Source organism: Diplotaxodon limnothrissa, linkage group LG23, assembly GCF_057381915.1.
Source record: "Diplotaxodon limnothrissa isolate DT_005_m linkage group LG23, D_limnothrissa_male_GT1.1, whole genome shotgun sequence".
Taxonomy (NCBI): Eukaryota; Metazoa; Chordata; class Actinopteri; order Cichliformes; family Cichlidae; genus Diplotaxodon; species Diplotaxodon limnothrissa.
The window spans coordinates 19,661,715-19,733,803 of NC_140617.1; the positions used below are offsets into that span (position 1 = coordinate 19,661,715).

General features: G+C 39.5%; 2 protein-coding genes across 4 annotated transcripts; one reads left to right on the forward strand and one right to left on the reverse strand.

Annotated features, from left to right (window-relative positions):
- The first annotated feature begins 1,798 nt into the window (after positions 1–1,798).
- Positions 1,799–35,012, forward strand: LOC146607911 (T-cell surface glycoprotein CD4-like). 3 transcript variants are annotated; one of them, XM_085347431.1, is made up of 5 exons: positions 1,799–1,964; positions 19,217–19,376; positions 20,515–20,549; positions 28,917–29,231; positions 30,946–35,012. In XM_085347431.1, exons 2-5 carry the CDS (start codon positions 19,333–19,335, stop codon positions 31,083–31,085), a joined length of 534 nt encoding a protein of 177 aa, XP_085203557.1. In that variant the 5' UTR covers positions 1,799–1,964; positions 19,217–19,332; the 3' UTR covers positions 31,086–35,012. The 3 variants fall into 3 exon arrangements, with proteins under 3 accessions (XP_085203557.1, XP_085203559.1, XP_085203558.1); XM_085347433.1 differs by having other exon boundaries at positions 19,217–19,317; XM_085347432.1 differs by lacking the exons at positions 1,799–1,964; positions 19,217–19,376 and adding an exon at positions 19,383–19,736.
- Positions 35,013–43,808: 8,796 nt separating this feature from the next.
- On the reverse strand, positions 43,809–58,836 carry LOC146607912 (immunoglobulin lambda-1 light chain-like). Its single transcript, XM_085347690.1, has 5 exons — positions 58,794–58,836; positions 58,393–58,719; positions 45,887–45,925; positions 44,168–44,476; positions 43,809–44,094 (listed from the first exon to the last, which is right to left on the reverse strand). The coding sequence occupies exons 1-5, from the start codon at positions 58,834–58,836 to the stop codon at positions 43,877–43,879; spliced, it is 936 nt and encodes a 311-aa protein (XP_085203816.1). The 3' UTR covers positions 43,809–43,876.
- Between the last annotated feature and the right edge of the window lie 13,253 nt (positions 58,837–72,089).

Genomic DNA, 72,089 nt, shown 5'->3' on the forward strand with positions numbered 1-72,089 from the left:
AGATTACTGATAGAGCAGAACAATGGTGTCACAGTGGCTTTCGCCCTTGACTTTTTGGATTTTAAATGTCACTTTATGCTATCCTTGCTATCCTATTCGATATTTCCGACTCTCGGATTACAGAAAAGGAATCCCAAGAAAGCAAATGGAAAAATAACCCCTTGAAAGAATAACCCCATGAACCCCTGTAGCTAATCCCTTAATAAAACAAAAAACAATAAAAATGTTTCTTACACAGTCCACAAAATAAGCATGTCCAGGACCCAGTAAAACTAATGTAAAACAAGCGCACGCAAACGATATAACATGTCTTGTAAGACAAACGCAAAATATAACCATGCTGGACATATAGATACTACACAACATAGTCAAAGAAAAAAAGTGGTCTTACCTCTCAAAGAAACAGTAGCTTGGCGCCAAAACAGCCTTTTTCAGTTAAATTTGAAGTCTTGCGCATGAGCAGGCACAAGCCGTGAAACCTTCTTGTTCTGCGCGGTTTCATTACAACTGTTTTTGCATTACTGCCACCTTGTGGATATACAAGGTATATCGATCCTAATTGACTTAACTTAAATGTTATGCGATCAAGTAACACATTAGTATTATGTACGTTGAATAATAGACACAATTACGTAGACTTGATTAGAAAAACATATGTTAACTTAACAAAAACATATATTTTAAGTAAAATGAAAATAAATAATTAATATACACTGAACAATCCACCTCATTCATTTTTTTGAGTGTAGAATGTGAACCTAATAAAGTGTGAGTGTACATTCACTGGAAATTGTGAGGTTTTAACCACTGTCAGGGCCAGTGCCACTGAAAGACTTCAAAGAAAGAGATTGGATGGAGCTAGTTTATCACCATGTTATATGACAGTAATGTCCTTCACTCTTGAAGGCTATTTAACTCTCTGAGATCTCACGCTCTCACCGCAGTGAATTCTTACAATGAAAGGTCATATTATAGAGAATATGAAAATTGGGTTTCTGCAGTTAGAATTATACTTTTACTGAATTTCTTTTGTCCCTTGATCTCCAAAATGCAGGAGAGCATGGAGTCAGGGTGATGGGTTTAGAGTACAAAGGTCATCACTGATGTTGGCTCAGACCTCACAGGGATAAATCCAGGGCACCCACCCTGTGTTTCTCAGTTGTCACTGACCTTCCATGGTCTCTGGTGTCTGCTTTGCTGCCAGCTGCTTCCTCTGTAGTGATGGCTGTACATGCTGGGATTTTTTGTCCAGCTCAGCAGCTATATTGATCCACCATATAAGACCTAGAAGAAATGAAGGCCACTGTTTTTTTCTTGCCATTTATGTTGTTCGTCATGTATTACTTTGGGTTATTTCATGTTTTAATGCTCTGAATACGACTGGAGGAAAAGCACAAACACGAAGACAACACACAGCTGCTGTTTCACTCAGAGGATGGATTAGTTGAAAATAAAGGACCTTTTTTATATTTTGGGGTGTTGTATGGAAGGCTTTTAGATGCATAAGAATGATTTAAATGTTAATATGATCAGTTTAATGATGTTGAACTCTTTAGACGGGAAATGCGCTTCTCTTCTCAGACATGAGCATTCTGGTTCTCTGTGAAGACCGTTTGTAGTTGCTCTGTTTGTCCGGTAGATGAAGACAAAAATTCAGCTTTAAATTCGTGTTGTCCATGAATAAATGACAAGCGCGATTGAATATTTAAATATTTATTCTTTCCGGTGTCACTGGAGGCTGGACGAGTCACTCCCACCACTCCTCCTCCGCTCTCTGCTGTCACAAAGTTTCATTCTTCAGAGCGCCGCCTTGTCAGCAGAAGCACTCTCTGTAAAAATGAGGATCTGTCAGACGTCAGTGGGGCAGATGTCACGTGTGGAGAAGACAGTGGGGCAACGCTTTATTCTTGTGTTGAGGTGACAGGGTCCGCGGGAGTCCTCAGGTCCAGCTCCAGGCTCTCAAGGTGAGCTTCACATTTCACAATAGGCTATCCTCATCGGGAACGACCCAGATCCTACACTGACATGATGTGTCGTTTTTATTTCACGGTTTGCGCAATAATCGGTCTAGCTGACAGACATCGAAAACTATTCATACACCCTTAATAAACTGTCCGTGTTCCCTTTAAAATGTAGAGCAGATTTATTAATAACAATGAGTTCCAGCTCAGTATACTTAGTGTGGGGTAGGAGTTGGCAGGAGAGCGCAAAGCATGCTTAAATTGTGCAAGTTTGGAAGATATCGCAGCCAATTCTTATTGCATCAGCCCCGTCCCCCAGATTTCATTTCACCCTTTCGCTCAACTCTGTTCTCATTAAGCCAAGCCCCAAAAGTAAAACTGCAGCGCTAATGACATTTGGTGAAACCGGCAACAACTGGTCACAGTTTCTGCTGCTGATGTCATGGACAAAATCAGCAAGTCTGTCACTTCGGGCGAAAATGACTTGGAGGTTTGTTTGTTTTTTTATACCTGGAAAATCAAAGACGACATGGTTCATACTTATTATAATTGTGTTGGAAACTGTGAAACGGACCTGTTTTCATGTTTCAGTCTGAGAGTCATAAGCACTGTTCACTCTATTTTTTTATGTGTCTGAGCGAACGCACAAACTCTCTGAGCGTCTCTTGTAGTGATGGGATTTCCGGATCTTTTTAGAGAGCTGGCTCTTGCGGCTCCGACCGACTCTTCAGGTTGTTTTTTGCTTTAATTAATTTATTATTAACAATAATATGACATTATGCACAAAAGGAATTACTAATGTATAAAAAAAGTGGTTTTATTGATATGTTTATATATAAATATATACAGTGGCCCCTAGAGACAAAGCATGTACAAACTCCAAAGCATGTACAAACTCCAAAACACATTTCTAGCGTTAACTGAACTTCAAAACAGAGCTACCTAGATCACTTAAATTACACAATTGAAAGCATATATGTATTGTTTGTGTATTTATACACAAGCACCATATATATTCAAATAATTTAAAAAAAATGTTCATTTACCTGTTAATACACCATACACAAGCCAGCAAGTCGTTGGTACTTGCTGGCTTGTGTAGCCTCTACACTGTTAGAAAAAGCATCTTGAAAAAATGGTAATATTCCGGCAGCTGAAGCCAAAATACGACCGTATAATTACAGAAAATAACTCCCGCATAAAAATACGGTTATTTCCAGTAATGAAAATACAATTAGTTGCGCTAATTTGACATGGGATCCTGCCTTTTTCAAGTGCCGCTAAACATTAAATTAGGAACATGTTAATGTCATTAAACAATGAAATCATCTGTAAATAGGAAAAAAAAAACATCTTAAAAAAACGGTAATATTCCGGCAGCTGGGGCGCCAAAATACGACCGCAAAATAACAGAAAATAACTGTCCTATAAAAATACAGTTATTTTCAGTAATGAAAATAGAGTTTGTTGCTCTAATTTGACATGGGATTCTGTCTTTTCCAAATGCTTTTAGACATTAAATTAGGAACATTTTAACGTGATCAAACAATGAAATTACCTATAAACCAGGTCACTGAATGTGGAAATATGAATCATAATACGTAAATGTACAGAAATATACAGTTAACAGTTGGTTTAAATAATAATTGATTGCATGCCCTGGGACAGAGGCGAGGCTGCCATATCGCACCATCGGCCATCACTAGTAGGCGGTAGGTGAAGAGTCTTGACCACGGACACAGCGACGGAGAGTGTCTGAGCCGGGGCTCGGACCGACAACCTTCTGATCACAAGGCGAACTGCCAACTCTTGAGCCACGATCGCTCTAACTAGTGACGATAATAATACTTATGTGATGTAACACAAGCTTATAGGGATCATGTTATATACTTTTCCATAGCATTACATTTGAATTCAACAGTTCAATCTTTCAAATAACGGACAGATATTTGTGAAATCATGATACATTTGTGAATGTATTTTTACAATCTAAATATGCATATGTACAAAAAAATTTATTTAAAAAACAAGTAAATTGTGTTTTATTACATTTACAGTGATGTTATGTTATTTTACATTTGACGTGTCAGATCACAGTCTACTTATGTAAATGTAATGATATTCTAGAAAAACAGTACACAACTGTAAAATACACTGTAAAATAATTTGACATTTCTATTTTTTGGAACAGTGCAGGTAACAAAAGCTCAATGCTGGGCCTAGCATTCTGGAGCACTTCTGTTGTGTTTTCTTCGTGTATTTGGAGTTTTTACGTGCTTCTGAGTTTTTATGTGTTTTGGAGTTTGTACGTGCTTCAGGGTTTGTACGTATTGTGAAGTTTGTACGTGCTTTGTCTCTAGGGGCCACCGTAAATATACTTTTATTTATTCACTCCACATAAAATGTAATAAATAAATCATATAAAACGAAAACCAACTAGTCACAGTTCAACTTTTAACTATTTAAATTTTCAGCTTTTTTTTTTAAATGAAACAACACAAAATGCTGCAAACCACAACACAATTAAATATAAATGAAAATATGAAAACAAAAAGAAGATGCACATTCTCAGTCATATGGGCCTGCATGAATAAACTTTCTGAATCCTGTATCATCCGCAACTGAAAATAGTTGTGGACGATTACTATACCTTTCTAATGTGACGTTGTTGTCCCTGGCTCTCTTTCTCTGTCTCTCTCCCTCCTGCTTTGTTCCTGTGCTACTGCGAGTGTAACTAGCAGATGATTCCCTTCGCCAGTGGTCTGCATGGCAGTTTGTGCCAGGGAAGTTTAATCCCACAGCTTCAGAGCCCTTTGAGCAACACTCAGGGGAGGACGTTTTACCATCCTCTGTTGTCTGGCCCTTCTTCATCTCATCTCCTGACAGCTCTCTGACTCCCTTTCTACAGTTCTGAGTAAAACCCTTTCTGCTTCACCCAGGTGTCTGTCATACCATGCATGCCTCCCCTAGGAATTGAAACAAGAGCATTTCCTTTATGTTTGATTTCGTTTTCGCTTCCTGTGTGAAGTTATACAAAGTGGTCAATTCGACTGTCTGTTTCTATTCATCACTTTGCAAAAGAAAGTCTGAAGACGAGGAGGGAGAGAATAAGGGTAAATGTCTGTTGTCACTTCACATTTTTATCTCTGAGAGCTGTCAAAATGCAAAAGAGACGCAGTCAGTAAAGCAAGGACATCCTCTTTGTTTAGTTGTTTAGTTTGGGCCGTAGGTCTTTGGTTCAGACTCAGAGTGTCAAACATTGAGAGAAGAGGAGCAGGACTGATGGTTTAGCTGAAACTTTCTGCTTCATATATCAGACTAAGGGTTAGTTAGCAGCATGTTCATAGGTAGTCTGGTGTTTGAGGATTCAGTTTTGGTGTTTGTCGATGCCTGTTTTGATTTCAGAATTAATTCCTTTGGAGCATTAATGTGATTTGATTCCTGTCCTCCCTCTATCTTATTTTTCTGTTAGTGCCTCTTCATCTGGCTCTATTATTCCACTGTATGTGCTCAACGTTTTCAGGTATTTTATTTATAGCTTGTTATAAGTGCAATATGTATTCTGTGCTGCTGGAATATGTTTAGTATGTGTTTTTAAGCCTTACAAAAACCACAACATGAACTGCAAACTGTGAACTGTATTATCCCTGGATTGAACATGTATGTAATGAGCAATGTTGTTGTGCTTTAACCTGAATGGCACTGCTCACAGTGACACAGACTACCTGTAACTACCACAGGCTACACTACTAGTGTTGTAGTGTTATGCTTGAAAGTTTGATTAAACATGGGACGGCAGCCTCGTTTGGCTTGCATACGGTGAAGTCAGAGTCGAAGATTAAGAAATGAATGAAAAAAATAAAGTACGAGAATATGAGATTGTTTTTCATGGGCTCATAAGGCTGATAATGATCCACCCCATATCCATTTTTTGGAGTATGAGTTCTAACCCTCAGAGAGACGTTAGAGTAGACGGCTGCAAAAAAAATCACTTTAGGCTCTCACTGCTCTCAGCATCTATTGGACTAAAGATTCCCACATTTTAAAAGGTCTGGAGTCACATCATCGTGTTTTTGAGTGTTTTCTGGCATTATATCATGGGAAATGTCAGCAGATTTGATTACACACTCAGTATTAAAATAAATAACTAGAATTTAAGTGGGGTTTTTTTGCTGCTCGATGTACTAAGTTGTAAGAGCAACAGTGCTCCCCCTGACCCCGTCACAATCAGCTGATTTCTTTTCTTACAAAAACTTCAGCACATCTCGTGAAGCCAGTCTGACGTTTGTCTTCATACTGTGAGTACTTTCAGAGTTACAGGCCCTTTGATGACACAAGCCTGGTCCAGATTTGTCCTCACGGCAGATATCAAATCAAATCAAAAATGTATTTATAACCCATATGGAAAAGATATATATAAATCTTATAAAGTTTGTATCTGTCTTGTATGAAACTTGTATGAAAAGCATACAAGAGTGAAAACAGATATAAGATCCCTTGAAAATTTATATAATGAAACTTGTATGTTTTGTATACTTGCTAAAAAAAAATGAAAGTAATGAGAAAGTGGCCACTTTCATGAGTAAATCATATATGTTTTTACTATTTCTTTTCCATATGGGATAGCACATTTAAAAACAACAATGTCGATCAAAGCGCTTCACAAATTAGGAAATAAATAAAATAAGACACATTTACCAAACAGGAACACAAGACAAGACAATCTTAGAAGCCACAAAATGATAGTCAAACTGTCTTAAGTCAGAGCCAGGGAAAAAAGATGAGTCTTTAAGCGAGATTTAAAAGACTGAATAGACTCAGAAGTGTGAATGGCAGTAGGGAGATTGTTCCACAGTTTAGGTGCTGCAATAGCAAAGGCACGATCACCTCTGGTTTTCAGTTTAGACTTAGGTTGCATTCAGAGCATCTAGTTTGAAGATCTTAGTGCTTTTTTAGGATTATACAAATGCAGAAGTTCTGTTAAATAGCTAGGCATGTTATTGTTAAAGATTTTATGAGTAAAAGAATTTTAAAATCAATGCGAAATTTCACAGGAAGCCAGTGTAAGTTAGCTAAAACCGGAGTCATATGATCATGCATTCTAACACCTGATAAAAGGCGTGAAGCAGCGTTCTGTACTAATTGCAAACGGTAGAGAGAGGAGTGAGGGAGGCCTAAATAAAGAGAGTTACAATAGTCCAGTCTAGAGGTAATGAATGCATGCAATCTGCTTTTCAAGGTCCTTGGGGGAAAGAAAAGGTTTAGCTTTAGAAATTTGACATAGCTGATAGAAGCTGGATTTAACCACAGTAGAAACTTGTTTCTCTAATTTGAAGGAGCTATCCAAGAGTACCCCAAGGTCTCTTACAATGTGGGAGAGGTAGCTAGCAAGGGGGCTAAGGGTCTCAGTTTCAGATATCCATATGAAAATTTAGGGGCGAAAAACATTTCTTTAAAACTGTACCCAAATCTCTTTTACACTCTCTCCAAGTTTGATTGATTGATTGGTAATTTCTTTCAAACATGTAAACAATATACAGGTAAATTTAGAAAAGAAAATAAGAGAAAAAAATACTATACTAAAAAAATCAATACATTTCAATATACCTGCCGTTCTGATTAACTTACATGTCGAAAGGGAGTGTGAAGAAGTAAACACTTATTTAATTCCGCCCCTTTGCCATAAATTATCAGCTAATATTTAGTCAGCTTCCTTACTGATATAATTTGTAATAAAAAAAAGTGAACAGATTTCTGATATACTATAGACTATAATATCACATCATGAATTTTATTTTTTTTAAATAGAGACATTCACTTAATTTCAATATTCTCCATGCCTTTATAGTTCGGGAAGATCATATTTTTATAACCCTTTTTGAACTGTTTTATGTTTGGACATTGCTTTAATTCCATATTCAGACTGTTCCACAGTTTCACTCCATGAACAGAAACATACTCTGAATATTACCTGGCAGTTCTTTATTTTTTGCTTTGAATAGAATTTGTGCTGTTTGGAATTTCACTAGATCGTCAATTTTCAATATTTCAGACTGCAAAGATACTGAGTTGGTATGTTACCTTTCACAAAGTAAAGGTTGCTTTTTGCTTTCTTTTGCTTTGCTCGGACTTGTTTGGAATAGCTATTTATCCCCTATGATGAAATGAGTCATGGCAGTTTACCCACAATGCATTCTTGGGATATTTTTCAGTAGGATGTGGTATGACTCACCCAATTGAAGTTAAAAACCCCTTTATAGTATCTGAAAACTGTAAGAGCAGCAAAAACACAGCAATTATCTGATAACGCGTCCAACAACTCTCCTGCAGATCCTGCATTTTCTTTGGGATTATTAATTAAATTGTGTCGTAGAGTCTAAAGCAGTGTTTGAAAACTTATGGTCATTTTTGTATGACAGGATCGTCGGTATCAGGTCTCATCTGTTCTCACACCAGCTTCTGTTGCTTTCGGCCACTTTGGTCTCATTCTGTCTCGACATCCTGCAGAGTTAAAAATGAAAAATGATCACGTATGTGACAGCTACTGTATGCAAGTGAGATCGACTGTAAGATCGGAGAGAGAATCCGCAAATGAAGCTAAGTTTGAAAAATGACAGGACTCCGCACGCACACACACATTAAAATATATATATATATATTTTTTAAAGTTGCCTCAACAAAAGGGCAGGCAGGAATTAGCCCCTCTAGCTCCCCCCCCCCCCCCCCCCCCCCCGCACGTGCCTGATGTGACAATATCCTTTATATCGATATAGTCTATGTTACGTTATAATTATACTTGTGGAGCCACAAGTTTGCCTCTCTTTCGTTCACTTTTGTCTCTACGCAACGTTACTCGGCCTCGCTTCTCCTTCACTGAATACAACTCCCCCTCCCCCATAGCTTCAACTGCAGGCAGCAACCAGAAGGACACGGCAAATCTCCATTAGCGAGTTGTGGGGCTGGACGGCGTCAACGTGTTAGCGAGCTAACCGCGCTAACGAGCTAACCATGCTAATGACATGCAGCCCACAGGGGCTGCACGGCCTAAAATCCTTTCATTTTCTCAAAAGTTGACAGCGTGCCTAATGTATGAATTCTGGTTGTGCTTACTGACCACGAACCGATTTCAGGTGGTACTCAGCAATCTGTCAAAAAATGTTTTACGACTTTGGTAAGCTACGGAGCTGCAGCGCTTGATGAATTGTCGGAGCATTAGGGCTACCGTAGTCTGGAGCCTCGCGGAGTAATACGTACTGTGCTTCGACGTAATATTACCGTATTATGTGTGTATAAGGACCATAAATGGCACCTGTTAAGAGACATGGTTACGAAGCGGATTTCAAACTCACGGCTGTCAGTCACGCAGTAGAAGTTGGGAACAGAGCAGCTGTGAAATCTGTCTTTGTTATTATGCTCAGCGTCTGTTAGTTTACATTTTGACTGCACAATTATGAGCTTTTTGTTATGCACAAAAACAACATTGTTTTCTTTTATTTATGGACCATGATTATTTAATAAATGCTGATAATTTATTTTTGAGTAATTTCTTCATATAAATCTATGCTGTATGTAAATAAAAATGCCTGTGTGACATCTGGGACACAGTGTGACTAAGAACTCTCTTTTTGTTCTAACTTATGGCTTTAAAAAAATATCGAGATATATATCTTATATCGCCACCCAGCTAAAAAATATCGAGATATGAATTTTGGGTCATATCGCCCAGCCCTACTCTAATGTATTCAATAATCCTCTGACCTCAATGTCAGATCTTGGCTCTGTGGCAAAGATGGCAGCCATTGAAGTGTGTTGTTTTTGTTTGTTTTTAGTTGTTTTTACTCTTGTTTAAAAATTTGTCTCTGGCTGTAAAGTGCAGTTGTCAAAAATTATGAATGCTTCTTGGTTCAGTCCCAAGAGGAGACTCTATTTCGCTTGGGGCTGTGACAGGAAAGGCACCCGTGCTAGTTTTAAAATGTGATTAAAGAAAAGCTTGATCACAACAGAGTGCTGGGCATGTTGCTACATGGCAAACGACTGTCTCATAGCTACTAGCTCATTCGTTTGTTACGACCCATCCTCTTCCTCTTATCAGGATTGCAGAGGGGGTGGAACCTATCCCAGCTACCATAGGGCGAGTGACAAGGTGCATACAAACTCAACAAAAAAGTAACGAGTCAAATTTTGCAAATGTAGCGGAGTAAAAGTACCGTTTCTTCTTCACAAATGTACTCAAGTAAAAGTAAAAAGAATCATGCAAAAAAGGTACTTTAAAAGTAAAATTTTTTGAAAAACTTACTCAAGAAAATGTAACGGATTAAATGTAACTCGTTACTACCCACCTCTGCTCACGATGCACTGTAGATCATACTATAATCACGATAAAAGCCTTGTTCTTATTTCCTGCTTCTATCACCGTTGCTATGATGTAACTATGTGAATGTTCACGTTGAACCTAAAGTATGAGTTTACACGTCTTCATCTCAGACTTTGGGTCATCTCACTGAGAGTTATATTTTAAATGACTGTAACTCTGTAACACCTTGTTCAACCACAAATCCTCTCACACATTAACAGCTTGTACTTTGACACTTCACTTTTTCACTTTCAGACAGCGTTATATCTGATGAAAGAGCAATTCGGTCACATCAAAAGACAAGTTAGCATTAGGTAACATTAGTCAAACTGAAGCAAGGCCAGACTTCCTGTCTTGCAGAGGTCTGTAGGGAAGCAACGCTCGGCCTTGACCTCAGTAAACAATTTGCTGGTGAGTTCATGGTCTAAAATGGGTTTCCTGTTTCAGATTAACTGGAATAAAAAAAAATATCCCTCTGTTTTCCTCACATCACTTTCAGTGACACTATAAAAGTGACTTTGCTTTAAATTAAATGTTCCTTTCACTGTTGCTATCACTCACACTCAGACATGTTTACTGTTGAGAATGAACTCTCAGCTCAACTGTTTTCACTCTGTACATTGTAACTGTTCAGCTGTCCAAAGCATGTCTGAGCATGTCCATCAGCAGCTCTGTTATACAGGCTGCACAGCAGCCCGTAGATTGTTCCCAGCATCATGAATCTGATATTCCTCAGAGTACGGGATGACTCCAGAGCAAAAGAAATCACAACATGTTGTGTCTGTTTTTGGCTCTGATAAATCCATTTCAATAAAATTGCTCCAAATAACCAAAATTACAGAGGTGTACGTGTTGTCCTCTCAATGTTTTACTGACTCAGTTTCTTTGAACTGTTTTGCAACTTTTACACAAAAACATTTGTTTCCTTTCTTGTGAAGCCTGTTAGTGTGCATGGCTTTTTTTTTTCTTTTTTTTTTTTTTACAAGGGTGTGTTCTACAATGCTTGTCTGATGCAAAAGCCTCCTTTCCTCTTACAGCAGTGCACACACACTTGTGCTGTGGTTTTACATCACGTCTCCGTCTTTAGATGGTTATTACTCATAAAGAGCAAAGTGTGTGTGTGTGTGTGTGTGTGTGTGTGTGTGTGTGTGTGTGTGTGTGTGTGTGTGTGTGTGTGTGTGTGTGTGTTTGTTGGGGTAGGCACCGAGTCAGTCATAAAAGAATTACAACCTAATGCAGACTATCTTACCATAGACCACAACAGAAAGTCTCAGACCAACTTAAATAAACAAAAAGAAAACATTTGTGTTTTTGCAACAAAGCATGCAAATGCAACCGTTTATGCTGTTTTTTGATTTGCTCATTTGTGTTTGGTGTTAATAAGACACGCTGTGGTCTCATCACTGACGCTCAATTAGCTCCTCAAGCGAGAAGCCGATTTTAGAGAGCCACTTTGAGTTTTCCACAAATAAAACACACCATACAAAAAGACAGCCGGCTGGTGATCATTCAGTGCAAATGTGTGCACTTTTTTCTTGTCTTGGGAATGCATCCTTTCAGACTTTGCATCAGCATAAATGCGTCACTTTGAAGTGACATTTCTAAGAATTTTTGCAGAAATTCAGTGAAAAAAAAACCCAGCCTTTAACTGCAATTCATCATCAGCTCCCCTTTAACTTGCTACAGCAGCAAAAAGCATGCTTTTACTTCTGTTTTCGTAACCCAGGTTATTTATTTATTTTTAATTACTTGAACATTTTAAAAAGAGACAGCTGTGTGAATACTGGTGCAGAGAGCCTTTGGCAGTTGCTAGACTACCAAACAGGAACTGACTGCATGCAAATAAAACCTTTTTGTTCTGAGTTCTGGGGGAACTGTTATTTGGCAAGTGCACAAAAAAAGACAAAGTAGTGAGTGTGTTGGTATTACATATTTGGTCACTGTGGCTACAGTTTAAATGAAGACAGGAAGCCAAATTGTGAGAACGTGAACAAGACATGTTATTATTGAATTATCTGCAGGACATGACCTGATTTAAATAAATGTCATGTTATTTAAGTAACATTTTAAATGGCCTGTATTCCCATATGGAAAAGAAATAGTAAAAACTTATATGTGATTATTCATGAAAGTGGCCACTTTCATGAGTAAATCATATAAGGCTTACATGATTTACTCATGAAAGTGGCCACTTTCTCATTACTTTCATACATTGTTTTAGTAAGTATCCAAAACATACAAGTTTCATTATATAAATTTTCAAGGGATCTTATATCTGTTTTCACTCTCATATGCTTTTCATACAAGTTTCACACAAGACAGATACAAACTTGTATATATCTTTTCCATATGGGTTTGTATAGCGCTTTACTAGTCCCTAAGGACCCCAAGGCACTTTACACATCCAGTCATCAACACATTCACATACTGGTGATGGCAGCTACATTGTAGCCACAGCCACCCTGGGGCGCACTGACAGAGGCGAGGCTGCCGGACACTGGCGCCACCGGGCCCTCTGACCACCACCAGTAGGCAACAGGTGAAGTGTCATGCCCAAGGACACAACGACTGAGACTGTCCAAGCTAGGGCTCGAAGCGGCAACCTTCCAATTACAACTCTTGAGCCACGATCGTTCCATTTTATAGGTCTTCTCATTCATACAGTGCTGCAGGAGTGCTCAGACGTAATGAGAGGTATAAATAATTGATGTTGTTATGTTTAGGTTTGAATCTGTGAGTCAGTCCTGTGGGGAAATCCATCCATGCTGTACACACATCAAATGTCTGTTAAGCACCACTCTGATGTATTCGCTACCTCATACTTTGTGTTTTCTTGCTATTGCAACACACAGGCCACACTTGATCTGACATTAAAGATAAACTCTAAAATTGAGTTTATAGATGATTATCTGCCTATTACGTCTTATAATGCTAGCTGATACAAACTCCTCTTTAGTTCCCAAAGTCAAACAAACACTTCGCCTGAGAGTAAAACGCTCTAAAATCTGTCATCTTTAATAAAATGATCAGTGTATACCAACAATAAGAGGTTTAACAACAATAACATCCATGATAACAGGATTTATAAAGTTTCATGGAGTTAGAAGTTAGCAGGGAGTTAGCTCGCTAGTTTCAAAATAAGAATCATGTACAGCTCTGCTATCATTTCAGGTATAAATGAAGACAAAAAACTAATAATGTAAACACATTAGCACAGTGAAGCTAGAGGATAAGCGCTAACTTTTCCCCACTCAATAAAAGTTAACATGAGAGTCCCTGATGAACAGAGAGAAATGTGATCGCATGGCAGGAAAAACATGCATAAAACAGACCAAAGTCCAGTCATGGGAACACCTGAGACAATCATCCACAACACGAGGTTAATCATTAATATACTGCTGCATGGTCTGCAATATTCCTGATTCTCAGCTTCATGTACTCATTCAATCTTTGTTAGCCTCAGAGTGATTAGCTTCTAACCTGATTAAATATTTGATGTTTGGCAAACCATGAACTGCTGGGCTGTAGTTACATCACAAGGTTTTAAAAACTGAGCTTTAAAATGTGCTGCTGATGAATAGTGGTGATATCAACTCAGAGAAGCTGACACTGATCACTGACTATTTTTAAGGACCTATTTTTACACTTTGCACCTTCGATCCAGGAGGACGATATCTCGTCCCACTGTATACTTGAGTGTATTTTATTGGGTTGACAATAAAACTCAACTTGACTTGATTCGACTTGCTGTATGTGCTCTTTAATGGACTGCTATGCATTGAGAAGGCTGTTACTGATAGAGCTACCCAAACTGAGCGGCCCCTAATTATGTATTATTTATTGAGATGTGCTCTCATTTGCTTTTGAACTACTCCACGTCTTTACCATTACAGCTGCCAGACTGTTTAGTAGTGAAGCACTAGAGTATTTAAGTTTTTCCACATAAAAAAACAGCTCTGCTTTGTTAGTCTCAAAGGTCAGTCTGTCAGTGATTAAAAACTTTGATGGACTGAATGATCTGTTTGAAGAGACACTTTGGAGTCACAGTGTACAATTGTTGTTGTTGTGTACTAAGATGAATTTAATTGAGAATTTTAAATTTAACAATATTTTGGCCTAAATGCATATTAAGTTGTAATTTTATAGAAATACATGCTTATGGATATCAAGAAGTATTTCTAATGAGTTACAGTGACAGGAAATGCCCATAAATGATTATTTAAATAGTTTACGCTTTTACTATTAATGGAAATGTTCATTAATGGCACAAAAATATGCCAATTACCCAAAAGTTTGTTACCTTCCACAAAAAATACAAGCATTTTACAGAATTTTGTTTCCTAAAGTTTCATTCAGAGCCGATCCCCCCCTTTCTTTCTTTATATAAAAGTGAAGTTGTAATTCACACACGGTTCTTTGTCTTGTTTCGGCTGCTCTCATTGGCGGTCACCACGGGGGTCTCCATCACAGCCTACACCTAGCACAATTTTTGTCCAGTACATCCACTCTCCGTCTGCACCTTGTAGACTTTACATACTGTATAAAAGATGGACATAGTGTGGTAAATCTGCTTCATCTCTCATCTCCAGCTGACCTCAGCAAAAACTCTCCTAAGAAACTTTAGACCTTTTAGCAACCAAAGGGAGGAAAAACCATGTTGTCATGCTCAGCTCATGCTTGCATCATCCTTTTCATCCTTTACAGTAACACGTCATTTGTGACCTTAGAATAAGATTTCCCCCAACGTCCCACATAAATCTTCATACACAGTTCAGTTTCTGCTCTCCATCACATTGACATTTTTAAATGTTACATTCATGAGTGCTTTAACAGACTTTGCTTTTTTCTGATTTTTTTTAATTTATATTGCACACACAGTTAGTGTGTGTTAACATCTGGAGAAGTTTGGGACAGATTCCAGTCAGACTGAGGAAATAAATCCTTTAATTTAAACACTAATCCAATTAGCTCAACACAACAGGAGCAACAACACAAAAGAGTGGGCCACTGAAGCAGACAGCTGTGCAAACACACACACACCCACATGTTGCTGCACTTTTCTGACCCAGTCTCTTGTTTATTTGCTTAAATGAAATGTGATCCACGTAAATGCTCGAGCTGTTATACTTAGAAACACACATCTCTTGTCAGGGCCAGGTTTATGGCCCTCTCCTGGCTCAGAAATACCAATATAAATAAAAATGACCAAAAAAAACAAAAAACAAATTGTAAAAAAAAAGAAAAATCAAAGGAAAATGCATCCATCCTCTTCCGCTTATCCTTATCAGGGTTGTAGCAGACTGGAGCCTATGCCAGCTACCATAGGGCGAGATGCAGGGCACATTTTCCACAGGCCAGCCTGAGGGCTAACACACGAGACAACCATTCGCACTCGCACCTTTGGGAAATATAACCTAACCCCACTAACTGCATGCGTTTGGACTTTGGGAAGAAGCCGGAGTACCCGGAGAGAACCCACACAAACACAGGAGAACATGCAAACTCCACACAGAAAGGCAACAGTGCCAATCACCAGTGCTGCCAACAAAAAATGATAGAAGAAAAATCCTGTTTGGTCCATTTAAACCAAAGCCTTCCTACAACACTCTTCATTCTGGCTCAAAGTTCTAGATTACCCCAGAGTAAACATAATGAAATGATTCAAATTATACACATGAGTGGAATAAAAATAGGAAATAATGAAATCTCTAAGACCAACAATAAAAGCCAGTGAGCTGAAGAACAGAATAAGAAATGAAATGATGATGAGGGAAATTTCTGTGCCAGATTCAAGTAATTTTCTCACACTAACAAAAGCCTTTAATTTCAAACACATTCTCCGAGCTGTAGTTTTCTTTTTGGCTCAAAGACAGCAGCGGTTTAACAACTCGCCCAAACAAACATTGAACAACACCTGTTAACACCTGACATGTTGACATGGAGAGAGAAAGTTTTTTGACTTGCTAAGATAAAAATCAAACCACTCACGCTTCACTAACGTCAAACAACGGTGTTACGTTCATACTTAAGATCGACACAACTGCTAAGTGTTCACATGTTCGCAACTGTGGCTGATTCCTTCTTCAGCCAGCCATCCATACACATCCTCATCAGTACAAACTGTTCAGCTTTGTGAAAGACATCACAGTTATAAACCAGATGACTGTAAAAACCTGATCAACAGGTTACATGTTCACACATGTCTTTACAGCTGTTTCAGGCCAAAATAATTGCTACCACAGTGGTGTCGGGGTGTTCCTGTTATTTCCTTTGATGTTGCTGTGAATTCGGTGCTTTGTTACATTCTTCAGTCTTTGGTTCTACTGAAGAGTTTCAGCAGAATACAGATTATTATTTTAACCTGTGTCTTTATGATGGTCTTCATTTTTGCTTTGTTCATTGCTTGTGGGATTTTTTTCGGACTTGATTGTCTCCAGTGTTTTGCTTTGAGTTTCACACATTGTCTGTACCTGTGTCTTTTACCTAGCTATTCACACTTTCCTGATTACCCAATATTACTGTTTAAAAGTCTCAAGCACTTTTGCTTTCTTTGTAGCATGTTCAAAAATGCACAGTATTTAAGGCAATCCAGTATTTAAGGCAAAAACAGAGTTTGTATAATTCTAAAAAGCTTGAAAGTCAATAGTTGGTATGGCCACCTTTATTCTTCAACAATAGGCTGAAGGCCGAAGGTGTGTCAGGTTTTTCCCCGGGATCCTCAGCTGTAGATAGTTTTTTTTTGTTTTGGCCTGCCATAGTTGGAAGCATTTGGCATCAGAAACGGGCATTTCTAAACAAAAGGCTGGCCCAACCCTTTTAAATACAGGAGGGGCAAAAATAAATTAAATTAATAACACGTAGTGGATGGTTCTCTGATGCAGATTCAGCAGAACGAGTTCCCACCAAGCGTACACCTAACTTGGTAGCAAGTGAAACTGACAGTCGCAATGCATGTACAGGAAATATGGAAACATTTATTGTATATGCAGTGAAATGGAACCCGAGGGAGGCACCTGAACCTTCAGCTAATACATTTATTATTAAAAAATGAAGGTAACCAGTTTGAAATACTGACTTCCAGAAACCTCCCATACCTATTTCCCACATGTATTGCTTTCATTGAACAACTACAGAGCGCTTTAAAAGCCAACGTGTTTCCTTAATGATGGTTTGACCTGTTTGGATTTCATTAACAGTAAATCCAACACGCTGCTCAAATTCCAGGTGTTCTAAACTTCATTGTGATCTTGAAACAGATCAGAATTTGATCTCAGGTTAAGTTATTCTGTAGAAAAGCTGAAGGTGCATTTGTCTGCTTTCTACAAAGCGATGCCACAGCTAATATGGGCGTGGTGTTAAACAACTAGCTGTGCAAACAGGATGTGTGCAGAAGTGTATCTATATGGTTGATCAGTGGTGTCAAAGAGGAAAATGTTGGTTTGTGGTACGAGTGGAGTCAGAGGAATAATTAGATCTACGATCTTAACACAAATATAGATTTTCATGACCTGGACACAGCAACCTTTGTTTACTGTTATTTCTGAAAAGGTGTTGTCACAACCTCTGACGCATTGGCGCGGATACACGGACAATATAAACAAACATAAACAGTTACCACCAAAACAAGTTAAACTGGAACACCAGCAGGTTGATATTATATGGTGCAGATATCATTAACATTATGTTGGGATCATGTGGTTCTGGTTTAATCACAAAAAACCACAGAGACTCAGTGTTGAGATAAAATGATTTTTAATGTTTATTCTATGAGTAAAATGTTGCAAAAAGGAAAATGAATTTTTAAACAAAAAAGGATGTTAAAAAATAAATTTTTTGGAAATATTTAGATTTTTTAATGCTGGCATTCATTTGAACTGAGGTGACCTCTCTTTTCTCAGGACTCAGATAAAGTACAAATAAAAATCACTGTTGCAATAATTAGTGACCTGAAAGCAAAGCACAGCCACAGAAACTACAGATAAAATGACAAACTTTACTTCCCCAAATCATACAGCTCCCACATAGTTCCTCCTTAACCAACTCCCAAACGAGCTGAAATTCTGCTGAAAAGAGAAACACAATATGATATAAATAAAAGTGATTAAAAGTCCCCCAGGCCGTCTATCCCCACTGAGATACTGCTGTGGCAGCAGAAGCAGCACACTAACACAGGCTGAAATGATATGTGCACAGTAGACAGCGGCGTCGAACAAAAAGCTATTACATCTCTATGACCACATCCAATACCTTAATACAGTTTGTAGAAATTTCTCTTTCCCTCTTGGGGAGTCTTAAAAATATATTTTAAAATTTCCGTTAGACGTTTTTTTCAAACCATAAAAACAAGTTTACATTCAGGATCTCACTGTGCCCAACGTGTATTATCGCGGGACCGTCATTCTACTGGATTTCATCCGCAACCCGGCTCCTAGAACGCGGAAGGTCGTTCCTCGGGAACGCCGCGGGACATGACAAATCGTCGGGATGTTACGCCTCAGGAGTTCATTATTTTTATTTTGATAGGTGAAAAAAGATGAAAAAAGAGTCTAAATCTTTTTGGACTATATATATATATATATATATATATATATATATATATATATATATATATATATATATATATATATATATATATATATATATATATGCAGTAAATAAATATGTGGAGACAAAAAAAAGAAACATTGAAGCTATTCTTGCATTAAAACAGTGTTTTTGTTTTTACTGTGATTATTTATTGTGAGCAGCAGGAAACTACCTGCAGGATTAAACGGGAGGAGGTGTTGCAGTAAATTTTGTCTCCCTGCACAATCCATGACTTTTCAAATAAACTTTATTTAAACAGTTTTTCTGTTTAAGTGTAATTACTGAAGTTTTTTTCTGTTTTTTCTCCCTCACGCAGGCTCAGTGAGAACCATCCACACATGGACACGGCTGCAGAAGTCTCCGCAACACCAGTGCTGGAGGAGGCGCAAGAGGAGAAAGAGAAGACAGCATGATGAGGTTCCGCCTGTGCGCATGGTGTTTTCACTGATGTCAGGCAGTTGCAGAATATGTGATAGGTGCGTTACAGCTGGAAAATCTGCTTAATCTGGAGTTTCGGAGCACAAATCGCAACAATTTAGCAGAAATTTGACGTAGACGGCTTAAAAAACGTGGATTTTTAAATTTGGGGGTTGAAATAACATTGTAAACACACATAAACACAGCCGAGATATATTTAAAAAATATTTCTCATAGTATGTGCATTATTATTATACTGAACTTTTTAAAGCGGAAATGACTGCCTCTTGGCTTCCGTTTACTGGGATACGTGAGCCAGGAGTGTCTAGCTAGCTGGAAAACTAGAAGTAATAAGTAAATATAAAATTTATTTTGGGCATCTGGGAGGGATAAAGAAACGGCATGAACAGTTTAATCAGGTCAGTAATGAAACCGACAACGACTGGGCCATAAAATGAGTGTGATGGGTCATCGAGGCTAACTACGTAGTTCAGCGTTAGCCGTTTTCTTTTAGCTTAAGCTACTTCCGGTAACTGGCCAACTTTAAAGAAGTCAAACAAGACAAACAGAATTTCTCTGAATTAACTGCAGATAAACGAGCTTCTCCTCATATAACCAGCTCACAGGGAGCCGCTTTAACTCCTGCCGCTTCTCCGCTAACTCATTTCACTCCATCGTCTTTAAGTTTGAAGTTAAAAACACGTCGAGATAACATTTTTAGATGAATAACACATGGTGAAACCCTGGATCACGGATGATTTTTAAAAACTGAAAAAATCCACACAATAATTCAGTTTTCTCTCATTTACGCTTAAAACTCCCTTTCTTAATAATAATTTTAAAAAAGCCCAACTTAACACCAAGAAAATATTTTATGAAGGTTTAACGTTCACGTTTTTGGCCGTTTTTCCTTGAAAATGAAAAGACGAGTCCACTCTTTTGACTTTTACTTTTAATCTAGTTTAAGTTTTACTTTGGAAGGATTTTATATAATTAAAATGCTATTTCATTTTATGTTTTTACCTCTAATGCTTCATTATGGGTTGAATTTTCGTTTAAATACTCAATACTGCTGTTTCTGCACTTGAGCTTCACTGAACCTGCTCGTTGACATTCCTGGATTTGTTGGATTTCAGTATCATCAGCTGTGTCACAGGAGTTACACTGAAACCTGGGTGTCTTTCTTTGTCTCCACAGCCTGACGGTGTTCCTGCTGTGGAATCAGAGCGTGGGTGAGTCTAGCATAAAAAAACCTTTTTACTAGGGCTGGGTATCGTCACTGATTTCTAGAATCGATTCAATTCCAATTCACAAGGTCCCGAATCGATTTGATCCACGATTCAATTTAATTCGATTTGATTTGATTCGATTTAAATCTGGGAAATTTTGACAGTCAAAAATATAATTCAGATCAGTACATTTACATATTTTTGTATCAATAAAAAGGAAGCTGACACACGCAAGACTTTATCAAAGGTGTGAGCATCACAGTAGATGCCTTTGTGTCAAAGTAGCTGAAGATAAAACACAGAAAAACATGAAGGTGATTTTCCTGTTCTGGGATTTTATAAAAATATTCTGCAGTACATCAAAAACGAAAGAAAACCATTAATCAACATATGAACATTACCTCTGACATTACAGCGGTTTTATTAGAGACACGTCTAAGCATTTTGCATAATTTTAAAAAGTTTAAATTTGTTCAGTATTGAACAGCAGAAATGAGGTTTTCTTTTCGGAAGAATGTAAAAGGGAAAAAAACAGCGGCCAACAGCGCTGTAAACAACGGTAGTCTTGTGGGTAACAAGCAAGCGAATAATGAAGAAAACAGAGAAAGAGAGAGAGCTGTGCATCGTGGTGGAAGCAAAACAGTAAAAGAGTGAATTCATGACGATGTTTATGTGAAGCGTTTGGATCTTCTTTTGCTGCTGGTTCGGTCAATATTGTTTGGAGAGAGATCAAACTAACAGCTTTAGAATCGGCTCATAAAGGGCGTGAACACAAAGCGCGGACCCGCCGACAGATCAGAATCAGCGAGCTGTCGGCTTTCAGCCCCGACCGTGAGAAAGGCGACATCTAACTGATTCTGATCCGCGGGTCCGCGCTGTGTGTTTACGTCTATGTGCAGAATCCGTGTACCTGCTCTCATTTACTGTCTTAGTTGTTTGGTGGTTGTTGAAATTTTGTGATCTTTCACCTGAGATTCTGGCATTTTGGGCAAAATAAATTTATATTAAAAAATCGATTCAGGATTTTAATGAATCGATTTTATGTTATCCAAGCCAGAATCGATTTTAATCGATGAATCGATTATAAAAACCCACCCCTGCTTTTTACAGTCTAAAGTTTGGATGGATGTCATGACTTCTGTGAAATTTGAGCTTAGAATAGAATAATCCTTTAATTGTCCCACAAGGGGAAATTTGGGTGTAACAGCAGCAAGAAAGACAAATATACAAACAAACAGTACACAAGAGTTTCTAACATCAGATATTTCTTCAGGTATGCTTTTTTTTTTTTTTTAAAAAGGCCGATCCACTCACTTTCAGCCCTCCCTCACAAACACACATGAAAGTCTGACTGCATGTTTAATATTAACGTCTGAAACAGTGTTAAAAATAAAACCCTGACGTTTTTACCGGCCCTTCTGAACATAAAGTGAATCAATTGATTTGATTGGTAATTTATCTCAACATGTGAACAATATACAAGTACATTTAGAAAAGAAAATAAGAGAGAGAAAAAATACTATACAAATTACATACAAAAAAACGTTCTGATTAATTTACATGTTGAAAGGGATTAATTAGAGGAATTAAAATCCATTAAAATGTTAAATTAATAAAATAAAACTCAGTTTCATATCAAGCAATCTGAAACCTCTTGTTATCCCCACCACAGCGCTGCTTTACATACATAGGCTGTGTGTACTTCTTAAAAATGGTTAAATGGTTCAGAAGAACTATAATAGTATTTTTTTTTTTTAACATGAAGTTTTTAGTCACAAAAATTAGTAAACGCTTTTTTCATTCAGCTTTCACGCTGGATCGAACAAATATGACAAATGATACCACAAAAGCAAAAACATCAGCAGAAATGAGAAAAAGAGTCTGGGGTTAGATTAAACACGGGCATATTTTCACAAGTGGATTACTTGCTCATTTCATGTACGAAGTCTTCTGAGGCCAATACATAACGGCGTGATCAGCAGTCAAGATTCTAACTGTAATGCAATGATGGCTACAGGCAAGCAGGGGTCAGACGGTCAGCATGCTGACAGCCAGAGTGAATGCTGCAAGATTTGTGACACATGAAAATGCTACTCTGTGGCAGTTTTAATGCCTCTTTGTATATTTAAACCTAGCCTGAATTAAGTTTATCAGTCAGCTTAACCTCAGACTACTCCTGAGCGATGTCCCTGCTTTCAAAGTCAGTCTCAAAAATGAAAACATTAGTTTAATGTTGCATTTCTGTGAAATATAGCACTGGTCACTAGTTGCTTTTGAAGTTTTTTATTTTCAAATATGGGACTTCAACACTTGAATTATTATTAATTTATATATTTATTTCATATTTTAACTAGCCAGTAGTGAAGACATTTATTAACGGATCTGTCTCAAATTGGAGACTCGGGGTGTTCTCTCACCTCAGTGTAGTTTTTCTTTGGTTCAGTGTTGGTTCTCCTTGTGTGTCAGGGTAATTTAAGATATTTAAACACAGTGTAATTAAATGTTTCCACCGAAAAAAAGAAAGACCTAAAACAGAAAACAGCTCTATGTGGTTAAGTATTGCGGTTTCAGTTCCTAGTCAGGTGTGAATCTTCTTCCTCTTTCTGGTTTCCTGCTGTTCATGTTCTTGTTGCGTTGCATCAGTTGAGCTGAACAAACATGAGAAGCATGCCATGGAAAGTCTGTGTGGCCCTCCAAAATAAACCAAAATTAAAACTGTGCAGTCATTAGAGAGTAGTTTGAGTGAGTTGGCAGTTCCTACTGACTAGTGTGGTCATTTTCTGAACGTAAACGGCTCGTCTCATTGTGGTACCTGCATGTACGGCAGCATGAGACAGACAGGAAAGTGGAAGATGTGAAAGAGTGGAAAATTTCTGGGCTTGGCAATTGTTGTTCCCTTTGTGGACAGAAGAGGATTTAGATCCAGTTTAGTTAGTGTATGTTTCCATGTGAGCAAAGAGCAGAGATGAGCAGGGAGTCTGTTGATACTGTGGCTACGCAATCACTTCTTCATACAGTGATGCACACAACAAAGAGGCTGCAGGGTGGCCGGAGAGTCATTAACGACATGGTTTTTTTAGGGTTCCAAATGGTCTGAGACCGTCCAACAGACTCCATGCCATCAATTGGCTAATCAGTGGCGTCACTCGATAAATCATGAGAGCGTCTCCTTCACCTAAATCAGGTATACCATCATCTCGGCGTCCATGTTGCATACAAATGACATCACAAGACACTTCCCTACGTTGCTATAACAACCTGATGTGCTTTAGGTTGTACTCGATTGTAATGGAAAAAAAGAGTCGTGCCACGTTGGGCCTGTCCCAGTAGGTACTATGGAAAAAAAACCCTAAAGACTGTGCAGAAAATCAGGATCCTGTTACCGTCTTTATGACTGGATTTATTACAAATGAATTAACCTTTATAATGTAAGCAGGTTGCCTGGAATTATTTTCTAGTTTCAGCTGTAAAATTATCATAAAATAATCTGTGAGTGTGTGGTTTTCTCCCTTGTTTATCACCAGCTCCAGGCCTGTGCTGAATACATGAAAGAATGGCGCCCCTCCAAATAAACAAAGAACAAACAAAAACAAAGATAAAATCCATAAAACTACAGTAAAGAAAAGTGAAATCACAGGAAAGAACAGAGGACAAAAATCAGTACAAATACATAAAAAAAGAGAAAAATCACAGCAAAATAACAGTAGAAAAACAAAAACGATAAAAAAACAGGGTAATAAAAATAAAAACACTCCCAAATTTTCCACAGATCTCTGTTACACTTAGTGATTAACTGACCTGTAAACCAACTGGGGATGCTGGACTCACATCAATTATTTTTATCATGTATTTGTTTTTAGTTTTTATGGTTCAAAGAATTATACAACTAGTGTGTCAGCTTATAAGCAATAAGCCTGGCTGCCAGAAAGTCTTTTTAGCTTGACAATGAGAAACTGAATGGGGGGGAGGGGCAAGGGGGGGGGGGGGGGGGGGGAGGCATGCTTGCGCTTCATCCAGAATATTCCTGGCAATCTCAGAGTGGACTCTGTGGGAAAAGAAACATGCATTAAAACAAATGTTATATTTGAAGTCAGTGTTAAAAAAAAAAAAAAAAAAAAAAACCTAAAGAGCTGAAGTTCCCAGGTTTTTCTTGCTGATAAAACCCATTCATACCACCCTAAAGTAACTAACAGAACAGGGGCTTTCATTTCATTTCAGTCTGTACAATCAGCCATTAAAACATTTTATATAATTTTCCATGTTGATTTCTTACAGTTTACGAGTTGCTCTGATAAATGTCTCCCACTTACTACAGCAGGATGTTTTCTAACATGTAGGAAAACTGAAGAATATTATTGAAATGACACTTATTTTTTTCCTAAATGAAATCATCTCAGCTAAATGTGTAGTTAAACTTCACTGACAGACAGGACAGTTTCACTGGTTCGGACCACCTCGGATAAAAATGGGCTGTACGTCACCCTAATGAGTTTGATGTTCCTGCTTTACAGAGTAACAACCAGTGGAAAAGAAGCAGGATTTGTCAGATTCTGTACAAATCAGCTCCACACAGACAGATCTTCTGGCAGCTTATCTTTGTTTTTATTAAGTTAATTGTGTGAACACCCTCGTTTTGAACTCCACACACTAAAGTCACCACAGTTTAAATCCACTTTAACATTTGGCAGGTTAAGTGTTGAAGTCCCAAACCTTTATTTTATTTTTTTATTCACTTTTATTATTTTATACATTTTCCTTTGTTTATGAAGAGAAAAAAAGTTCAGTTTGATCTGATCTGCCTCAGGTTTAGTTTATTGTAATAGCCTGCCTTCACATTCATGATTCTGATCTCTGGTATTTGCAGATATTTAAAGATGAACTATTTCTAAGACCTGACTCACCTTTATGCAGAGGTCTGTAATCATGTAGGTCAGTGCCATTTAGTGAAGTATTTAGCTGATGAAGGACTTTGATTAAATCAAATCAAATCACTTTTATTGTCACATCACATGTGCAGGTACATTGGTACAGCACATGTGAGTGAAATTCTTGTGTGCGAGCTTCACAAGCAACAGGGTTGTGCAAAATACAATAATGTAAACAAGCAAAATACAAGAATGGCTAAATCTGAAACTAATAAATATATGTACAATATATAATAGTATATGCATTTCTGGATGTGTATACTAAATGTTTTTCTACGTGTGTGTGTGTGTGTGTGTGTGTGTGTGTGTGTGTGTGTGTGTGTGTGTGTGTGTGTGTGTATACACATTTTTTACAAATTAAATAGAGTAAAAATAAAATATATAAAAATATACAGAGTTGAGACATGTGCAAAACAGTGGCGTTACTGTACAGTGTGGAGTGCATAATGTTAAAGTTCCAGTAGTGAAGCTGAGGTGTCTATGATGTGTTCAGCAGTCTGATGGCCTGGTGGAAGAAGCTGTCTCTCAGTCTGCTGGTACGGGACCGGATGCTGCAGAACCTCCTTCCTGATGGAAGTAGTCTGAACAGTTTCTGGCTGGGGTGACTGGAGTCCTTGATGATCCTCCCCGCTTTCCTCAGGCACCGCTTCCTGTAGATATCTTGGAGGGAGGGAAGCTCACCTCCAATTATCCGTTCAGAGCACCGCACTACTCGCTGGAGAGCTTTGCAGTTGTAGGCGGTGCTGTTGCCATACCAGGTGGTGATGCATCCAGTGAGGATGCTCTCAATGGCACAGTGATAGAAGGTCCTGAGGATGCGGGGGCTCATGCCAAATCTTTTCAGTCTCCTGAGAAAGAAGAGGTGCTGCTGCGCCTTCTTCACTGTTTTGTTTGTGTGTACTGACCACGTAAGATCCTCAGCCAGATGTACACCAAGGAACCGGAAGCTGCTCACTCTCTCCACAGCAGCGCCGTTGATGGTGATGGGGGTGTGTACTTCTCTGCACCTCCGGAAGTCCACTATCAACTCCTTTGTCTTTGCGACGTTGAGGGTGAGATGGTTGTCTTGACACCAGTGGGTCAGGGCGCTGACCTCCTCCCTGTAAGCCGTCTCATCACCGTTGGTGATAAGACCCACCACTGTAGTGTCGTCCGCAAACTTCACAATGATGTTGGAGTTGTTAGTGGCTGTGCAGTCGTAGGTGTAGAGTGAGTACAGGAGAGGGCTCAGTACACACCCCTGTGGAGCACCAGTGTTCAGTGTGATGGGGGATGAGGTGATGCTGCCCAGTCTGACCACTTGGCGTCTGTCAGACAGGAAGCTAAGGATCCAGCTGCAGAGGGAGCTGCTCAGTCCTAGATCCTGCAGTTTCCTGTCCAGCTTCGAGGGAACGATGGTATTGAATGCTGAGCTGTAATCTACAAACAGCATTCTCACATACGTGTCTCTCTTCTCCAGGTGTGACAGGGCAGTGTGTAGTGTCAGGGCTATGGCATCATCAGTGGACCTGTTGTGGCGGTATGCGAACTGTAGAGGGTCCAGTGAGTCGGGTAGTGCAGAGCAGATGAAATCCCTGACCAGCTTCTGGAAGCATTTGCTTACGATGGGGGTCAGGGCTACAGGTCGCCAGTCGTTCAATGAGGAGATGGTGGAGGATTTGGGTACAGGGACGACGGTGGCCATTTTGAAGCAGGCTGGGACTACAGACAGAGAGAGGGAAAGGTTGAAGATGTGCGTGAACACTCCAGCCAGCTGAGCCGCGCATGACTTGAGGACGCGGCCGGGAATCCCGTCCGGACCAGTAGCTTTGCGCACGTTCACCTTCCTGAAGCACTTCCGCACATCCTCCTCAGACACAGTGTGCGCACTGACGTCATCTGCGGTGCGCACACTGTCTGGTCTCATGGTGTTCGCTGCGTCGAATCTAGCGTAGAATACGTTTAGATCCTCACACAGAGAGGCCGTGGTCTGCGGTGTGCTGGTTTTCCCTCTAAAGTCTGTGATCGTGTTTAGTCCCTGCCACATACTCCGAGGGTTGTCAAACTGTTGCTCCACCCTGTCCCTGTACTCACGTTTGGCTGCTTTGATCGTCTTCCGGAGTTGGTAATGTGCGTGTTTGTAGTCCGATGTGTTCGCGGAGGCAAAGGCGGTGCTCCGTGCCGCGCGAACATCTCCGTTAATCCAGGGTTTTTGATTTGGGAAGGATTTAACTGTTCTGGATGGGACGACATCTTCCACGCATTTTCTGATAAATCCGCAGACTGAGTCTGTGTACTCATCAATGTCCCTAGCAGCCACGTGAAACATTTCCCAGTCCGCGTGATCAAAACAGTCCCGCAGCGTAGATTCCGATTGGTCCGTCCAACAGTGCACCGCCCTCCGGGTTGGAGCTTCCCGTTTCAGCTTCTGCCTGTAGGCGGGCAGGAGCAGGATGGAGCAGTGATCTGATTGGCCGAATGGGGCGCGGGGGAGGGCTTTGTACGCATCCCGGAAAGAGGTGTAGCAGTGGTCAAGTAGCCGGTCTCCACGAGTGTTGAAATGGATGTGTTGATGGAGTTTTGGTGAGACTTTCTTCAGGTTTCCCTTATTAAAGTCTCCGGCTGTGATAAACGCTGCCTCTGAGTGTGCGGTTTCCTCGCTGCTGATCGCGCTGTACAGTTCCCTGAGTGCTCTGTCAGTGTCGGCTTGTGGGGGTATGTAAACAGCCGTAATGATCACTGCTGTAAATTCCCTCGGTAGCCAGAATGGCCGGCACTTAATCATCAGGTACTCCAGGTCCGGTGAGCAGAAGGATTTGACCGGGTGCACGTTCGCATAATCACACCAGCTGTTGTTGATCATGAAACACACACCACCGCCTCTCCCAGTAAGATCCTGTGACCTGTCCGCGCGATGCACAGAGTTACAGTTACAGTTAGGAAAAGAGGGAAGCTGTTCTTGGCTTCAGCTTGCGGCCCCTCAGTCTCAGGACAGACATTAACAGCTGAATCAGATTAATTAATGCTAAAATACTGCTCATGTTCTTCCTCTGCTGTGAGATTTTCCCTGTGCTCAAAGTCACATGATGTTTGCAGGTCACTCACTCACAGCACTGAGCATGAATTACACAGTGCAGCAGCATTTACTGAGTATTCCCATCATCGTCTGGCAGATTTTAATCACAGTAAAAATTTACAGTCCTCTGCATATTTAAAGACATTCATGAGGGTTTACTAAGCAGGAGAACATCCAGTGAGTGTTTTATGTGTTTAAGGTTTTTCCAAACAACAGACTGATTCCATAAATTGGCTTGTGATGATTTGGTTCAGAGGACAGAAGTTTATCCAGAGAAAAACTGGAACATTAAGTTTTTTAGTCTGTTGCTTAAACAGTGAGCTAAAGCACAGAGCTGTGGTGAAGCTGTGCACAGGTAATCTGTAACTCACCTGTCCTGTCGTCCTGCAGTCAGCAGCCAGTCTGTGAGGACCGGCTTCATCGGGGGTGAGGTCCTCCTGCCCTGCGTCTACTCTGAAAAGCTGCCCAAGGAGGTCAACGCCTTCTGGAGGGACAAGGATGACAATGTTGTGTTGGACATCTTCAACGGCAGAGAGGGTAAAATGGATCCAAAGTTCAAAAGTCGCGTGTTCAGCTTTCCAAACCAATACGAGACTGGAAACTTCTCCATCCTTATAAAGGGCCTGAGGGCAGACGACGCCGGCCCGTATGACTGCTACATCACCAAAGTGGACTATCAGACCAAGATAACTCTGAAAGTCACAGGTCAGTTCAGCAGCACGAGCACCTTATTAGGAACACCTCAGTGTTTGTGCAGCAGCAGCTCAGGGGTCTTTGAAAAGTGCAGAAAATGATCATGCTGCTGTGAATAGAAATCAGGACACGTTTCCTCTTTAGATCTAATTCAGTGCAGAAACTGTTCACAGTAAGTGTCGATGAAGTCTCGAGCTCACAAAGAGCTGACTGCTGCACAAAAATCCTCTTTATTAATCCATTCTCTCTCTGAACAAATACACGTGCTGCAAATCTAGCGTGCAACTCTTATTATCCTGTTGTTGTGGTGCCTGACTCTTTCCACATTATAAAATTATGACATCACTACAATGTGATTTGTGTCTTGCAAGTGTTGAAGCTGGACACCATTAGTTTTATTGCTGCAGAAACAACAACAACGCAACAATATCAGATCGAGTCAAAGCTGGAGTTGGTGGCTCGTTATGTATCTGCTGCGTCCATGTGGCCCTATATGTGTCACAGATAAACAGCATGAACCCTGATCAGTGAGTGTGAGCTCAGGTATGGGGATAAAAACTTTTTCAACTGCTTGTGGCTCGTGCAGCAGGTCAATATCAGGTGAAACTTGAACTCAGACAGCACCAGACTCCATTCAGATTTTCCCCAATTTAAGAGGCTTTTTAAAAATATCCTCCGTGTCCTGCAGGTGAACATGAGTTTGGTTATCAGACTATTAAGCAGCCCCATCAGTGGCTCTGTGCTGCAACACTGCCACCTGCTGGACTGCACCTACACCTGTGAACACATTTGAATCTTTAAAGAGTTCCAGTGTCGTGTTTGCCTTTTAAATATTGTTCACTTTTCATATTAAAAAAAGTAAAAACAAAAACTTAAATCTGAATCTAAAATCCAAAGCAGCACTACAAGAGGAAGAAAATAATTTTATTAGCTTTTTTTTTTCCTTTTTTTTGTTCGTTTCTGATCTTCCCACAATATTTTAGTATTCCACTGTCAGGCGTGTTTTTAGAAGCAGCATACAGCATACATGTAGCTTGCCATCACCAGTGTGTGAATGTGTGTGTGAATGGGTGGATGACTGAATGTAGTGTAAAGTGCTTTGGGGTCCATAGGGACAAATTAAAGCGATATACAAATACAGGCCATTTACCATTACATCACCTACAAAGCTGCAGTAGTGTTAAAACTGAGTGGATAAAAGAGGAAACAGACCTTTTAGAGCTCAAACACTGACTAAAATGAACAGCTAATTTACTGAACCACTAAGGCAGGGCTGCCCAATCCCAGTCCTCGAGAGCTACTATCCTGCAGCTTTTAGATGCATCCCTACTCCAACACAGCTGAATCAAATGAATGGCTTGTTATCAGGCCTTTGCCAAACACGATGGCATGCTGAAGAGGTAATCAAACCATTTGATTCAGCTGTGTTGGAGTAGGGATGCATCTAAAAGCTGCAGGACGGTAGCTCTCGAGGACCGGGATTGGGCACCCCTGCACTAAGGTGTGCCTTGTGCGGATTTGACTTTGGGCTGATTTGACAGCATAAAGCAAAGATAGCGCTGCTTCCCAGCAAACTTACAAATGCTACACTTAAGAAGTTGCACTTTAAAATTTAAAAAAAGTAACAGAAAGCATCTTTATTTTTAGGCAAACAGAAGAAAAGAAAAAAGTGTTTTTTGCACGTTCAGCTCTGATTAAACTGATGTTTATCTGTTTTGTGTTGCAGAGAAGCCCGCCGTTAAAATAACGACTCCACGTCCTTCGCCTCCTGTGACTGCTTTGCCTCGGGGTGCAGCGGTTACCTCCTCCTCCCTGCAGCACCTGACTCTCCTCTGTCCTGCTCTGTTTGTGCTTTTCTTCTCTTGAAAGTAGGCACAGACTTGAGTTAAAGTTGGGTTTAGCTTTAATCAAAAACTAGATTATACCTTAAAAATAACATTTCACACTGTCGTATAAAGTAAAACCCTTCTTTTCCATATTTGCTCTAAATCTGGTAAATGTATAATGGAGCTGCTTTGAATTATTGACATCCATACATCTATCGTCATTATATACAGCTATCGTCTTAACGTTTCATCCTTCAGCTCAGACGACTGAAAAATTCCTCTTCTGCCTCGAGGCATTTCTTATTAGACTGTTCAGTGTGCTGATGTAACTCATCCTCCAATCAGGTGACAGAAAAATGTTAAACCTAAACCTCAGCTCGAAACCACCTGCGACCGTTACACTCCGACTCACCCGCTGCATCCACCTCCACCTGTTTTCAGCCCTCCAAAACAAACATGAATGAACTCGCTGCACTGATGTTCATGACATCAACGTTAAATTGATCCATTTATAAACAGTCTCCCAAAGACAGGCTGTCATGTTATTCAATGTATGTTGACAGTCATAAAGATAGTCGTTTAGCTTAGTCTTGCTAATCAAGTCATCTGCCCTGCTGGACACGCTGTGTCATGACACCAGAGATATCGGTGTAGTCCTGTTTAGATCTGATTGGAGTCAGATGGTGTTTTCATTGCTTTTCAGTGCTAACTTCATGCTGTGTTACTGGAAAACAAAGAAATAACCTCCAAAATGTGTAAGTATCCATACTGGCCAATATTGGTTAATGCCTGAAAAACTGATGAACCAGTCTCCTGGCTGATATCCATCCGCTGAGTCAGGTCAGCCTCCAAATTCAATGATTTCAAAACTGAGTGTGGCCCTGAAAGGTCAAACAGCTGCAAGTAGAAAAGTACTCCAAAAACACACCAAGTACAATAAAAGAAAAACAAAAAACCTCACAAAAAGTTATTTTTTAGTAATGTTTTTTTCAATTTCCTTTCTGTTTTGTGCACTTGTTCCATTTGTTGATGTTTTCTTATGTTGCAGTGCATTTGACCTTTGAGCGCCACCATTTAAATAAATCAAAAATAAGTTATATGGAGAGCTGACGAGGTTTTAAAACCAGTCATTATTTACCCCTATTGAAGCTCTTTTGATGCCCGAGACCAAAAAAGGACATTACAGCAGAAGAAGAAGAAAAGTATCCGAACAACATTGATACGACCCAGATTACTGTCATAAACAGAAAAATACAGTTGTTCGACTTTCCGAGATTGCTGCCGGACCTTTAACGTCTAAAGTTTCAGTGTGTGTTTCATTATAATTGTACTCAGATACTTCTGTGATGGGCCGATATTAGTCATATTGATCAAATTGGAATTCTTCCACAGAAAACACCTTTATAAAGCTGATTTACATTGTTCACGTTCTTTGTCGATCGCCAGGAGGGAAGTGCTCCCTATCATCTATGAATAAAACAGGAAGTCACACTGTCAGGCAGATTTAACAGGCTTTAATCTACCTGGATGTTTCACAGTGACACCATATAGAGACTGATGTTTGCCACAGACCGGGATTGTGAAGGTTTTTGTTTTTTAGGTTGTGTTCATTTCAGTGATTCTCCTTGCATGTGTGTCTGTGTATCACTGACGTAAAAAGCATTAGTTTGATCCAAAGACATTCAACATCAAATGAATCTTTAAAGTATCAGATGTGTGAAACATGTGAGAACAATCGGCCACTACATGGAGCTGTCACAGTTATGATTATTATTATTGTTAGTAGTATTATTAATAATCGTTATTATTGTTGTTATTATTATTTATTAACAATGGAGGAGCTCCAGCAAATTTAAGACTTACTAAATCTGATGGCATGGATCTCTGCAGAAGATTAGCAGCTTCTAAAGGAGGTCATTGTACATTATGCAGTTTGTTTTTCTCTGTTTTTATTTGAAGAAATTACTGTTGAAGGAAAATAAGCACTTACAACTAAGCTGTTATTTATTATTGATTAAAAAAACCAAAATGTAAAAGTAATGTTTACTAAAAACAGCAAAACATCCAACACAATCCACACAAGTGTGTGTGAATGGGGATGACTGGATGTGTAAAGTGCTTTGGGGCCCTTAGGGACTAGTAAAGCGCTATACAAATACAGGCCATTTACCATTTACAATCCAACAAAAACATGACTTTATTACAATCGGTGCTGAGAATAGTCAGTAAAATGTCAGATTTATTGTCTGCGTCTTCTATCATTTACTATATAATACTGTTATTAAAGATCTGCTGTGTTTTATATATTTATATATATTGTTTCCGATGCAGATGGGTCAAAACATCCCGAAGCTCCCTTTAAGCTTCATCTTGTTTACCGGCATATTTTATGTTTATGAAGTGACGAGAGATCAAAAAGCTGCAACGCAGATGTGTGTGAGTCTTCCCAGGTAGCACAAAGAGCTGATTAACCGATTAGTGGACTGAGCAACAGTTCAGCTCTGCAAACGATACTACTCGCTTGATTTTCAGGGTTCAGTCCTCAAACCACAGTTTGAGTTTTCTTGCACAAGCCAATGCGTCAAAGTTGTTTTGCTTCCATAGTCAAAGATTTACTCCCAACTTTCATACCTCAGATTTTATCTGTCAACATTTCAGGTTTATTTATTATCTGGTTTAATTGTTGCAGTGTCATAGTAGAGATCTTAACAAAATGTTAGGGTCAGGGAACGAACGAGGATCCTCTTTCGTTTGTATCAGTTTTTTGTTTCATTTTTTTTTTCTCTTTTCAGCGATAAGGATGATAACAGATCAGTGGTTTAGTCTTCTTCATCAACATGTGGGGTTAACTGTCTGTTTAATTACACAAAGACTCTAGGCACTACAACGTTCAGCCAACTTGTTGGCTTTAAGTCATTTTCAGATTAGTTTGTGTTAGGCAGAATAATTCATATTAAAACTTGTCAGTCATTCGATGAAGATCAATCAGTTGTGTTCAGTGTTTTATTTTCATAATTTGTTTTGTTCCTTGGCTTAGTTGTTGTGTCATGGAGGTATTTGTCAGGGTTTCAAAGCCTTGGAAACATCCAGTGTTTTTAGTTTCTTTGCTTCAGCTCAAGTTTAAGCCTGTTTATCATACAGTTTTAAGTCAGGACAGACTGAACCAAAGTCCAGGATCTTTTCCCTTATACCAACTTAATCAACCAATAGCATCGTGGTCATGTGACCAGGATCATTTAAGTGTAACTACTGCTTGCTCTGGTGTGACCACAGGTGGCGCTACAGTGTTTCTCTTGTAGAAAACATCAAAGAAGCTGCGACCGCACATAAACTGTCTGTCAGTCACCCAATCAGTTAATCGATCAGCTCTGATGTGCCGTGTGTTTGTGTATCGCCGCGCTGTTACAGTCTGAATGGTGAGGGTCTCTGCTCAGGGTACCTGTGATGTCTGAAGGTAATCACAGCAGTCATGTGACCCTGGTCCTTTTCATTGTAGCAGACCATGGTGTGAAGTGTGGAAAGCAACCCAGAGGCATTGTGGGAAATTTAGGAAAAACTGGTAGCTTTTTTTTTTCTTCTTTTCTTCCCTGTTTCTGGTTGTTTTTAATGCAGTTTATTTAAACTGGATTCAAACCTTTGTTTTGACTCTGAGTGTTATGTTAAGGAAGGTGTTGATGACTTCAGACTTCCTCAGCAGTTCTGGTGTGTTTGTTACATCTGACGTTTGCAGGTTCATTGCTGAAGCTCAATAAAAACCCAACAATAAAACGAAACGTTTCTCAGTGTTTTTGTTCTGCAGTAACAGTTTCCTGCCACAAGGAGGAGCCACTGAATCCACTGTGACGATGGAAATGTTTAATTATCAATGAGAAATGTTTATGCAGTAATTTATATTTTACACTTACCATGTGAATTTGTTTTGTGTGTGTGTGTTTTACTAAATAAAGAGTTAACAATCAGATGTCAGTCCCACTGAAGCCAAGTTCAGATAATTAAATTGAAAGAGATTTAAAAATGTGTCTTTGAGGTATTCCCTGTTATTGTTTATGATTGGTTTGTGAAACAGCTGATTCATTAACTGATTCATTCAGTTAATGGAATGATTGAATAATAAAGTCCCGTTTAAACACAAATTGTTCTACAATAATTAAAAACAAACTTTTTTTTACTCTTTTGTCTTTTTTTTTTTTTTTTTTGTTTCTCTGAAACTATCTGCATCATGTCGGGGTGTAACATGGTGATATAGATAAGTGGCAGAGGAAAAATGTGGACAACAAAAGGCTTTAAATAAACGTAATCAGCGCCTGCAGTGATGAAGCTGCTGTAGTGCTCTATTCTGATGAAGGTGAGCACAGTGTGTCAGAACGAGCTTCATCTGAAGGGTGGCTGACCTCCGTCTTAGAGATGGGATGAGGAGAGTAGAGCCAAAACTCCATGAATCTGTGACCTCTCTATTAGTGAAGATCCTTTAGCGTCCCTCTGGATCAATGGATGAACTCCTGGAGTCAGGAAAGGTTGTGTTTCTGATCGACTCAATCAACATCAGTCAACAACATCTTGGTTTAAAAATAAATGACATGAAGCAAAACATTCTTTTTTTTTTCTTTTTTTTTTAAAATTAAGATAGCTTCAGGCTGTGATTTTGGCCTTGGTTTATTAAATAATACACCACAGTGATGAACCTGTGGTGACACCCTAGATGAAGGTGGTGGTAGTTCTTATTTTTGCAGGTCGACTGCTGTGTTTGATTCTTGGTGTTTGGAGGAGTAGCTCTAATGATGGACCTTGAATGTTCCAGCCCTGATAAGTGCTACAAAGGCAGGCTTTGTTTGGGAACGTCTTTGTGTACAAAGAATAGCTGAGGCAGGTGGCTGGAAGAGGGAAGTCTGAGCATTTCTCTTGGATTATGAGGCAGAAAACGGATGGTTCATTCAATAATGAATATATGATGTTCATGTACCTTTGGTTATTTTGTATTTCTGCAAATTTTAAAATATAAGCCGACTAATACATGGTGATTCAGGACAAATATCTCATTTTATTCCTTCCTTTTTGGTAACTTCAGCAAAGAGTCAAAATATTCCTTTAGGCGTATTGTAACACACTCCTTCAACGCAAACCATGAGGGGACTTTTCCATTTATGAGGACACAGGTTGTAAATCAAACACAGCATTCATTTCTACTCTGCTCCACCCTCCTGTGGTACTCAGCTAAAAATAAAAAAAAGGACCTGGACGCACATATTCACAATCTTACAAAGCTACATTATTGTCAGTAAATTTGGAGAACCTCTTTTGGTCACAGGACCCTTGAGCATCTGTAATCTGTACTTATAATACTACCAATTATTAATTAATTAATATATTAATTAATATATTAATATTCCATATAATATATTAATTAATATAATGATCATAATCTGTGCATCTGTCCTGAATCCCGCAGCTGTATTCAGTACAGATGTCAGTTGTACGCTGGTGGACTTCCCTTTTAGTGAGAGTAAATGCAAACAGGAAGCATCACTTTTTAAAGGATTTCACATCCTCATCATTAAAGCTTTTCTTCTCGGTTTTTACTGTAAATGTCGCTTCTGTTTTTCACAGCAACACAGAGTCATTTTATTTCATTGCATTTACTACAGTTTTCTGCTGTGTCAGTGTGTGGGCCTCACTGCTCATCTGAGAGCTCACATCTTCAGTAGCACTTTATAGTGATGTCATATAATAATAGTAGTAATTTAAAACAGATGTATTATTCAAGAAATTCAAAGTGTTTATTGTCATGTGTCACAAGAGAAAAGGCATTTCTCTGTGCAATGAAATTCTTTCTTTGCTGTCCACCCACAGATGCCGATTAATATATACAATAGAAACAGAACATGTAAATACAAATAGTACAAATAAATAAATGTAGACAGTAAAGGAGACAAAATATGGAGATCTGAAACAGAAATGTGTGTAAAAGAGCTATAGCTTAATGTGTAAGATGACCTGATGTGCAAAATAAATGTATTATTACTGTTCAAAATGGGTCAGCTGTTCAAGAGTCTGATGGCAGTGGGCAAGAAGGAGTTGTTGAGTCTCGATATTCTGGATTTCAAACTTCTGAACCTCCGCCCTGAAGGCAGAAGTGTGAACAGTCTGTGTTGGGGGTGTGTGGGGTCTTTGAGGATGGAGGCAGCTCTCCTCTGGACTCGATGATGGTAGATGCTCTGCAGAGAGGGCACCGGTGTCCTGGTGATCTTCTCCACAGTTGTTATCACTCTCTGCAGGCGTTTGCGGTCCATAGCAGTAGTGCTGCCGTACCATGCAGTGATGCAGCTGGTCAGTGTGCTCTCCACAGTGCAGCTGTAGAAGCTGCTGAGGATCTTGGCCGACATACCAAATTTCCTCAGCCTCCTCAGGAAATACAGCCGCTGCTGAGCCTTCTTGACCAGCTGTGTGGTGTTCAGTGACCAGGTGAGGTCCTCGGTGATGTAGACGCCCAGGCACCTGAAGCTGCTCACCCTCTCCACTTCAAGGCCCCGGATAGACAGCGGTTGGTGAGGCCTCCTCTTCTTCCTCATGTCCACTATCATCTTCTTTGTCTTGTCAGTGTTGAGGGTGTCCTCACACCATGACACCAGACCGGCCACCTCTCTCCTGTAAGCCGCCTCGTCTCCTCCAGTGATGCAACCGATCACTGCAGTGTCGTCCGCGAACTTCAAAATGATGTTATTCTGAATATTGTTATGATTATCACATGCAGTGATAGCTGTAAATTGTATATTTATAAATGACATATTGAGGTGTAATATGTATAAATGATGAATTAAGCGCTTGCTCTGCTTACTTTGTTTCCTCTGCAGGTGAAGGTAGAAAGTGTGTGTGAGCTGATGTGAATTCAGCAGCATGGATCAGTGTGAGGACAGAGAGGAGGGAGTCCCTCCCTCTAAAATCACTCTGTGTGGGGAACATGAGAGCCAGACCAAAGCTCAGAGGTGAGGTACAGAGGTACTACTCACACTCAAAACTGTGTCACAGGCAGGATGATGAAGACCAAGCAGCAAAGAGTAAACTCAGGTCACTTGGACCTTGTGCTGGACCGAGTTGAAAAACAGGAGGAGGAGTCCCAGGAATTATTAGAAAAATATAGTTTCCATTTATTTAACCCCCAAAAATTATATTTACAAGACTAATAAATGTTGAGCTCATAAAAGAGGCCAAAGAAACAAAACTGAACTGAACTCAGGCAACGACTGCAAACTTAACAAACCAAATGACCTAAACATGAAATGACATACAAGGGTATATATAATGGCTGATCAGACCATTGTGACACATGAGGGGGTAACAAACAAACACAATCATAAATCACAAACGATGCAGTACAATCTGGTTTGTTAATAAACTAAACACCAAAGAAGAAAATCAAAAAACCCCATTAAACCCTAAACTCAAATATTTAATTAAATACAAATACTTTGTTTTTAAAGTAAAGAAAACACACATTCCCCCCTTCAGCAGGAAGTGGTGGTGTAGTCCAATTATCTTCCTTTGCATTTAATGATTTCAAACCCTGGCTACCATCTTTTGTCCAGCAACTCCCAGGGATGATGGCAGGTAAGAAATAAAAAGACAAAGGTTAGTCAGAAAGCAAAGAAATGAAGTAGTATGAATACATAAGTAAACTAAATGTGCACGCTTACAAATAGAACAAATGTATCCAAACCAATCAATAAAGTTATTGGCAACTAAAATGTATTACTATGTTCAAATGAAGAATGAAAATACAAAAGTTATCGACTTTAGAGTGTGGCCACGGGTTTGGCCATCACAGACCTCTAAGCAGAACACTGACCTAACAATTAGACTGTCCTTTTTTAAGAAAGACTGTCTAAAATGACAAGATTCAAGGTTACTGCAAAATTACAAAAATTAAAATTTGATTAAATTTGATGTTAGTCGCACAAAAATGTTGATTTTTATGGTTTAAAAGCCTATATTATCTGTTGTTTGACCAGTCTATTTGTTTTTTTTCTGTTAATAACTCAGATGTTGGTGAGATTTTATAAAACGACTCTTTCTTGTTCATTGTTTAGTGTACGAATTATCAAAAACGTTCTCTTACTTTATCAGATAAAAAAGACAGACGGGCTTTTAAAGGAATGGCTGTGGGAAACTCTGGAGACTTTGGGAACTGAAGAGCTGAAAAACTTCAAGTGGTGTCTGCAAAATGTTACTGAGTCAAGGGATGGCTTCAAGCCAATCAAAAAGAGTCGACTGGAGAACGCAGACAGACTGGACACAGTGGACCTGATGGTGCAGATGTACGATACAAAGACTGCAGCGGTGACAACGAAGATTTTAAAGAAGATCAAAAGGAATGAAGGTCTGCTATTTAGAGGAAATATAAAGGCTGTACCTGTTGTTTTAAACAATAATGAAAATGAATCCATTATTGGTTTTCAACAGGACAACCATTTCCCCAAATTCTGCTGCAGGATCAACCAGCTAATGCCACAGGTATGTGTTCATTATGGTACTAAGTCATACTACGCAAAGACTGATAATATAACTGTAATATATGTAATAAAAAAGGGGGGAGACGAAATAGCTGATTTAATCGTGGCTCAAGAGTTGGGAGGTCGCCTTGTAATCGGAAGGTTGCCGGTTCGAGCCCCGGCTTGGACAGTCTCGGTCGTTGTGTCCTTGGGCAAGACACTTCACCCGTTGCCTACTGGTGGTGGTCAGAGGGCCCGGTGGCGCCAGTGTCCGGCAGCCTCGCCTCTGTCAGTGCGCCCCAGGGTGGCTGTGGCTACAATGTAGCTTGCCATCACCAGTGTGTGAATGTGTGTGTGAATGGGTGGATGACTGGATATGTAAAGCGCTTTGGGGTCCTTAGGGACTAGTAAAGCGCTATATAAATACAGGCCATTTACCATTTAATCTAAACCTTTCTCACCTTTCCACAATTCACTAACTTGCTTCTGTGTGAAAAGGTGAGTCTGCCCATATCTAACCGCAAACGCTTGAGCCACGATCGCCTCTAATTAACATAAATATTTTATGTTACAAAGTTTCAACACATATACTAAATGTTGTGAATTTTTAGCTTCATATAACAAATACTTTAAAAAAATGTTCCAACTCACTTTCAAACCATTTTTTTCACATGAATATCTAAGAAAACATGGTTTAAATGACAAGCCTGAAATTTTCACTAGTCATTTTTGCCATCAACCATCAGCATCTGTAATTGTGTATTTCAGACAAATGCATCACATGTCTCTCTATTAGCGTATCAAGTAGTCCTTTAAAATCCCATATTTGTGCGTACTTAATGTTTTCAAGACCTACTCCTACCATTTTGAGCCCTTTTGTCCTAGAAGAGTCTGATAAGTATAGAACTTTTTATTTTAAACAGCCTTTGAGATATCGATGTTTAAACATTGCCTCAGATTTCAGTGTGCAAAAAAAAAAAAGACCTGAAAGGAACCTTTCTTTAAAAAGTCCTCCGCCAAGTCCTATATCCTGAAACTAATTGGATTTATGAATCTAAAATTTGTCAGCAACCATTATACATGTTCAAACTTTGTGTCACAACATTTTGATGTAAATTTGAGATGGTTGAGTAGAAGACCAGTGTTGATTTGAGATGAATGACCCGTTTAATAATCAATAATCTTGTGAGACACATAAGTTTCGTTGTGACTCAGTGTGACCACTGGAGGGAAGTAAAGACTCTTTTGCAACATACAATCACGCTGCAGACAGTGCACAGGACACTGGGAGAGGTTTACTCATGCTTATAAGTCATCCAGAAATAAATTTAAACTTGGCCCAGAAGCAGCACCTGCTGTCTGGACTACAAGATTTTCGATTAGTTTCCATGCTCAAAAATATAAAGTACAAAGATATAGAGTTAGAAGTTTTAAAGCTCAGTTATTTGGATAGATAACGTCTCGTGTATAATTCAGGGTTTTTTGATTACATATTTTAGGTTCACTACCATGCACAGACACACACATACACACACGCAAAAAATTAATTGTAATTGAATATTTTTTGTTGTGTAATTTCATTAAGAAAAAGTAACTGTAAGGATCTGTGTTGCTTCTTAATTTGAAGCTGCTAACACGTTGCTCTGATGGTTGGATTAAAAGTTCTAAAGGTTTTTAAATCAAGCTTGAAATTGTCCAAAACAGCTGATTCAATACAAGCGTTGTGCCATCGATTTATTTAATGTAGCAAAACCTTGTCAGTCATTAACAAAGAGCAAAAGAATAATAAAAAGTAAATGATGTAGCAGGTGGGTCAGACGGGGTCAGTTCAGCTCTGAGTGGGTGGAGCGCTCAGTGGAAAAGAATGAGATAGAGGGGTGCAGCAGCAGATATGGATCTGTTCTCAGCGGTTATTAGGACAGAAAAGAAAGTCAACAGCCAATCAGAGCTTCCCTTTGTGCAGCAGCTGGGCTGTGTGGGTTTCTGTGCGAGTTGGGGGTTTTCACTTTAATGTCACAGTGACAGTTACAGCAACAGCCACAGTTGCACAATAATTCCAGAAAGTATTCAGACCCCTTCACTGCAGTGACTCCGTGTGCTATAATGATGAAATCGAATAAAGTTTTGTTTGTTTAGGTTTTGTTTTGTTTTTTTCACCAAACATTAGAAGTGAGGTCAGCTGCATCCTACAAAACCAATACAGGGAACACAAACTTGTCTTTAATAATGTTGGTCCTACAACATCTAAGCTGGTGTTTATTAAAATCAGTCATTAGGATGAATTTTAGGTTAGCTGTACAAACCAGCATTAAGGTTAATCTGAGCTACACTAGTGTTACATTCAAGATGAGGTCACGTGCTTATTCACATGAATGCAGGTTCGACTTTAGTGGTCAATAATGACGAACACAACTTAAAAGTATATGTGAGAGATTTTTGGTGCAAATAGCACCATTCATGCAAAGAATATGGAAGAAATCACAGTTAAACAGTAGTATAGGAATTTAAAGTTTATGAAGTGATCGCATGAGAACAGTTCAGCGCTGAGTCCCGGACATCCTGCTCGTATGAGAAGACAAACCACACAGAGACAGACTTGGAAACCGCTGAAACAAACAACTTATTGTTCTTCTCGAAACAAACACCAGCGCTTCACCTCACATGTTTTTATTTCACTTCCACTTGATCATGTTTTTACTTGCTCCACCTAAACACATTAAATGAAACAATGATAAGTTTGGAATCAGGGCTTTCAGTATTTAGCTCATGTATGCTGGTGGAAAATTAGATGTCAGCATCAAGAAATATTTCATCAACATTTGGTGTTTTCTGCTGCTTGTTTAAAGTATATTTATTTTTACTGCGCAGCTTTAACAAAGTCAGGTGTTTGAATTCGTTGTAGTGTAGTCTTGACTCTTAGGACCATCTGTCCCCTTAACTACCAGAATACTTCAGTTTTAGTCATTTTCAAAAGTTAGCAAAAAATAGAAGTACGATTGATGAAATTAATACAGAATGTTTAGTAGAAAAAGTAAATACAGTATTCAGGGTAATTCAAATAAAAGGAAAATTTATAAAAACTAGAACAATTTGACAGACTTTAAGCTGTTTGAAAGAGATTCAGTTAAAAAGTTGAAAAGCGATCCATGTTAGTTTTAAAAGCTAAAGGACGCTGCTATGGGGTCGCAGCGCTAACAGCTGCACTGATATCATGACATTGTTCAGAGGCTTTAAACAATCTCACATGGAACACACAATGACACATAATTTACATAACTGATATATAGATATGCAGACACTGCAGGATATACATGTGCATGTGTAAAAAACCCCACACAGTCCAAATAAAGCTGGTGTAAAGATGATATCGTTTTTAAGACTGAGTCCAGAAAACAACATCCACGGGTTCCTGATAGTTTGGTTCCTTTAGTTAGACAGTTTTTATTCTGTTTCCTTTAATAAGAAAACCACACTATCTGTATAAAGAAACATTTGATTTGCAATGTCTGAAAGAGGACAGAGCTTAAAACTGGAGTTTGCTTTCATAGTTTTATCTGCTTCGAATCATGGAGAACATATTAAATAATATTTTAGGTCATAGAACTAATTGTTGTTGAATGACAAACACATTGGTGAGAGTTCACAAATGCATCTGCTAAATATGTCCTTTACAAAATGAAACCAATCAAGGTGAACTCTAATTTTAATTTATTTTAACATTTATAATTTCATATTCAAATAAATATTGGGTCATTGTGTTTAACATTTTTATTGCATCTGGAAGGAATTTGTGATTTTGTGAGGGAACATTATGATTTTGAACATTTACTTCCACACTATGATATCACATCATGTGATGACTATGCAGTCCCAATGATAGTGAACTAAAAATAAGGCTCAGACACACCTGCATGTTTTTTTATCTAACAGATTTATGGTTTCATGTTCTCATCTTCTTTAAAATCCTGTTTGTATCTCATTAAACATTTGTTCTTCTTTTACCACTGCTCGTTGCCTATCAGCATATATTGGGAGTGCTGCTGTTTCTCGCAGTTTTCTACAAAATTAAACTCAAACAAGCAAGATTTTTTTGTTTGCTTTATTCGGAATATTGCAGAGAAATACTTTGAAGAGCAGGCAACACTTTGTTTTAATTAAACAAATGCTATAAATGATGAATCATCTACTAGGGAGCTAATAATTCAGCCTTTTCTGTTTCAGCTCTTTTTTTAATATTGAAATAAAAAAGAAAGTAAAAAAACAACCAAAATGCTGCACTGTTACAGACTTTTCTAAATCCTGAGTGATAAACGATATGAAAAGCGATAAGCCAAGAAGAAGGAAACAGTCAGTCAGCTGCGTGTTTGCGGCTGCGTCTGATGAGCCTGAGCAGAGAGACTCCACAGCAGTACACCAGACTCTTCGTGATCAGCACCGTGTACACCAGGCAGAGCAGTTTTACTTGTTTTTGAGACACGGGATGTTCTGATGATGGACCTTCTGTTAAAGTTTGATTGGTGGAAAGTGTATCTGGTGGAAGTTCTTTTGGTGGACTTTGAGAAACTCCTGAAACAGAAAAGTCACATTTGAGTAGCTGCGTAGCTAATTTCATGCTGAAAAGGCAACAAACTTTCATTACCTTCCTCTATTTGACCCTCCACCGTCCCCCCCTCGTGTGTGACAGAACAGCCATATGTATGTGAGTTCTCGTCTTGCTGATGGATCAACAAGATGCTGGCAGTGTAATCGGACTCTATGATGTCCAGCTGTTCTGTGTCACCAGGGGGCGCCGCCAGCGGAGATCCGTCCTGCTTCTGGCTTTTCCAGGTGATCTTGACCACAGGAGGAACCATTTGTGAGGCCACACACAGCAGGGATCTCTTCTCCTCCAGATGATCACTGGATGCTGCTTGGTACACTGTCACCGAGGGCTTTGCTACCGGCGTAGCTGAAGTTTGACAGCAGACACAGAATTTCACTCAGTGTGACCTGAGAAGCTTCATAATCACCAAACTACCAATCAGTGCCTATCGGCCGTGTAATGGCTCATTTTAAACACTTAACAATATTCAGATGATTTATTGTTATAATGTACAATGTAATATTAAATATTAAAGGCAGAATTATATTTATCAAAGTTAAACTGATTTCATTAACACACAATATTTAATACAATTAACTCCTTTGTCCTTTACGTCTGTTATCACAATTTTAAATTATAACAATACAATGTAACACATCTATAGATGTAAAAATAAATCACATCCTTCACATATCATGGCAGCAGTATTGATAATGAAAGCACGCGTACTTTGTACATTATAGTTTCTGTATATATTTGAAGCATATAGTTTGTAATTATTCTAAAACTGTTGCAAATAAGATTTCATATATACGATGTGAATATTTCTATATCAGTTTTTATAATATGTCAGAATTTAATTGTATCTTTGTTTTCATAATGATTTTATATTTGGCATCTATAATCTCTTAAAATATACAAGGTTAGTATATACATATTACAGTAATTTCAGCTGAAAACATTTATGAAGAAATATTTGTACAGGGGATTTTTTAAATCTATATTGCGATTAACTAAATATTTTGTATGACATTTTAATGACATTAAAATGACATTTAAGAAATTTCCAGTATGCACAGAGAGAGAGACCGAGACATCATTAGATCAGAAACTTCAGAACTTTTTTCATTGTGTTCACATGAGACATAATTTTTTTCATGTAGTTAAACAATAGCAATTATTTGAATATGTGAAAAATAGCTTAAAGCCCTCAAAGGATACACAATCAATTCTATATAATGCACTACATGTAATGAAATACTGAATTACATAGCTTATTATATAATTTCAAAACTTTTCTTATTTTAAGTATGATGTCAAGTCCTAAATTTCCAAATTACATCTACTATAATATTTGAGATAATATTAAGTCAGTAGTCATTAAACTTTCCTTAAATGTGTCTTAAGATTCAAATATGAATAACATTTTATTTATAAGCTTATGACTTACTGTAAATATGTCCACGTTTAATTTTAATGATTTTCTTTCACAAATCCCAGTGAATCTGTTATCTTTTTGAGCTTACAAACAAATATAAAAATAAATAAAAGGATGTTGAAATTTCTTAGATAAGGATTAGTTGTAATCCTGCTCACATCAGACTTTTAGGACTTTTCACGCTGAAAACCCCCCAATAAATACCTCACATATACAGTGAGATTCACAGTTTTTTCCTACTTAATAGAAACACATTTTAAGTCGGACTTAGCGGAAACTGGCTTTGAACAAATTGTCATTTTGAAAGTTGTAAGGAAAATTAATTCATTTGTTCTTACCTGTTACGTACAGTTTAGCTCCAGAGCCAAAGATCCTGTCTTCTCACACAGTGACACAGACCAGTACAAAAACCTGTCTGATGTTGAATGTGGCAGCTGAGGTAAAGCAATGTCATTAACCAATCAGACGTAACATTATGACTCTGCCTGATTTTGTGTTGGTCCCTCTTTTGCTGCCAAAACAGTCGTGAGGCATGGATTCCACTTGACCCCTGAAGATGTGCTGTGGTATCTGGCACTGAGATGTTAGCAACAGATCCTTGAAGTCTTGTAAGTTGTGAGGAAGGACCTCCATGGATTACACTTGTTTGTTCCGTAGATCCCACAGATGCTCAGTTACTGGTTCACCACTGTTTCTTCTTTGGACCACTTTTAATGCATAGTGACCACTGCAGGAACACCCCACAAACCCTGCATTTTTGCAAAAGCCTGGTTGTCTACAGTCTTAGAGTCACTTAGCCATCACTACTTTGTCAAACTTGCTCAAATCCTTACACTCGCCCATTTTTTTCCTGTTTCTAAACCATTAACTTTGAGGACAAAATGTTTACTTGCTCCTTAATATACCCAACCGACTAACAGGTGCCGTGATGAAGAGATAATCTTGTCACCTGTCAGGGGTCATGTTGTTATTTCTGTTTAGTGTAATTCAGCTCCATGATTTGGTTCAGTCGAGATGAATTAATGTTGTAAAAATTGCATGAATCTGAATATTCTGCATAACTTCTGCCTCCAGATGATGAGCTACCTGAGCTGACCTTTGTTTCACAAGTTTATTCTTGTCCAAACAGCAGGTTGGCAGTTTTCCTCCAGAATTAACCTTCTCAACAATGTTTTGATGGAGTAGCACTGTAACAGGATTCATTTGCTGTGGTGGGCGTGTAGTCTGCACAGTAGGGGTGTTGCAGTGGGTTCAGGGGCAGTTTCAGGAGAGCCTGGTGGACACAGCTGACATCGATTGTCTGGAATCAATGAACGGTCTGCAAAGATAAAACTGTGCAAATAAGTCACTTTAACTGCACCAGCCGACCCATCTGAGCATGTTTTGGGACCTAGAAACAGCCAACAAGTGTTACAATATTAGTAGGGGAGACCGGGGATAGTTGTAACATTTTTGACATTTCTGTCTGTAGCTTGGAGCTCTTTTAAGGTAGTGGATTCAAAATGTAATGCAAAGTATTTACATGTCTCTGCTATTAAATAGTGCAGCTATTTTCTCTGCAGCACAATTACCCATTGCATGGTATGGCCTCAAACACAAAGAGTGAAATGTTACAATTAACCCCATAGTCTGGGTTAGTTGTAACATATCCTGGGGTAAAATGTAACACAATGAAATAAGGGTACTAACAAAACATTAACATGTAATCTTTGTTTATTCAACACATGAATGCACTTACATCCATTTATGTAGCTGTGTGTGTGTGTGTGACAGAATGCAGAAATCTAACTTTTGAACATATGCCAACCCCCCAAAAAAGACAAATTATGGAATTTTCTGCAACTGAATATTTCATTAATTTTGGTTGGTCTTCCGTGAGTTTGGCCTCATTGGATCAGTGGGCATTATAACCTACAACTCTTGCACCAATTTTGAACATAACAAGGAAGCTGAAAAAATGTAGTTGTTCACCAGCATCGCAATTCCATTACTTTTTTTCATGGCTTACCTTGGTGTGGTTTGCAAAGTGCTTCAGAAAGATGAGTGAATCTGTTTCTTGCATCCATCCTGATTTATTTCCACTACCAGTATTTCCTACTGGCCCATCTCTGACACAGTGGTCTGCATAATGTATGTGTGGGAACACAAACAGTGGAGGAATTGTGTTGCCAGTGGCATTAACCGCATATACAAATGTGACCAGTGAACCTCTCTCTGCTGATGTTGTTACCCCAACTTGTTTAATATAAGTTAAAGTAATAGTGTGGTAAGTTGTAACATCTGCATTATTGTTACAACTAACCCAGACTGTTGCTGTTACAACTGACCCAGAACTCCTATAGCCATGAACTAGCTAACATTACAGCCAACGGCTAAAACATTAGCACTAAAGACTTACACAGAATATATCCCCATAGACATACAAATAACATAATTTAAGTTTGATGAGTTTAACTGCAAAGCAGATAATGCTATTAGAAATTGAAATAAAGTAGAAAAACTTACTTTTTGGCATACAAATTACTTTTTTCCGTGTTAAATTGTCTGTGTTTGACAAAATGTGCTGATTTTTCACATGTGATAGCAGAACTGAGTTGGGCATGCACAGGATGAGTCACATCATTTGAAACTTAGCCCTGATTGGAGAAATTGGAAGTGTTACAACTGACCCACGTTACAACTATCCCCAGTCTCCCCTATGCACTTTGGTCGTCCTCTGGTTTCTAAGAACAAATATCTGTCCAGCTAAATGGTTTCTTCTGTTTGTTCAAAATTATAAACATCGGCAGAGACAAAAAAAAAAAAAATCTCCTCAGACAAAATACAAACTTGGTCCATGTTTTGTAGTTTAACTGTGTCGCGGGGTCCTCTCCTAAACTTCTCCCGAACAAATGCAGGCGTAGTCAGGAAGCATTCAGTGTGGATAGTTTATTCTGCCAGCTAGTGATGTGATGTTCTGTATCGAGGCTTCGAAGCGTGTGTCGAGTAATTGAGGGGGCGTTTCCGCGATGCGCGTAACGAGGCTTGCTTCATTTATGGGAGGAGCTGAAAATGATGACGTCCGAAGCCTCGCTGCCCGGCTGTACCACGTGACTGGTTCATGAAGCGGTTCGAACTTTGCCACGAGATATGGCAGCGATATAAACCCCTCAGACTTCATTCAAAATGTGGGTGTTTGATGGAGAGTTGCGGTTAGTGAGAGTTTGGAGAGAGTTTGGAGGTTTATGAGAGTGAGGAGAGAAAGTCAGGAGAGCATGGAGCCAGCTAAGAAGAGGAGGATGTCCTCCCCTGTGTGGGAACATTTTGATCTTATTCCTCCCAACAAGGTATGTAAATTTCTACAGAAGATGTATTTTCATAACACTGATGGTGCAATACAATTTATGTTACGCGGCTTTACTTTTGTACAAGGTGAAGTGTTTGCTATGTGCCAGGGAGCTGGGATATAACAACAACACCTCATCCATGCTTAGGCACTACAGAGCTTTGCATGAGAATAAGGGGGACACCGATTGTGGAGCAAGACCAGGTGAGCCATCAAATGCCATGATAATATAGCATGCAGTAATGTTACTAAATAATATAACAATATTATACAGCTGTAATAAGTTACGTGTGTGATATTTATATTTGTGCTTTATCTTTATTGTCTTTCCTCAGGAGAACAATCTCAAATAGATGAAGACCTGGTTAGCATGGTGATTGAGGACTCCCAGCCATTTAGCATTGTGGAGGACAAAGGATTTATAAGATTTGTTAAATCATTAAATCCTAGCTATGTTCTCCCCACTAAAGGTTATAAAAGCAGCGAATATTTAGTTTTTACTGAATAAAATATGGGCAGGACTGAGGCCTCAGTGTGTAGCTGTCCATACCTCAACGTTAAAGAGCACAACCACTGTCCACACCCAACCACACCTCACCTCACAGTAAATGATCATTTCCATTTTAAGCATTTCCAAATAATCATTTTCCATACTGCCAGTATAAATATACACAGTGTACTGCCATCACTACAATATACATGTTTTACACACTCCTTTTGTTGTTGACATTTACAGGCTGTGTGCAAAAGGCCACACTCTTCAAATTCATGCCAACTAATATTTTTACGTCCAGTAGGTGTCCTACTAGAGCAAATGAAGCTTCAAGAAGCTTTGCGCTGGGGTGAACCAATTGGATGAAAAGCTTCAGTGCTTCATGAAGCTTCATCTGCCCATCACTACTGCCAGCCTCCCAAGTGCACAAAATATTATTTACAAAGAAAATAGAAAACTAACTTAAGTCAACACAAAACAAACATCTATATACAAAACACAGTCTGCATGTCACCCTCTCTGTAACGTCTCACCGGGGGAAAAAAAAAAAAGCCCAGGTAGGCCCTGACAGCCTTCTTTTATACCCCATGGCCCCTCCCACTACTCATAATAGTCATCTCTTTATTATTTCTTTTACCAAACACTCTTTTCCCCTCAGCTTATTTCCAGCTGTATTCCTACAATACATATATATGTATATACAGACATTTATGGCCAATTCCAGGCAGCCTACAGTGTTTCACAATAACAAAAAAAAACAAACAAACAAAAATGATGCAGTTCACGTGACCTTTCAAGCGCGGGCGAACCCACTATTTGAAACCCGGAACACCATACCATCGGCTTGCATAACCACTCGTATAATCGGCGATCACAGCGAGTCTACGCGACCGGCTTTATTAAAGGTAAGTGGGGAAAATATGTTGGCCACCCTCTGCGCCGCTCAAAATATACCTCTCACCCCTTTTTGTTTATCTGCCCGGTCGACGAAAAGACGCGCAGCCACGGTAATTGTAGAAACTAATGGTGGTGGTGCGTGTATGCGCCCAGATCAGCTGTCTGCGGGACGGTGTAACTCCGTCACAAACTGTCTTCAAATCTCAGCATGATTATTATGAGGAGTCCTCATGGAAATGTAGAGAACCAGCACATGGCAGCAATGACTGTAAAGGAAAAGAAACCAACCTGTATGCTCTGTGCAGATGTGCAAGGTTACAGAAATAAGAGTTGGACAATCAAAGCGACCAAAAAGACACCAAAGCACAGCTTGCACTCGCGGATGTGATGTAACTTTTAGCTTGGCTGACATTTGTGAGGATGACAGTCATAACTATAATGTTACTAAAGGGTGTGATTGACCAGTTGGCTATACTTTGAGAATCCTGGATTCAAACTGTTGTTTTTCATTCATTTCTTTTTTTTTCAAAGCTATATGCTTTCTGGTTTCTGGAGCTGTGATCACTGTGTTGTGGTGTTTTGGTTTTCCCTCAGTTGCTGTTCTCATAGAGGAATATTGCTTCTCCAAAAAATATAGACACTTCTGTTTGATGTTTGTCAGAAGAAGATAATCTCTGTGGATTTTTACAGTCTGCTGTTTTTGACCTGAATGTGAACACACAAGACAAGTTTATCTGATACTCCCAATTGTGTCATCTTTTGAATCTACTTGAATTAATTTTGGTCTTGATTATTTTTACTTCTTATATAAATAGAATACAAACTAGTTGTTTTGGTTTCAAAGGTGATGCCTGCGTCAGTGTGTGTGTGTGAACCTGAGCTGTGGTCTGCTGCTGTTCCTTTGATGGTTTTTGTTCAGCCTGCAGGGATGTTTTGTCACTGTGAGAGCTTTGAGCACAGGAGCAGTAGTAGATGGCTGAATGAACGAGGCTAACTGAATTTATCTCCAACTCACAGCTGTTCTCATTTTTCACAGCTGAGAAATCTTTTCTCTGAGCATGGTTGTAGTCACTGTTGACTTCACCAGTGCGTATGTTAATATGAAGAATCACTCTGAACTTATCACCGTCTTTCTTCTGGTACCAGTGCACATAACTGCCACTGCACTGGGAAGTTCCACAGCTGAAGGAGACTTTTTTGCCAGGTGTCGCAGTCAAAGTTAAATCTTTCTGGATCAGCTCTGCAGCCATGGTAACCAGCGCTGCAAAGACACAGAGAGGAAAATGTCAGTTTGATGGTGTTTCTGACATGTAGTTTTTGTTGGGTTGAAACTCACCTAAACACAGACAACACAGAGCAGCAGCTGGGAGGAAAAGCATTGTGTGAACCGTTGTGTTCAGTGACATTTCCTCTGGTGAATCTGAGGAGAAGTGATGTTTTGATAGAAACGAGGCCAAACAAGGACAATTTATATGATCAGACGAGGACCACGTGTTTCTAACAACTCCTACAACCTCCCATTAACTGCTGCAGCTGTCAGTGCTGCTGCTGACTGACAGCTAAGGCGTGTGTTGCAGTTTTCCACTGAGACTGAGGTTTGCAAAACACTAACCTTCAAATATAGAGGGGAATTTATTTATTATTTCAGTCGTATCTTTTCTTCACTTTCTATGAAGTCAGTCAACAAAATGTCTTAAAACTGTGATGACTTCAAAACTAAAAATATTTGTTCCCTCAAACACAAACTGAGGAACATAAAGGGACTTAATGTAGTCTGAAATATTTTAGACCATGCGTGGAAACACTAGTATCATCAACATACAACTCAATGATATGGGAGGAAAAACCTCCCATAGAACCGGTCTGAGACATTTTTTTCTTTCTTATCCACCTTTATTGTGTACTTCCAGTACTCCCAGTTAGCTGTCAACCTTAATTACAAGTATTAATTTTACCCTTTGACGGTATGAACATTTCGATTTATGATTTAAAGTACTGAAATTTTGTCTAACTGTTGTCTCTCAGGCTGAGACGGAGCTGTGGTTTCTTGCTTTTCCTCTGATGGTTTTCGTTCAGCCTGCAGGGATGATTTCACACTGTGAGTACTTTTGTAACAAGAGCAGTAGTAGATGGCTGAATGAACGTCTTTAACTGTTTTTAGCTCCAAAGCCCAGCTGCCCTGATTTTTCACTGCTGAGAAATCATTTTGCTGAGGGTGGTTATAACCTCGATTTATTGCACCATTGCTTATACCAATAGAAAGAAGCATTCTGAATGAATCTCTTGTGTCTTTCTTCTGGTACCAGTATACAACAGTACTGCTGCACTGGTCAGTCCCACCACAGCTGAAGGAGACACTTTCTCCAGCTACCCTGGTCAGAGTTAAATCATTCTATATCAGCTCTTCAGCCACAGTAATCACTGGGGTAGAGACACAGACAGGTTAGTATGGCAGTGTTAGTTACAGATGGTGGACTCGTGTTTGAATAAAATCACTCACCTGAACACAGACAGCACAGAGCAGCAGCTGGGAGGAAAAGCATCGTGTGCAGTGATGTTTCTTCTGGCGAACCAGGAAAGAAGTAGAGCTCTGTTAGGCTGATGCAGAACAATGGCAAGTTATAAGATCTTACAAGTACCACGTGGCTTCTAACGGGTCCTCCAACCTCCTCTTGTAAGGGTGGTACTGACTGACAGCTGCAACCATCTTGTCGTTTAAAAGAACATTTAAATATTTTCCTGTAGAGGGATTTATTTGCTGTTCTAAGCTATCATCTTTAATTCATAGTTTCTGACAGGACATACAACCGTGTGACTTATTCTGCTATTTTAGAGATGCAATGAACTTGAATTCCACAAAGATCCTGATCTCTGATTTTAGCTTTGAAATATTTCATTTTTCCCCGTCAACCTAAATCACATAAGTGGAAGATGGATGGATTTTCCCTTTCAATTCATTGGTTCAGTTTCCATTGCTCATTCTTCTGATTCTTGTGTTTGATGATCCAGCTGGTGGAATAACAAAACTGCAGGGCGGTTGCAGAGTGCCCCCTGGTGCACAAACTGTGAAACATCAATATTCATGACATTGTCACAGTGGCACTGTGACATATTGAAAGGTGCTTTTCTTGTCTATTTTTTTTTAAATTGTTCATTTATTGATCACTCTAAAGGCTGATACTGATATGTTGTCAAATCAACCAATATATCAGTGAGGCTCTAGAAATGACAACCCAACCACCATCTGAATCTTATCAGCGTTCACATGTATTTTCACATCATTATAGTACAATAACACTGTTGTAGAAGATGAGTGCACTCCACTTCCATATTGCTCATAGATATATAGACAGCTTTCCTGGACGAGTGATCCCCCCTCTGTTGGTCTACCTTTAAAGTTTTAGTGGTAATTAAGAAACATTTGCAGTTTGGATATATAACACACTGAAAATTTAGAACTAAAGCCACCAAAAAAATTGTTCCATTTTTTCTTTTTTCCATTTTTTTAAGATAATAAGGTTTTAACTTTGATTTGTGGAGATCTAAATCCTGAAAATTTCTTTAGCCTGGTGTTTGTCTCTCAGACTAACATGGAAGCAATAAATGTGAACCTTACCCCTGTACTCCCAGTACTTTCTAGTCCTCTCTCACATCTTTTGCGATGATGGCGCCAGTGTGTCCTGCAGGCCTTCTCCGCTGCTCTCTGCTGCTTCTTGCCCTTCTGCTTACATACTATTCAGGTGGCTTTGAATTGATTACCTATGACCGGCATACTTTCCTAAGACTGCGGCCACCCTATACTTACGGGTCGCACTTTCATGGATCGGACCCGTGGGGCAATATAGGAGATACCACTCTGCCATGGACGGATCACCTCTCAGGAACATACTGCCGACCCCTGCCTCCTTCACGCAGGAGATGCTACAGGAAACGGGGCAAGCAGAGCGGTGTCCGTGTCCGCATTAAGGCTTACCTAAAGGCACATTTTGTAGCTGGCTTCGACATCGATGTGGATGCTTTCTGCCTTCCCTCGACCTTCTGGGAGCAGTTTACCCTTAGGTTGTTCAGGCATCGATGGATTTGCCATGTTGAGTCACAGGCCTGCCCTGCCAACCCAGTGGTTTATTCACTGGCCCGGTGTTGGATTAGGGCTCCTAATGGGCTCCTTCCAACTGTCACTCGGCGTCTTTGACTCGGAGGCGCTATTAAATGTTAGGTCGCTGACGAATAAGACATTTATTGTGAGCGATCTTTTTACTGCTACAGGTTTGGATTTATTATTCATGACGGAAACATGGATTTGTCCTGGTGAGTCTTTTCCTTTTTCAGAGATTGTTCCTCCGAATTGTGCCTTTTTTAGCTCGCCGAGACCTTCCTGCAGGGGGGCAGGACCTTCAGTGGTCTTTAGGAATAAATTCTGAGTACGACACCTGCCCTCCGCTATGTTCCCTAGCTTCGAAGCTCAAGTGCTGGAACTTGCTGGTCCCCCCCTGACTCTCTGTGTTGTGATTTACCGTCCCTCGAAATATAATAAGACTTTCATTAACGATTTTGCTGACCTTTTAGCATCTCTTTATTTAAATTATGATCGTGTTCTTATCACTGGCGATTTTAACATTCACATCCAGTGGGTTAATGCACCTACCCACTTCAAAGGACATACCCTTGATTTTTTCTTATGGACTGGACATCTGTATCAGGGACATCAGCAACATCGGAATCTCTGACCACTTCCCAGTCATCTTTGATGCTGTTATGCAAAATGGTCCAGGACTTTGAGGGTCCTCGACGTCTTGTGCGCATAATCAATCCTGTGACTGTGGCTGAATTTTTGGCTGCTTTCTCCAAATCTGTTTTTCCTGACATTGATCGTTCTACACCCTCTCCAGTTGATGATTTTGCTAACTCCTTCCTCTCTACATGCTCTTCTTTACTGGACGTTGTGGCCCCTATAAAGCTAAAACAGCTTAGAAGCTGCCCTCAACCATGGTTAAATGACTCTTTACATGCTTTACGATGCATTTGCTGCCAAGTTGAAAGGCGGTGGAAAAAAGACAAGCTCCAGGTGTCTTTTGACATCCTTCGCAGGACCCGCCTGGAATTATAGAAATCAGTTAGGCAGGTTTCCTGTCAGCTGTCATTACGGATAACAGTCACAATCCACATTTTTTATTTAAAACCTTTAACTCATTGATTAATCCCTGTCCTGTAACGCCTAGACTGGCTTCCTTAGCACTTTGTGAAGAATTTTTAAATCATTTTACAGGCAGAATCTTATCTCTAAGAGTCTCGCACCCCCCTGTGATGAGTCAGGCGCCAGCTTTACGATGCTCCACTAACCTCAATCAGTTTTATCCAGTTTCACTCCCCACTCTCAGGGGTATAATTGATCACCTGAAAAACACAAACGCTGTTCATGACATCCTTCCATCTTGCATTATTAAAGATGGGTTTAACATTATCGGGCCCTGTATTTTATCTCTAATGAACCTGTCATTGTTACCGGGCTATGTTCCGGCTGCCTTTAAACACGCTGTAGTGCAACCTATACTCAAAAAGAGCTGCCTCGGTCAGAATGATCTCGCTAACTTTAGACCTATTTCCAAACTCCAATTTCTGTCTTAAGTCCTAGAGAAGATTGTTCACTCCCAACTCCAAACTTATTTGGATGCAAATAATATCGGGGAAAATTTTCAGTCGGGGTTTAAGCCACGCCACAGCACGGAAACAGCATTACTGAGAGTCTTTCATGACCTTCTCTCAATTGCTGACTCAGGGCGCCGTGTGGTCTTAGTTTTGCTTGATTTGTCCTCTGCTTTTGATTTGGTGGACCATAATGTCCTTCTAATGAGGCTTGAGCATCTGGTGGGCATCACGGGCAGTGCCCTTAAATGGTTTAAATCTTATCTATCAGAAAGGTCCTTTTCTGTCACGATGGCTACCTATGTAACAGTGTTTATGTGGCATTCCACTTGCCACAAATGTCAGTGTAATGGGGAAACAGCGCCCCCTATCGGTTTGGCTGGTTAGGTGAGGCTGGCTGCAGTAATCGCTGCCAGTCTGACGTAGCCATACGAGAGGTGAGTTGTATTGTTCCACACACAATGTAGCTAAGTAGTACAGACACATAAAAGATGTTTGATTAACTGATGGGCACCGAGTGTACTAAGGGCGCAGTGGACCAGCGTCCTTAAGATAGCGTCCAGCTATCTTAAGGATCTCCTCAGCTTTTATACCCCTAGGAGAGTGCTTAGATCAGCAGGTCAAATGCTCCTGGTGCGAACTAGATCCCGCCTTAAGACCAGAGGTGGCCGCACATTCGCCTCTGTTGCACCCTACCTCTGGAATAATCTTCCTCAAGCTATCCGCACATCTGATTCAATTCAATCTTTTAAATCTCGATTAAAAACGTTTTTATTTAGCCTTGCCTTCCCTGCCTCCTAGACCCTGCATTTTTAACTGTACTGTAACTTATCTTTTTTGATTTTATTAATGTTTTTATGTTTTAACCTTCAGCCTCTCGGCTCGTGTCTACTATGCCTGGTATCATTGGTTAGTTATGTCTCCCACCTGTTAGTATATTCCATTTGTACTTATTTTATTATTTTATTTACTTGTATTTATTACTGCTCTTATTTGGTTTCTGTGAAGCACTTTGGCATACACCTTGTTTTTAAGTGTGCTATATAAATAAAATTATATTGTATTGTACTCCCAGTTACCTCTCAACCTTGATTACAAGTACTTATTTTACCCTTTGATGGTATGAACATTTTCATTTGTCTGATTTAAATACTGAAAAATTTTCTAACTCTTCTCTCTCAGACTGAGACGGAGCTGTAGTTTCTTGCTGTTCCTCTGATGGTTTTTATTCAGCCTGCAGGGATGATTTCACACTGTGGGAACTCTGAGAACAGGAGCAGTAGTAGATGGCTGAATGAATGACGCCCAGCTGTTCTGTTTTACCACAGCAGAGAAATCATTCTGCTGAGGGTGGTTGTAGTCTGAAGTGATCGCACCAGTGCGTCTGTTAATACCAATAATCACTCTGAATTTGTCACTGACTTTGTTCTGGTACCAGTATACAACTGCAGTGCTGCATTGGTCAGTTCCCCCACAGCTGAAGGAGACACTTTCTCCAGCTCTCCTGGTCAGAGTCAAATCATTTTGAATCAGCTCTGTGGCCACGGTAAACAGCGCTGCAGAGACACACATAGGTTAGTATGTCAACGTTTGTTACAGAGGGTGTGTTCTTGTTTGAATAAAATCACTCACCTGAGCTCAGGCAGCACAGAGCAGCAGCTTGGAGGAAAAACATTGTGTGCAGTGATGTTTCTTCAGCTGAATCTGAAGAGAAGTGGCACTGTGACAGAGCAGAGGCCAAACAAGTATTAATAAGATACTGTTTGAAATCATGTGACGAGGCTCACGTGATTTCAAACGGGTCCTCAAACCACCCTGCAGCTGAAGATCATACAGCTGCTGATTAACAAGTGATGCAGTCTTGTAATTTTTCCACTGAATCTGAGGCGTGAAGAAGAAGAATCATCAGTGTGAAAGTCTGAAAACTGCTTGTTTAGCCATACGTGTAAACTACAGTGTCATAGAAAACATTTCTTCACACTATAACAACACAATAACATGTTTGTAGAAGATGTTTCAGTTCCACTTTTTATTTTCTTTACACATATGGATAATCGTTCCTGCATGAGTGATCTCTCTTCTGCCGATCTCTCTGTGGATTATTAGAGATGATTGATTTAATTTGAGGTGATTTCAGGAGTTCTGAAAAGTGTAACTTTGAAATATTATCATTAAAACCATCAACACTTTGTTTCTTTTTCTTCCTTTCTGTTAAGATAATAAGCAATTTGATTGAAAACCACTTTATTTAGTGGAAACATACTAGAGTAGAAAGCTTCCCACTGAGCTCTCGGCCTTCATTACAAATAGTCATTTCACTCTTTGCTGATATAAAGACTTCGATTTGTGTGATTTAAATGCTGAAATTTCTGTAACTCTGTTCTTGTGTCTCAGACTGAGATGGAGGTGAAAGATGTGAATGTGGGTTGTGGTTTCTTGCTTTTGCTCTGATGGTTTTTGTTCAGCCTGCAGGGATCATTTGTCACTGTGAGAACTTTTAGAGCAACAGCAATAGTAGGTGGCTGAATGAATGTCTTTAACTTTCTTTATCTCCAACTCCCAGCCGTCCTGTTTCTTTACAGCTGAGAAATCTTCTTCCTCGGGGTGGTTGTAGCCTTTAGTAACTGCACCATTTTTTGTGCTGATAGAAAGAAGCATTCTGAATGAATCTCTTGTGTCTTTCTTCTGGTACCAGTCTACAACTGCAGTGCTGCACTGGTCAGTTCCCCCACAGCTGAAGGAGACACTTTCTCCAGCTACCCTGGTCAGAGTTAAATCATTCTGTATCAGCTCTTCAGCCATAGTAACCATCGCTGTGGAGACACAGACAGGTTAGTCTTGGAGTTTGGTACAGATGTTGTGCTCTTGTTTGAATAAAATCACTCACCTGAACACAGACAGCACAGAGCAGCAGCTCGGAGGGAAAGCATCGTGTGCAGTGATGGTTTCTCTGGTGAACCTGGAGATAAGTAGAGCTCCAATGCAGCTGAGGCCAAACAAGGATGACTTATAAAATCACACAAGTACCACGTGTTTTCTAACAGATCCTCAAACCTCCCGTCAGACCCTGCAGGTGACAGATAACAGACAAGACTGCTACTGATCAACACTGAAGCTTCTGTGTGGTTTTAAACTGGTAAATAAGGCACAGGTAAACCTTGTGTTGTTATCCTGCAGATAAGGTAGAGACACTATTTACATTATAAGAAAAATAAGAATAGTCTCCTTTTAGGAGTTTGAGGATTGATTGATGGTGATTTATCCCCATCTGCTGGTGAAAAGGTTGCATTAAGTATCATCTTAATACTTCAATAATCACAGAGAAGCTTCATTGTATTACTAAAATTATTCACCCAGTGTGCTTCATACACATATGAACTTGAGTAACACTCCATTCTTAATCCATAGGGTTTAATATAATGTCTGCCCACCCTTTGTGGCTATAACAGGTTCAACTCTTAATGTAAGACTTTCCAAAAAAAAGGCATCTCAACATTGTCCGCACAAAAGAACAGCCATCCATTTGCTTATCCGTTTCAGGGTCGCGGGGGGCGCTGGAGCCTATCCCAGCTGTCATAGGGCTAGAGGCGGGGTACACCCTGGACAGGTCGCCAGTCTGTCACAGGGATAATACACAGAGACAGACAACCATTCGCGCTCACATTCACTCCCGCATTCACATCTATGGGAAATTTGGATTGATCAATTAACCTATCCCCACAAACTGCATGTCTTTGGACAGTGGGAGGAAGCCAGAGTACCCGGAGGGAACACGCGCAAACAAGGGGAGAACCAAAATGTTTTGGTATCCTGCAGCATTAAGAGTTCCTTTCACTGGAGCTAAGCACTTGGCACAAGCGTGATTTGTGAAGCACCTGACTTCACTAGCTGTTACAGGTAGGAGTTATGCACATGTCACTGCGGATCAGATCACCTGTGGATTATGTCCTCTGAAACCTCCCATTGATTGCTAGTATGTTTGTGTGGCATATGTTTAATTATTTTACTTGGTAGTAAACAATAGTGATGGACAAAGTGAGGTTTCGTGAGATACTGAAACAATTTAAACATTTGTGCTGGAATCGTGTTGAGGCCTCAAAACAATCCTAATGTCACAGTCCTTGGTTGGTGACCCAGTGTTTTGTGTTTTGAATTATTAATAGTCTTTGCTTTCATTATTATTTAGAATTTATAGTCTCTTGGTCTCATGTTTGATTACTCCCAGCTGTGCTCTCCTCCTGTGTCTCATTCCCTCGTTATCCCTCAGTGTATTTAAGCCCTGTGTCTTCCTCTGTTTGTTTGCTGGTTTGTATGTGTATCACCCGTGACATTTCCCATATTCATTGTGTTCCCTGTCTCAGGTTTTTATGTTTCAGTTCCAAGGGTCCGTTCTTCGTACCTTGCTTACTACATCCAAGATCAAATCATCGCGCCAACTTTGAGCTCGCTATTCCGGTTCTCCGAACACATCTGTTGTTGACGATTAGTACAGCTGGATGAAGTAATGTGAGATCACTGGGTGGCCCAACAGGGGCTACGCATCGATAGTAGAAACATTGATCGGCAACCCTTTGATTGGTCGGCGAAAATGTCGAATGCGCGCGCTCAGTATTTTTCGGCAGCAGAGCAAGAACTCTTGATTGAGGGATTTCAGGAGTTTCAGAGTTTAATTAAAACGCAAGGGAACACTGCAAAGGCTGCAAAAGCAAGGAGAGAGGGCTGGCAGAAAGTTGCTGACAAATTAAACTCGTAAGTAATTTAATAATAATAATAATAATAATGGATTGGATTTATATAGCACTTTTCAAGGCACCCAAAGCGCTTTACAATGCCACTATTCATTCACTCTCACATTCACACACTGGTGGAAGCAGCTACGGTTGTAGCCACAGCTGCCCTGGGGCAGACTGACAGAAGCCAGGCTGCCATATCGCGCCATCGGCCCCTCTGGCCAACACCAGTAGGCGGTAGGGTATATTTATTATATTATATTACATTATATCATATTACATTATATTATATTATATCCCCTTTCACATTAGAGCCACAACAGGACCCACTAGAACATGGGAACAAGTAAAAGTGGAATATAAGAATATTCTACAGAATGGTAATATTTATCACTTATATTTCTTTTCGTCTCTTGGAAAGAGACCCTGAAATAATCTGTTTGTTTGTTTATAACAGCAACCAAGAAAAGGGCAGAGCAAAAAAAGACAGGTGGTGGTCCTGCACCCCCTCGTCAACAAGTTGGTTAAGTGAATAATACCCTCACGGGAAAATCGATATCTCTCAATGAGCACACTGTCGCGCTGAGCTAAAGGATCCTGTCTGTCCCGCAATATACGCTGGATTCTGAGGACTCTCCTTATCAATCTTGCACCTTCCGCAATGGGTTGCTCGCGTATACGGACAGGACATGGCTGCGACAGACTTCCCAAATCCACCTTCGCTTTTATAGCCGTGGTCTCATCTTGATTACACGAAGTAATTTATTATTACTACTCTAAAATATGAATTACATCTGAAATAATCAAATACATGAAATAGAATGATTAATAGTACATTTCCCTTTTTTTAGGAAATGACCTGTATGTATCTGTGTGACATCAATAAAAGGATCAAATACTGCATTATCTTTAGTTACATTGATAATATTTATTTATGGAAAAACAGTGGAAAAATATCGCTGTTGCTTTCGTATACATGAAGCGGACATACCTGCGTGGCCGCAATCTAATCCTGTTTACATAAAGTAAACCTGCTCCCGAGCAGGTTTACGCTTACGGATCTGTTGCTATGACAGCAAGTCCCGGATGAGCTTCGGAGAACCGAACGATCCAGGATCACGCGAAATCGTCAACAATCAAATCCAGCTAACTAAGGCTACGTTCACACTGCAGGTCTTAATGCTCAATTCCGATTCTTTGATCAAATCCGATTTTTTTGTCTGCTTGTTCACACTACAAATAAAATGCGACAGCAAAGGCGCTCTAGTGTGAACGCTCAAAGCGGCCCGCATGCGCAAAAGAAGACTTCACACACAACGTGCTCTGTTTAGACCCAGAGCAAACAGTATTGTTTGACTGATGGCCCTTAATATAAAGGCTTCGGACTTTACGTTTCCCAATTTTTGCTTTAAGTTATTTTGTTATTTACATAATAATGTAAATAACCTAATAATGATCCTTATTGCTGTTTTAGAGAGGAGCGGTGCTTCAAATGATAGCTGCAGATTTCTGTCAGAATCTGCAGATTATACAGTACAAATAAAATGTTCACGTTTATCCAACGTTGTCTTCCCAACAGTTTCACTGACATCTACACGGGATGGCCAGGAAGCGTTCGCGATGTCTTATCGGGCGCTTCTCCGGCGCTGATAATTGGCGTCTGTCTTGTGTCGGTGACGTAAAAGACGGATTTAATGCGACATGACCGTTCAAACAGCAGTCGCTTTCTAAAACATCGGATATGTATCGGATTCAGTACCACATACGAAAGTGACCCAGATCGGATTTGAAAATATCGGATTTGCGCCGTTCACACTGTCATAGCATGATCGGATATGGGTCGCATAGGGTCAGAAAAATCGGATTTGATGCGCTTTCGCCTGCAGTGTGAACGTAGCCTTACTTAGTGAGGTACGAAGAACGGACCCCAGGTTTCTAGGTTCAGGTTTTTGTAGTGATGGCCAAATGAAGCTTTCTGAAGCATTGAAGCTTGTATTGAAAAACGGTTCATTACTCGAAGCTTTTCAACACAGTCCTCTCTGGTGACATCTGGTGGCCAAAAATACAAAGAGCAGCTTGAATCCACAAAATAAAACCAACTGCTTCATTATGATTGCTCACTCTACAGAGTGGAATTCTGTATGATATTGGGCCGCCGTTGTGTTGCTTTGAACGTGTATTTTGGGGGGTTAAAAAAATGTGGTTTATTTGTTTAATAAATAATTATGACCAGCAAATTTTCCTTGTTTAAACATGCACCATGGCGTGGTCTTTCTTTGCTTTTCACTTCTTGATGTTGGTAAATGCAATAATTGAAAAATACCACGTTACATATAATATATATATAATAATGTACAACACATTATGGAGTATGTTTCTGCTGTGAGGTCCTGCCTCCATGCACTTATGCAATTAATCGCAAGATGGGTGTATTTATCAATAATATTATATTAGGGAAATTTTCCTATATATATTTCTGACCTGGGGGTAGAATTGATTGTGAAATGGAAAATGCTTATGAACTTGCAAATTAAAAACATGATGCATTTAAAGTAGCCCTTTTTCATTTTTATTTAAGAAGAAAATTCGTTCCACTGTGCGATGGCCGAACCTGTTCCTTTTCGTTGAGATAATTTCTCCTGCATTAAGGAAAATCCCTTCACATGGCCCAGAGGAGGCTGGAGTGCAGAGAAACTGGTAGAGATGCAGTTATACAGAAACTATCAGCTAAAGAGAATAAATAAATTCAATTGCTGCACATTTGGCAGACTAACATTTTAAGATTAATTGAAAAATAAAAAATAAAAATATTTTTTAATATTAAATGTAACAAGTCAAATGGAAGTTTTTCTAAAGTTATTTGATGATATTTATATTATGAAAATCATATTTTTGACATTTTAAGTTTTTCCCGTTTTCAGATAAAATAAACACGCACAAAACAAAAGCAAACAGCCAGAACACAAAGCTGGAAAACCCACCCGATTGACGAAAATCAACTCAAAATTCTCCCACACAACAGAACCTCCTCTATTCCTCGCTGGCTCCAAATCTCTCAGTAGAATGATCAGTGGTTCGCTATCTGTCACCATCAAAACACTCCGCAAATCCTGCAAATGATTCATTTCCTTATAAACCATTGAATCAGATACCGAAGCAGTCACGCTCTAAATGAAGCTTCGGACGTCACTGATCACGTGACTCTGGCCAAACGAATCAAGCTTCGACACAGTGCTTCTGAAGCAGTGTGTTGATTTTTTTGACACACGCACTGCAGCGTCAGCTTCAAGTGGGCCATCACTAGGTTTTTGTTCTTTTGTATTATATTTGTAGGTGCTCCCACTTTAAGTTTTATTTAGTTTAGGTTTTATTCATGCTCTGCTTTTGTTTGTTTCCTGTCCCCGCTGCAAATAAAAGCGTGTTCACAGTTAAGTTTGTTATCAATGTCTGCACTTGGGTCCTGTTTCTCTCCACTCCATACGTCTGCCAAGGCAGCCGTGACACTGAAACCATCTCCACAGTGATACATGCTGGCCAATTTGGAACAGGGCCTTCAGTACAACTTGAAGAGGCTGTTCTGTGAAACAATGATGCAGACAGGCAAAAGCTCCAAACAAAACTACTTATTACATCAGACTGTCAGTAATTATGAGAGAAATTCTAAAACATGGCCAGAAAAATATTGGGACTGCTAAAGACAACAAGCTGTGACTGTAGTGATCAGTGTGCTTCAGCAACATCCTCCCTCTGTTAAGATTCATGATAGTCACAATAAATCCATTGATAAAGTCAAACATACAGAGAACAGACTGCTGTGTTCACTGTAATAACCACACAGGTTTACAGATGTTTGTTTGTTTTTTTAGCTCAGTCGGTTTGTTCCTTCCTCACAGCCCTCAAACTTGGTTTGGTTGATTTTTAAGTTTTCTAAATGTCTGTGTCATCAACTTTGTTCTACACACTGGCAGAAAAGCTAGAAGCTGGCACAGTGTTAGGTTTTAATATATATATGGGGCACGAAAACCTCGTTCAATTGTGGTCATGTGACCTGGTATTTTGAACCAAGCTTCGGAGCAGTGTTTTTAATCCAGACTATCCCTCTCTGTTCTATACACTTCTCTGTCTAGTTATCACTTTATCTTTTTCTCTATATTTCTTCCTTAGTTTTCTCTCACTTATTAATTAATCTTTGTGAACATATATTGTGTAATGAATAGAAACACATTTCTTCTCTTACAGTAAGATCTTTCTCTGTCTCTGATATGTACCTTTGTGAAACAAACACATTGCAATGTGGAGAGAACATCGCAGTGAAACACCAGGACCATTTCTGAATTGTGGACACCGCCTTTACAACACAGACAAAGAACATTTCACAAACTCTTACATGTTGGCCCCTCTCACGGGGGGGCTATACCTCCTCCCTCACAGAGAGAATTATGACCTTGTTTTCTGCTTAGCCTTCACCTAAGGATTTACATCCCTGATAAGCAGAAAGAGTCTCACTATCTGTTGATGTCTCCCATTACAATGACCTCACTGTGTTAACTTTCCACATGCATGTAAACTAGTGACAGGAGTGCTCTTACTATGGTAAAGTGAGAAAGTGATATTACTGTAACTAATGTGATATAATTATATATATGTGATTAATATATGAGAAAAGAAATCTGCCACCACAATATCATTTAGAGGAAGAAAAGGAGAAGCTAGCTTGAATACAAGAATATACAAATATACGTAAAAACAGCACAGAAATGATAAGTGACAAAAAGGCTGACGTCCTAGAATAACATGTACTTCCTTGTGGTGCATGCTGGGTTTTTTTCCTGCTGCCTAACAGTGTAAACCAGAGACAAACCAGAGAAACTGTTACAGCCCTGTTGTAACAGCTCTTTCTAACTCACTCAGATAACAATTCTCCACTCAGCAATCAGCACTGAGGGCAAAGCTGGTGAGTTCTTTGAAATATCCTGCTGATTTATCTATTTATTTATTTTTATTTAATGAACATTATCCCTGGGGCGCAGGGTGGCTGTGGCTACAATGTAGCTTGCCATCACCAGTGTGTGAATGTGTGTGTGAATGGGTGGATGACTGGATGTGTAAAGCGCTTTGGGGTCCTTAGGGACTAGTAAAGCGCTATATACAAATACAGGCCATTTACCATTTGTTTTCTGATTCTTGTCTGTAGTTCAGTTTTTCATCAATGAAAAGCAAATAAAATGTATAGTTGTAGAAAGAAAACAATAGCGGCACTAACACACATGATAAAACATGAATCAAAAATGTCAAATAATTTGATTTATTTACTGTATATCCATTTTGAAAAAATAGAAAAGTCTTGGAATGTGTATATATTTTTTTCTCTCTATTTTAAATAACCCCAAACTCATTTTTATGTGATTCTTGTTTTCAGTGAGCTTAATAACAAAGCTGATATGTTTGAAGTTTTTAAAACACATTTTAAAAGTGTCAAAATTGTTGGTCATGAGCAGAAATGTTGCTGAAACAGTTCAGAGCTGTTTCTACATTGAAATATGTGAATTTATCCTTGAGGTGAACAGGTCAGGATATTTCCTAAAGCTGGAAAAAAAAAGAAACAGCCTGAAACACTAACTGGTAAGACAACAGGAAGTAGTTATTTAAAGGTAATGCACAGTGAATGTTTCATCTCAGATACTTCAATGGGTGATTCCATCATGCTACTTCACTATGCATGGCACTGCAAAGAAATCTGTGTTTCAAGTGGAACAGTTCCCTTATTTTGCTGATCTTCTTGCTTTCGTTTCTCATTAAAGTTTTACGTCTCTTTCCTGTCACGATCTGCAATAACAGATCACATGGGAGTTGTGGTGTGCGGACCCAAAAGCAGAAGAAAAAGGTGGAACTGAACTTTAAGGAAATGCGAGCGTTTATTGTGGCTAAAAACAAAAACATAAGCCAAATGAAGGAAATAACCAGGGGGGAAACTAACATAAAACTCGAACCAGGAAAACTAAGTACAAGAAAGCTGGAATGCCTGGAACAGAGAGCAGGGAATGGAACACGCAGACTAAGACATACTTGACTCTGTCATAATTGTCTTTTCGCTGTAAATGCTGATTGTATGATGCATTACAGGAAGTCTGGGTCTGAGTGGGAAGCTATAGCTTTACAGCACAACCACGCCTTGTGGAAAAGTTGAGACTTTTTTTTTTTTTGCCTGTCCCATTTGGTTCTTTAGCCATCAGAATTGTTGTCTGAAGACCAACAAGGATACCCAATGGATTTACTTTGCCAAATGGATCATCGTGGCATTGCCGTATTGGTCCATTTGGTCGATCTTTGTTTTTATTATTTATTATATTTTATTTTCAGATGTTACAGACGGGACAGACATGAGTGAGGGATAGGAAAGGGAGAAAGAAAGAGGAAGGAAAGGAAAAACAGAAGGGGAGAGGGACAGTGAGAAAGGGGGGGAGAAAAAAAATAAATAAAAATCTCCTGGATCACCTGTTGAGAGAAAAATAGAAAACAAGCAAAAAAAAACAAAGCAACATACTAAACACAACACCATCGCATTAATCTAGCTAAGTGTAAACAGCAGTAAATACTAAATATTCAATGTTGTTGTGCAGCTCGCAGGACAGATGTGCTTCGAAGTAGCGGCCAAGAAAGGTGTAATTTGGGTCTACGAGCAGTGAACACCCGTGTGCATACCTGTGTGGATCAGCGCGCTTGTATTCCAAAGGTTTCTCCATGTAACGATCTGCTAGGGAGTGTGGGGGGGGGGGGGCACAGCCCCGTCCTCCAGGGCATGAAGCAGGTATGGAGGAGATCAAAACTCCAGACATCCAGAGGCCCCCAGAACACAAGAGACCATGGAAGACCAACAGAGGGGCAGCCGCGCCACTGTTCCAGTAAGAGCTGAGGAGAGTCCCAGATGAGGGTTCACTCAGCAGCCGCGGAGCAGAAGCCAGGGGGAGTTGCAGTGACGCGCCCATGAGCTCCACCGGCCCCCAGCTGTGCCTGAGTGACCGAGCCCCAGGCCGAGAGGCCGGGGGCACCCCACCTCCGAAGGGGCCCGAGCGAGCCCCAGGCTCCAGGCCCCGATAAGCGGCCGCCAAGGAGTGAGCCGGTGTGTACCTGGACGCCCACCCCCAGACACAAAGAACCACCAACGCACCGACACCTGAGGGAGTCCGCCACCGGCAGGGGAAGTGGTGGTGGGTGGAGATAGGCCTCCAAACCTTGGAGGGCCTGAGGTGTCCCCAGAGAGGTGGCGTCTGATACCCAACCTGACATATAGACACAGACATACAGGCACACACAGACACAAACATTCATTCCCACCCTCATGCTCTCATATGCACTTACTCCACACTCAACCAACGTGGAGACAGACATAAAGAGACACTGTACACACGATCACACTCCCCAAGCGTACTCTACAAACCGGGTCTAGGTTGAGACTCTTAACTGAGGATGCATAAATCTAAAGGTCAGCCGATCCAAATTCAGTAGCGCAGAGCCGAACCAATCACAGCCGCAGCGTCACGTCGCGTGACTTGGTACGTACAGCACAAGTGCCAAGCCGCACGTGTGTTTGTTTGGGAAGCAGCCAGCGGGTAATGGAGCCAGCGCGTAATGGAGGAAATGAGTGTGCCGACTAGAAAAATCAACCGAGCGTGACCGAAGAGAAAACAGATGATGGTTCCAATGCCGGAGAGATTGTCGAACGGAAGAGCCATAGAAGTTCCGTAGTGTGAAGGTATTTCGGCTATTTCAAGTCTGACAAAAAACAGAGTAGCGTGCACTGTTAATTGTACTCTCTGCAGTGTTTAAATGCTTACATATACACACAGTTACTGTCCGTCCACACATACGACTCTGTTCTGCTTCTATGCCCCAGCTTTGTTTACTTTTTCCCACCGAGGCTTCTAGACTTCTGATTGACCAACATTTCTGCACGGTTAGGAATTTAGCGCCACCTGCTGCTTTGGCATGTTCATAGCAGCGTTTTCCTTCATTTCTGCCTTTATGTGTGGACGGGATTATTTTTTAAAACGAAAACGGAAAATCTCCGTTTTCAAGAATACCCGTGTACGTGTGGACGTAGCCTCAGTCTCTGACTGGAAGCGCTAATTCGTCATTCGGCTTTTGTCAGACTAAAGTAACCGTTAAAACTGTTTGAAAAGCTCAGCTATACAACAAGGAGAGATTGAGAATTTCCTTTTAGTTCTCAGTTTATTTGATATTGACAAAAGTTAGTCAGTTTTGTCTGTTCTTCTGTAAAACAAACTAAGATTTATTTTTAGAATTAATACTTTGTTTCTAAGTGGAATTGACAATTTAGTCTGTTTTGTTTGTTCTATTTTGAAACTTAAACACTTTAGCGGCTGCCTTTTGTGTAGTTTACAATATTTGCCTTTATTTATCTGAAAAAGTCTCATGTTCCTTAAGTACATCTACCCTGTTGAACTTATTATGGGAAATAAATATTTAAATAAAAACAAGCTGCTGATTATTTCACATTTTACTTGTGAGCAACGGCACATTTAAATCTTACAAATATAGTTATTTGGCTTATATCGTGATAGATATCGTTATCGCCTGAAATGAAAAAAACATATCGTGATATGAAAAAATCTCATATCGCCCAGCTCTACATAAATCTGACATTTAGATCAGATATCGACCAAATCCTGACTAGAATATCTGAATTTAATATTGGTAACCAGGGGCGATTTTAGCCCATTTTTGAATGAATCAAATCACCCCCAAAGATTTCTTACTTTTTTGACTTTTTTTTGACAATATTTGCTGTTTGTGTGACACACTTCTAAAAATATAAAAAGCAAAAAAAAAAAAACTGTACTTGTTTGAGACATAACATTTTAACAACGGTTAAAACAATGGTTAGCTTCAGCTCGCCTCTCCCCTACTCTGGCTCTAGCACCGTTGCTGCCAGAGCGATGGTGGCTGAGACGCAGCAGAGCGGAGGTGTAAGTGCCTGGCTTAAAACAGGACATATTAGCTGCATTTAACCTTCAGTTACTCTTTATATAGTTGGTAGGAGTCAGACCATGTTTCTTTTTAGCTGAAAAACATTACACCAGGTAACCTGCTGTGTTGAAAACTTGTTTTCTGACAATGTTTGCTACCCTACAATCCGTCCTGTTCTGTAGTAAATTCAGCAACATTTCATTGTCCTGTTGCTCCCATTGAAATTTATACAGCCTATTTAAAATCTAAAACGTAGCCTACTGTTGTTACCACTGTCCTGTTAGAAATGGATACTAACTAGCTAACTGACTGAATGCCCATTAACCTTATAACTCCTGTTGTGTGTGTGTGTGTGTGTGTGTGTGTGTGTGTGTGTGTGTGTGTGTGTGTGTGCATGTGTGTACAGCGAGACAGCCATGTTTATAAGGGATATAAGGACGTTTTTTTCAAAAAAAGGAGCCACATTCAGGTAAAAGTGTAAAATCAAATGATCCGTGAATCAAGAATAATGTTGGATCAGTGTTTCAATATTTATATCTTTTATTAGATGTTTATGCGGTTTGGTTATTTGCCTTTTGGTTGAAAGTACACTGAGAGAGGACTATCATTAGTGATCTTAGTAGTATTTTTTTTCATATTAATGTAATTTTTCATCTAATTGAATACAATCTATTTGTGTATGATTGTCAGTCCAAAGAGGGAGAGAGGAAAGAGGGAACATGAGGAGAAAGTACAAGGTCAGAAAGATCCAGGTAAGAAAACAGACAGGGAACAGTGACAGGCACAACAGAAACTGTTAAACTGAAAAAGAGAAAAAACTGATTTCACACAATCTGGAAGTTGTGTCCTCCCTATATTAAAGCTGCTATACAGAATCTGCAAAACAAACTGGGTTGAAGCATTTTTGACCCTCTTTAACAACATTCCAACATAACATTATCATTGATTGGGGAGATTAAAATTAATGATATATTTTTATGTGGTTCAGCCACAACTCTACTAAAACCTCAGCCAGTAATAGGTCGGCCAACTTTTGGACCGTCCAGTTGTCTGTATGACTGCCGCAGTACGTATATCACATTTGCACACTATCAGAAAGAGCCAAAAAGCCCTGGTGGAGTGAGGAGCTGTAAAGAGAAGCAGAGTGCTCTGTTTATATTCTACAAATGTTTTTTTTTTTAATTATTTAAATATATATGAGTGCTTATGTATAAATTTGAGATGGACCGATCTGATATTACGTATCGGTATCGTTCTGATACTGACGTAACTTACTGGATCGGATATCAGAGAGAAATAAGAAATGTAATCCGATCCATTAAATATCAAAAAAGCACCTCACAAAACTTGCTACACGGCGTAACTCGGCTCATAACCGTAGCACGTTGGAGCAGTATGCATCACGTGATAGAGCGGCTGTGTGTATTTGTAGCCTCGCTACCAATCCGGCATTTCATCTCTGGAGGTTATCCCAGAGAGAATTAAAGCAAGTGTGCAAGTTCATCTCTGAATTTTTGTAAAGCATTCCCACGTTAAGTTTAACAACCGATATATGGAGCAACTGCCTCTTCTCTCTCCCTCCCTCTCCTGCTGCTACTTCAGTCATGAAACTGATTAATGATCAGCTGATCGGCTGCGAGTCCGTCTCTCTTCTTTGTTTTTGGCCCACTTTGCACCAGAAAGAGGAAACCAGCAGCACGTTTAAGTTTGATAAGCTGTTGTTAGAATTTATTTATTATTACTTTCTACACCAGGATCTTTTTCTACTAGCTGACGGTTGGTAACTGTGCAGGGGCGGATCTAGCAAAGTTTAGCCAGGGGGGCCGATAGGGCATTAACAGGGAAAAGAGGGCACAAAGACATACTTTTCTTTCTTATTCTCATTTAAAATACCTAGCTTTTAATAAATAATTATCTGAATCGTACACTCAAAGTTTTAATCTTATGTAAAATGTATAGAAGTCCATTACTGCATATAGTAACTGTTAAGTCTAATATACCCTAGTAAGCTATAGTACTTTTTCCTTTGGGAAGACACCGTCTGTGCAGTCTGCAGTTCTGTAGAAGAAAGATGTTGAATCTATTTAATTATTCTTGAAAAATAATTTATTTCTGTGCATTTTTTTTCACACTGCATCAAATTTAAGTTGATTACGTCAATTAAACATCATGAGGTGGGGGGTGGTTCCCTATTTTTTTTTTTTTTTTTTTTTTTGCTGGTAGTTTGCAACCCTATTAGTTAGGTTGCTTAATATTTCTGTGTGGCATCAAATTTAATTTGGGGAGGATGGTGCAAGTTTAAGTTTATTAGATTGATATGTATTTCTGAACTATGAAATATTTTGGGTGCAGTGTATTTTTTACATACAGGTATAACAGAATAGATTTAGTGTTGTTGTTTATTTAAACGTGAGTATGAACTTATACAAAATGCAGCAAGATATTAAAAAAAACAGTTTTGTTGA

Coding starts and splice junctions, on each gene's coding strand:
- LOC146607912 (XM_085347690.1), bottom strand. CDS start 58,836: ATGCTTTCCCTCCGAGCTGCTGCTCTGTGCTGTCTGTGTTCAG. Junction 45,926..58,392: donor TTGCTCTAAAAGTTCTCACA/GTGACAAATGAT, acceptor CTGTGTGAGAAG/ACAGGATCTTTGGCTCTGGA. Junction 44,477..45,886: donor AGCTAAACTGTACGTAACAG/GTAAGAACAAAT, acceptor GTCAAACTTCAG/CTACGCCGGTAGCAAAGCCC.
- LOC146607911 (XM_085347431.1), top strand. CDS start 19,333: ATGGTGTTTTCACTGATGTCAGGCAGTTGCAGAATATGTGATAG. Junction 19,377..20,514: donor AGTTGCAGAATATGTGATAG/GTGCGTTACAGC, acceptor TTGTCTCCACAG/CCTGACGGTGTTCCTGCTGT. Junction 29,232..30,945: donor GATAACTCTGAAAGTCACAG/GTCAGTTCAGCA, acceptor TTTGTGTTGCAG/AGAAGCCCGCCGTTAAAATA.